Source organism: Dromaius novaehollandiae, chromosome 22 (assembly GCF_036370855.1).
Source record: "Dromaius novaehollandiae isolate bDroNov1 chromosome 22, bDroNov1.hap1, whole genome shotgun sequence".
Taxonomy (NCBI): domain Eukaryota; kingdom Metazoa; phylum Chordata; class Aves; order Casuariiformes; family Dromaiidae; genus Dromaius; species Dromaius novaehollandiae.
The window spans coordinates 4,269,607-4,341,695 of NC_088119.1; the positions used below are offsets into that span (position 1 = coordinate 4,269,607).

A 72,089-nucleotide genomic window follows, 5' to 3' on the forward strand; every position below is an offset into this window, starting at 1 on the left:
AAGTGCAGAAAAGGAAACACACTACTACTAGCAGAGAGGACAGGGATGGCTAAGGCTGGCAGAGCTAGCTTTGGGGGTGGGGTGGGGGTTGTTTGGTTTGTATTTGTTTGTTTGGCTTTATTTTTTTCCAGCTGCTAAATGGATGGACTCAGTCTTGAGGAATTTGAGATTTTGATATTTGATATTAAACCTTGAGTGTGCAGGATAAATGTTGATTCTAGAGAAGAGCATCACGGGACAGAGGCCAAAACCACGGAGATACGTAAGGGGGCCAGGAGAAAAAGGCACTGCAGAAGAAAGGGCAAAGAATCTCTGCGGGACTTGCAAGGGGGTCAAAAGAATAGAAGACGAGCGTTACCTGGCTACATCGTTATTCGTAGAATCATTAGATGATCATAAATCGTAGAATAATATGGTTTAGGAGAGACCTCTGGAGACCTCTGGGTGAACTCCCACCTAAAGCAGAACCAAACTGGAACAGGGTGCTCAAGGTCTTGTGCAGCTGAGTCCTGAAAAGCTCCAAGATATTCAACAACATTTCAGGGGCCCTGTTCCAATATTTAACTGCATTGTGGAAAATGTTTTCTGAATACCTACCTACTTAAAATTTCCTTTCTTGTAGCTCGTGTCCATTGCTTCTCATCCTACCTCCAAGAAGCAGCTAGTTCGGCCTTCCACAGACCCTCTCATAAGGTAGTTGAAAGCCACAAGAAGATGACACTTGAGCCTTTTCTTCTGAAGACTGAACAAACCCGATTGTCTCAGCCTCACCCCATGTGCTCTCTTCTGCATCACCCACCTCTGGCGCACTTGCTCTAGCATGGAAATGTCTGTCATGCTCTGGGGTGTCCCAAACTGGACCCAGTACTGCAGACGGGGATTCACAAGTGCTGAACACAGGGGAAGAATCGCTTCCCTCAACCTGCTGGCTACACTTTTAATAAGACGGCCCAGCGCATGGTTTATTCAGTGATTCTTCTTCACTTCTTATTCACAGAAGCCCCACGTCTTTTTCTGCAAAGCTGCTTTCTAGCCACTCAGCCCCCAGCCTGCTCGGTTGCATGAAGTTATTCCACCTCAGGACCAGGGCTTTGCTCTAAACCTCACTGAACTTCATGGGGTTACTGTTGATGCATTTCTTAAACTTTCAAGGCCAACCTGAAAAGCAGCCCTGCCTGCCACTATAGCCACTGCTCCTCTCAGTTTTGTACCATCCACAAAATTGCTGAGAGTGCACTCTGTCCCAGCGTCCAGGTTGTTAATAAAGACAGTAAACCGTATGGGCCACAGTATCAGTCCCTAATGGGCTCCACTAGTAACCAGCCACCAGCTGGACTTTGCGTCACTGATCATCATCACCCTTTGAGCCTAGAGGTCTAGCTAATTTTCCTTCACTTGATAATTCACATGTCCATTCTGTAGCTCCCCAGGGTTTGTGTTCAGCCTAGCTCTGGGGTAGTAGTTGTTAACTCCCCACAAGGCATCCTCCTTCAGGCCTATGGAGGGGGCACAGAATGCAGGCATTCCCGGAGCAAAAGGAATGCCTTCCAGCCTGTCTTTCTTTGCACATCAGCAAGGCAACTTGCTACAGGTCTCAGCAGTCCTGAGCTCTATGAAGATGTTGGAGTGCCCCAGGACTGCAGCCATCATCTTCACGCAAGTCATGGTGGCACAGAGCTGGCTGGGGCTGGGAGGGTGCAGAGGAAACCCCTAGAGTTCCAGCTGCTTCAAACGTGTTTTTCCACTTCGATGATGTTACTAGACTTAGTAAGATATCAGCACCAGAGGATGCTTTGTGGTGAGGAAGTTCTGAAGAAGGGCACGTTCCCTCCAGAGCCAGTGTCGTATCTGCCAGACCCATGCACACATCTTCTTTACCCTAAAATATCACCGAAGACCTGTATTTCGAGACTGCAATGGCACTCTAGGCATGCATAATGCCACGTGCATTGGGTGCTTTAGCTACCCTCCCAGTCACTGAAGATCTAGCAAACACAGTCACTACTGTTGAGAGCAGTCCAGTCCTCCCTAAATCAGACAATGTCTGGCCACATGAACAGTCCTCTGGACTCCATTGATTGCAGTGACTAGATCTCCACTGACCGTACTGGGAACTCAGACTCCATGGCTCCCATTGAGAGACTCTCATGAAGATGTGTGCAGAAAATTCCTGGGAGAACTTGCATGCTCATGTCACACTCCCCTCCAGGACTGATGAATTCTCACCAGTGAGGGTACTGGAGGCTGTAGAAGGAAGCCAGGCAATCCCCCAGACTATGTCCTAGCAAAATCATTCCATCAATCCCCTCTCCCTAGCAACAGAATCTGAGCTCAGAGATGTGGAGGGTCTCCTGGGAGACCAGGACATCCGAGTTCAGCACCCAGAGGCCCCATGGCCCAGCTATTGAGAGTTGCCCAGGCAGTAAAGGAAAGGAGACTTCAAGACAAAAACCAGGGTTTGATACAAACCACTTTCCCCGGAGCTCTTCAAGAAGTATTGGGGGCATGATCAGAGAATGGGGCACCTGTAAACACCCCAGCTCAGCCCTAACACTTACAAGCACAGCCTGCAATGGGGAAACACCCTGCATATCTTGAAACAAAAGAGGGGAATGTGTACCCACTTCCCCTGTCTACCCCACAGAGGGCTGCATTCTCCACCGCATAAAAATATGTTGTTTTTTGGAGGAATTTATAGCCACATCCCATGGACACACAAGCCCTTAGATAAGACATCCACAGGGGGCAAGTATGGGAGCAGGAAGGGAGCAGGTCTCTGAAGGGTCATGCTACAGTATTGATGCCTTGATGTTGGTTGAGTGAGACACAAATATCACTTCTGCAGAAGTGAGGGGATCAGAGACTGTCCCCACTCTACTATCATTTCAGGAACCTGTTAGGGAGTATCAGCTGTCCACATCAAGTGCATTCCTGGTTTGAGAACGACAGGAAAGCTGGAATGATTTAAACAGAAGCAAGGTACGAGATCTCTTGAAAAGTCTTTTTTTCCTTCCCCCCCCACCCCCAAACTGAAAGAAGCAGAGACATTTTGCTTTTCATCCTTGTTACAGCTCCTTTGGCCTTTCCAGGGGTACAGTAAAAATAAATAAAATAAAAATAATTTTTAATCAAAACTAAGGAAATCACTGGTTTGTCTTTCCTCAGCTCTGAGAAGGGGGCCACAAAGGCCAGGCTTCCACTATTCTCCTGTAGGAATCTGGACAGCCTTTTCACCAAACAGTTGTCAAATACATGCATGCACACACACACACATACACAGAGCCTCTCCCTTTCCACTCAGCTTGGGTCACCTGAGATCAGGGCATCTCCCAGCAAGATACTCTGTTCCCATCTATGATGCTGTTCTCTAAACAGGCCATTTTGGGACAAGTCAACCTCACACACCTTGCCTGATCCTGTCTATAGGAAGGGACATCGCAGTTTGGTTTGAAAGATCATGTGCTGGTGGGAGGCCAGGAGGAAGTTTGCTGTGGCTTTGCCACTGCCCAGACCCTGCCTCCCCCAGATAGCACACATGCACCCCCAAGTGTCATCAGGCCATCAGTCACACCCCAGAGCTGTGAGACTGGCAAAAGCCTTTCCTCCTCCCCGTCTCCAGACCCCCATACTGGGCCTTTTCAGCCTGCTATAGCTGCCTCTGTCTGCATGAGGCACCCCAAAAACCTGCCAAAAGTCATTTAAGGGACCCCGTACACGCAGGAGCAGCACTGGGATTGCAACACTCCCCTCCCAAAGTCAGCACTCTCCTGGAACACCCAGACCCAGACCGCCCCCTCCATGGGGAGAACGGGCCCAACTGCTCCCCACGTTCTACTGAATAACGTGCCCCCAAACACAGGCATCAGTGTCCCAAAAGCCTCTTGTAAAGCACTAACTTCCCCTAAGGGGCAGCAAGACACTCCTGTCCAACCTGATGATGAGGGCTGATGACTGTTGCTGTACCACTGACAACCCACGGCACACGGGATTTATGACTGGATTTTTGGTCTGCCTGCTGCTGGGAAGTCAGGCGTGCCTGCTGGTAGTCAGCACCTTCTCACAGGTGCAATTTAGGGGTGGGAGAGAATAGGCACACTTCGGTGAACGCATTACAGTCGTTCCGGTGCCTTTGTGTCGCGACACTGGTGTTCGCACTATCGCAACATGCCTGTGTTGCAGAACGCGCGCACCCGGAGAACCGAGAGTCTCTCTCTACTCATCCTAGCAACACCCGCCGCTTGGCTCTCATTGGCTCTTGGAAAGCGCAGGGGAGTGTGGCGCAATAAGGCTTCGGCGCATGCGCTTGCTGAGATGCCCCTTCAGTCTCTCCCTTCCAGCACGCACTCGCGCGCATGCGTATAATGGCAGGTCCCAGAGTTTCACCCTTTTCCTGGCATGGGACGTGCGCCTGCGCAATAGTAAAAGTAGACGCGCAGTTGCAGGTGCGCATGCGCAACAGCTCTTGTCCTCTCGTATGCATGCGCTGTGTAGCAGTGCCCCGGAAGTGCTGAAACGTCTTTTCCGGCCACCTCACCCGCTCTCACTGTCTCGGCGGAATCATGTCGGGCGCGGCGGGATCTGGCTCCGGTTCCGGCGCGGGAGCCGCGGGTTCGGTCGGCTCGGTGGTGCGGCGGTTCCTGGTGGAGTACGGTAGCGGCACGCCGAGTCGCCTCAAGGTGCTGGACGCCTACCTGCTGTATGTGCTGCTCACCGGGGCGCTCCAGTTCGGCTACTGCCTCGGTGTCGGTACCTTCCCCTTCAACTCCTTCCTCAGCGGCTTCATCTCTGCCGTCGGCAGCTTCATCCTCGGCGGTCAGTGCGTCAGGCCAGTCGCCCTCTTGCCCCCGCCCCCCGCGCGCCCTTCCTGCTAACCGCAGAATCCGTTTAGCAATTGCATACTCTGCTTAATGATGCCGTAACCTTCTGTCGCCACCGTGGAATTACCACAGCGCCCATATATTTCCTGGTGATCAGAGTATTCCCTTAGAAATAACCCACATCTGCATGGCAACTAGGGACTACCCTGGGCAATGCCCAAACTTTCCCTGGCAACCATGGAATCCCCTCACTAACTGTGAAGTGCCGTTAGTGACCCCCAAACCTTACTTGGCAACCAGCATATGCTTTTAGCTACCTGGGAATAGCCTTAGCAGCCCTCAAGCCTCCTTTGGCAACCAGGAAATCTCTTTAGCAACTGTGTAAAATCTTTTCACCAACTTTCAGAACTTTTTCTGGCAAGCAGAGAGTCCTTTTAGTAACTATGGAATTCTACCAATCCCAAACCTTTCCTGACAACAAGGGAATTGCCGTAGCTGCCATGAAATCCCTTTAGCAAAGAGAAAACCAGCTCTAGATACCTCTAGAGCTCACAACTGTGTAGCGGCCTGGGATTCTCCTTGGTAACCTTAGAACATTGAGTTCTGCCAGCTGATCGCTGCATCCTAGGAACGTCAAAGGTTGTCCCGTAGCAACTGCTCAGTCTGGCAACTGCAGAACATACCCAAGCTGTGGTCCTGTAGCAAACATGAGGCATCGCCTAGCAGCTGTAGGACGTATCATAGAAGCCTCAGCATGTTGCTTAGCAGGATGTTCCACAGATGCTATGGACTTGCTGGGTGCTGCCCAAAACTAGTCACAAAACCTGCCCCCTTATCACATTCCAGTGTTTTCTTAGCAACCCCAGAGTGTCCCTGCTTTTCTGTGGCAGTCAAGGAATCCTCCCAGTTAGCATCTTGTGTTGGTGTCGTTCCTCACCAGCCATCCCATGGTGACCCTGACCCCTGGCAATAGCTGTTTCAGGATGCTGCTCTCTCATAATACATACAAAACTACCTTGTTGCTGCACTGCCCTACTTAACACACAGTTGTTTCCATGACAGTGCCATCTCATGGTAAGCCTGTTCCCATCAGGACCTACTCGTTCACCCCTTATACTGTAGTGGTCTGGGAGAATTGATCCTATGTCAGCCCCATGCATATCTCATGCCTGTGTCCTGCTCATGCTGTAACAAAGGTAGAGTCATCTTTTTTTGTAGTACCCTGGTGGAACAGTGACCCAGGCTGTGGTGGATTGTGTCAGCAAGGTCTTGCTTCCTGCCATGGCTTTCTTTTCTAATCCCTAACATCTCATTCTCTCTCCCTGACATACAGTGTGCCTCAGGATCCAGATCAACCCCCAGAACAAAGGCGAGTTCCAGGGCATTTCACCGGAGCGGGCATTTGCTGATTTCCTCTTCGCCAACACCATCCTGCATCTTGTCGTTATCAATTTTGTTGGCTGAGCTCTAGAAGATACTATGAGGTACTGACCCGTGGGGCCATGGAACAGGCAGCCTCAGCTCTCACAACTTTAATACTTTGGAGTAGAAAGACAGAGAATCCAGGAGTCCTAGCTCCCAGTTCCCTCTTGGCCAAATGCAGTTAAGTCATTGTCTTCAGGGTTGATTTAGGACTTAGACATAGGGCTTCTTCGTTTTGTATGTGTATTTTTCAGGTTTTATCATTTACAGGATAGTTTAACCTGAAAGAAATACACACATTTCTCTCTGAGAAGTTTCCCTTTTTTCTTTGAAAGAGGAGCTTTGGGAGCTGGGACTTCAGGGTTCTGTCCATGAGGGTGGATCCTGTTTGGAGGCCATGGTGAGGCTGATGTCCAGACCTGAAATTTCTCAGTAGAGGAGCGAAGGAAATTTGGAACAGGGAGAGTTTGAAGCTGGGGAGTGGAGATCATACTCTGTTGTTACTGCTGCAAAGGACCACAAGATCATTGGAGATTGTTGGGTATTTCCTCTCCCTATGCAGAAACTTTCTTCATGCTATCTTTCTCTCTTTCCAGGTCTTGAATTCCTCTAGTGCTCTGATGCCAAAACCTCACACTGGGAAGTGCTGTTCCTGCAGCAGACTCTTACCTACTTCCTTGGTGGGAGAAGGGGAAGCAGGAGTAAAGATTTTTCCCACAGACCGTCCTATGGAGGAGGGGTTTTCTGCCCCATTCCAGTTACTGTAATCCTTTCCTTCAATAAAGCCCTTCATAATACTGCTGTCTCTTCCCTGTTGATGATAGATACAAAAGTTCTCCTGACTCTCTAGGTCCCTTCAGTTATGACTCCCTACTTTTACGCCCACCTTCTCTGTCATTCTACCCAGCAGGCTTTTTTTTCAGTGTCCCAGTTTCAGGAGGAAGCAGGAAACAAGTTGCCATGGAAACTCAAATGTCAGCCACACTTTTCATCTTCATATTTCCTGCCCTTTTATCTCGTGGAAAACATCTTGCCAAAATGCCCACAGGTTTCAAAGCTGTGGAAGACTTGTTTTAGACTGTGGTTAGCTGTCATGAATGGAAGGGAGCCAAGGGGGGTCCTCTAGCACATCCCCAGCATTTTCTGTCTTCAGCTCCCCCTGGGCTCTCCCACATCCCTCAAAGGCATATGCCCCATCTTGGTCTTACAGCCTCTCTATGACCTGGTAGTGATGCTGACACCTTAGCACAGTGATAGCTTTTCTGCAGCCTGAAGTGCTTATAAACCTAGGTGAGAAGAGCTGCCAAGCTCTGTCAGTGCCTTGGGCAGAGCTGCACTAGAGCTGTTCCAGCCCTGTGAAGAAGGCCACTCCTCAGACTAAACCTTCCTGAAAATCCTCCTTCTCTAAGGGATGATGAAATGCTTAAAACTCAGTGGCTCTGGCTCTTGGCCTTTGCCTTCTTGAGCCAAGCCTGACTTCTGCATTGAGGCCCATTGCATCTTTGTCCTGACAGGAAAATTAGAGCTCTGTAAGGATCAGATTATGGGCACAGGATGGGTATTATGTGCTGCTGGGGTAACTGCAGCTACAACCTCCCCAGCTTTGGCCACAGAGTTAGCCTGGGTTACTTTAAGGTATGAGGCTCAATTGTTGTGCTGATCATGGTTCACACTTGTCTAGTTTGTTCTATAGTTGAAATACTGGCGAGGTAAAATGTGTATTCAGGTTATGGTGTAAAGAAATCGTTATCTGCTGAGACCTGGAAAATAAAACATGGGATCCAATAGCTTCAGCTTTTCAGCACTAGATTATGGCTCTTGTTTACCACCTTTCTTCCTTTTAGCACTTCTGGGTGTGCTGCAGCCATAAAGTCCATAAAGGCTTGAAACCTGGAGCTTCTCAGTCCCTTGCCTAATATAGGCTCCGAAGAGTAAGGTTTGAGGGCACAGGGCTTTCCCTTTTCTTGAAAGATGCTGTCCCAGTCTGTGGCCGGAACAGAGAACTTGTGCCAGCTCATAGCTCCCTCAGGCCATTAAGCAGCAGTTGTTCATGAAAGTATGAACTCAGAACTGATTTCAGGGTGCTGGAGGGTAGCGGGGATGGGACTGAACAGCATGCAGGGACAGTAAATGAGCTACTGAACTTTTTTCCTAATAAGAAGAGCCCTCCATGAGCCAGGCTGGTGACAGACAGAGGTAACGTGTTCACAGGAGGAGGGGGAACACATTCAGGGTCTCCCCTTTGCCATTCCTCCTGCTGCTGTTTATAAGCTGTGAGTGCCTCCTTGTGGGTTTGTCTAGCTCAGTCTACCTTGTCCTTTTGTTTTAGAGAGAACCTTAGAGGCTAGGCCTCCCTGTGGCCAGTTATAAGAACTGCACAGAGGCATGTGAAAAAAGAATTGAGTATTTTCTGAATGTTTTTGGTTTTGTTTTTTTCTGATTTTTACTGACTTTCAGTGCCTCTGGTTGCCATAACCTCTGCCCAAGATTTCAGCCTTCTTAGAACTTCTTCCACACCTGAATGAGCTTCAACAAATCTATAGGGATCTTCAGACTCTGCTCCTTAGAGCAACCATGTTAGGGTCCCTGTTCATCATGTAGAAGAGGGCAAAGCGTTGTTTCTTGGACAAAGCCATGTTTAATAAGGGGTAACAGAGGCACGGCAGGGTGTTTTCTCCAACAGAGCTGCTACAAAAGATGCAATTTCATCTCCAACCCATAGTTAGGTATTAGGGGGCCGGAAGTGGCATAGGGGACAGGTGGACAGGATGGACCATGGCAATATTTTCCCTGCCAGTATGAGAGATGACTGTCTGGCATGCTGCTTTTTCTTCCTTTCTCTTTTGACTAGGGAGAAGTAGGAGGATTTTCCTGCATAGATTCACTGCCTATATAATGGGGTACAGAGACCTATCAGCAAATGCAGAAATCTTAAATGCCACTAAATTCTTCTTCCCTGCCACCCAATACTGTCTTCAATTTCTCTTCTACCCTCCTTTCCCCCCCCACCTATGCTAAACATGGCTCAGTCTTTCCTGTTCTGCCCACAACAACTCCCTCCACCCAAGATTAGGCTGTGGTTGAGAGGGCAGGAAGGGAGGGTGTCTTAACCCTGTTCCACTTTGGCTTGTGGTCTAACGTCTACTCTCTTCTCCCACATGCTTTTCTGCCTCCCTGCCACGTGTCATACCAGCCCTCCTCCCTCTACCCCGTATTTTTGTGCACCACTTTCCGGAGGAAGCGGTTTCTGCGATAAGGCTTAGGGTAACAAGATGACCCAGATCTCGGTTGTGTCGTCATGGAACTTGTTATGCATACTTTTCCCTTTACCGCCTGCGCCATGAGCCCCATTCTGCTTCCTGTCCTACTTTATTTTTTCCTGCCCTTATTTTCCACTGCAGTTTTTCTCTCTTTTGAAATAAACAAGAAAGCACAAAGGGGCAGTGGGGTCACAGATGAAGTTGATGAGAGATCGAAACCCCAATATCTGAAAGTATCTTCAAACTAGACCTACAAATTCTGTGTCTTGGAGATCACATGCTAACGTTCATTTCTATCAACACATTTAACTTCATGTATGTGCTCATCCCCTCACTCAGCTAATCTTATAGTTGGGGGCATTTACCCTGGAGGAAAAAAGATTGAGACATGTAAACAGAGGCAGGCAGCAAACAGTCCTCCTCGGCCCTGCAGCCAGGAGTGGGTTTGAAGTACAACACGAAAGATTTAGCATGGATAGTAATTAAAAAAATGTTGCAAAAGGTAAGGGAGTGTGGAAACTGCTCTTGCACATCCCTGAAGTTTTTAAAGCAAGGTTAATCAGTTGGGAATGTGTGAAAGTGGGACTGATATTGCCTTGTAACTCAGAAATGGTCTAGACAGCTGCATCGAGCTCTCTTTCTCTGTGATGCAGCAGCCCTAATAACAAAAAAGTTGAAGCTTCAAGAGCATCTGCTAACTTGAATCGAGGAGTTTAACTACCCATGGGCTTTCTACAGCCAGGGAAAAATGAGACTGGCTGTTCTGCCAAGGAAGGAGTAGGAGAATTAATCCCTCAGTATCTGTGCTAAACTAATCCAAGTAGTCTGTGCTAAGCTAATGAGAGCAATAGGCCTGGAAAATTTGAAGTTGTTCCTGGACAGAATGGGTCAGTAACTCTCCGTCACTCTGTGACAGACCACCTACTCAGTGGTCAGGTGGCAACAGCATGATACAAGATCAGGGAGATTTTGATGTTTTGCTGTTCAGCACTGTGGACTCATATCTTGTGATAGGGATCTTGGCATGCACTGTGCAATGGCTGTGCACAGAGAAAGCCTTCCACATGAAGCACCAGGGCTTTTGATTAAAAGCATTTGAAGCATGAGCCTTTCCAAAATCAGAGCCCCTTGCAATGGCTGTGAATCCAGTAGGGTGAGAAATAGCCTGTGAAAGAGAAACATCCCTATCAGTCTGGTGAGGTGTTCCCTGCCACTTAATTTGGGCACTGGCGTGAAGGTACAAGTGAGGTTTGAGTCTTGCTGAGAGAGTATGTTTCCCTCAGAACACCGTTCTCATCTCTCCCTCCAGGGAAATCTCTGATGTTTCAGAAGAAGATAGAAACAGTTATCGCAAAAGGAGAAAATACCTTTCTCATTTTCCCAATGACAGGCTGAAGCTTGAGACACAGGCCAGTCAATTTGATATTATTAATACAAACCAGGCACCTTGTACCCCAGTGAAGCTTGTGAGTAGGGGACAGTTAGAGGCAGGACACTACAGGCTACTACATCCCCTACAGCACTAGACATCTGCCTTTAAGAACCTGGATCTCTTCCTCTCAGTGTGATCAAGCCATGTTTCGTCCTTTCTTTCACTTAGCACTGGTTCCACTCCTGGGGGAGACATGCTTTCCTCCGTTCTCCCTCCCTCCAAGCCAGCCAAGCTATCCTTCCCGCCACCGCATCCAGTCAGAAAGCGTGTCTGACTTATTGAGAAAGAAAGTTTGTAGCCATTCCCCGACAGTGGAACAAGCCAGTCATCACAAACGATGCCCTGTGGACAAGTCAGACTGAAGAAGAACTTATATTCTGTCCCTCCTGATACCCCTTCCCTTCTTTATCCCAAAGGCCAAGATCACTTCTAAAGCTCATCTGAAGGGTAAAACAAGTTCCTTAAATGAAATATACAAAAGACAAGCAAGTTTATTAAAATTGATAAGAATTGTTGAACAGCTGCCAAAGGCTTGAAGAAATGTCAGTACATCAGAGTGATTGGCAGTACAATTCAAGACTTACCAGCATGCAAACTTCACATGAATGCATTATTTCTGCAGAGCACACACACACACAAAGTTAAGTATTTCAGTATTGTTTTATATAATGGTTAAAAAAAAAACTTACTAGGAAATCTAAGGTTATTAGACCTAAACAAGAATAAAAGTAGTCTGTATTTGTAGTAAACACAAAGCAAAATGTTAAGCTGGTGGAAATTCAGGAAATGTTAAGGAAGAACAGATTAAAAAAAATATTAAAGAGTGCTTTTTTTTCCATGATAGTGAAGTGAGAATTTCACTAAGTTCAGGACTTCTGGGAGAGTAGCAGCATATCTCTTAGCAAAAAAAAAGATACCCTGCTCTGATCTAGCAAAAGACAGCAAAGCACAATGCACAGCATGCTGAATGAAACTTCCTTTGTTTTTCAGTTTTTCAGTTGCAGCTGAGATGGGGGTGGCAGGACAGGGCAGGAAGTGTCCACCCTAAGGTATTCATACATGAAAGCTGTCAAAATATGAAATATTCACACTCAGGAAATATTTAGCTTGCAGCTTTCAACAACATTCCCCCAAGCAGAAATTGTATAATTAATATATAATTGTATAATAATTGTATAATGTATAATTGTATAATTAATAGCAATCTGTGCTTCATGACAAATTGCCATGCTAAATGATTCAGGTATGTGAGAGAGTAGAATTCTGAGAGTTTAAGCTTATTTTTGAGCAGCTTTGTAATAATACAAATAAAGCAACTTAGCATATAATGGCTGGCATGATATACAGAAACAGCAAGTGGTATCTGTTGCAACAGAAATTCATTTGTTCCTTCTTGCACATGATGCTCCTGCAAAGCTACCTCAGCAGACTTTTTTGGTATTTCAAGTCTGTGCTGTCTGGTTACTTTCATTCCTGAAACAAAAAATAACAGTTTATTAAACCATGGTCTGGGTTACAGTCATAGCTAAATAATCATAGACTGGATGTGTCTAGGCAATAGAAAGAGGAGAAAGGGACACTGGGCCATAACTAGCATATTAGGTGTGAGGTCTTAAAGCCAATAGGCATCGAACTTTTCTGGCTGGAGATTGATCGGGGAATGAATCTGATGGATGAGGGCAGACAAGGGAGGAAGTAGAAATAGGAGAGATATATACCTAGAAAGAAGAAAAAGTTAAATTTGCATGCAGATAAAGAGGGATAAATAGAAATACAGTTGGAGGTGGGGAAAAGAATTAAATAGCCAAGTAAAGATCTGCAAAGGAGTGGAGGGATTGAACTAATGGTAGATAAATGGTCCATGGACAGACTGCATAAACAGCTGTCACACAGAGGAGGATCACTCATAGCTAATGCATCGATCCAAACATTTTCTGTCAGAGGCTTCACTGTCCTCCATGAACACTCACTTTTTTTTCCACATGAGCATTGTCATCAGTACATTAAAAATTATTCCTTTCAGTAAAATTATTTTCAGGCCCAGTTGTGAGAATGACAGCAGGTTCAGCTTCTCATCTGTAAAAGAAATAGAGAATGAAAGTCATCAGAGAACTGAGACATTCCAACTTCCAGGCAGACTTAATAGTGCTTTTTAATGAAGCTGTTCCACTTTGTGTGATAGAATTAGCTATTAGAATAGCTAAAGAGACAGTGAGCAGGACTGTCTCAGTGGGACACTTTCGTTCCTTCCCGTTCATGTCTCAGTGGCCATGTTTTCATCCAATAATTATTTGATTTTCCAATAGGAAAGTATGCCAATCATCTAGCTATTGCTAAAAGCAGTGTGCTGTGAAACCAGGTTGCTGGAACAGTCCCTCCTCCATTTCCCCATATATTTCTTTAAGAGGGGAGGGGGAAAGCAATGCAAATTTTATTCAAAAAACATAAAGTCTGTTTGGAAGTATGTTTGTCTTCATTACAAAACCATTTTCACCCCAAAATATATTGATCTGTGTTTGGGAAGTGGAGAGTCGTTATCAAAAAAACCCCACTTTACATATAGCTTTGAAAATCTCCCTCTGAAATGATTGGTTGAGTCAATGAAGTTTAGTGATGAGTGTTTTTCTGAAGTGGTATTTTGGAAATATTTGGCTGTGCGGTTTCTTTTCAGCAAGGCCTCAGGTTTGCAAAAGTACAGCTAGTCTGCAAACAGGGCTAATACGCAGGCAGGCCCAGCTGCTTTGAACTAGCAGGAACAGCAATTGCTTGGGCTTCAGCACCTGCTAATATATGCCAACAGCCACAATAAGCTGAATTAGAGCTTGCTCAGATACACCTTGTCTTTATTGCAACATTGCTTCTGAGCACATGCAGTAGAAACCACCTGCTTATCTTTTGGTTCATTAGGTGTTTGTGCATCCGAAAATAAAAACAGCTCCTTTGAAGTCTGAAATACAGACATTCACTAAAGCTGCCTTAAATCTGTAGCTGAAATCATTTTACAGAAGCTTATAGGGTAGGGAATGGTTATTTGGTAAGACCTAGCTAGAATATATGTCCATTGACTACAGTGGTCACATAAAATGGCCAGCTCAGATCTGGAAGTCCACATTAAACCAAATGACTTCCAGGCTTGATGTTTAAATCCTGTGTAACCCATTTGGAAATTCACAGTCTGTGCTTTTTGCTGCAACAGGAATTCTGCAAACAGGGAGGGCAAGAGAACATTAGCCAAAATAGGAAGGCTAAGGTCTAAGCAGGCTAAGCTTTACGCTTAAAATGCTTTGTTCATACCTGTCCTGAAGTGTTGAGACACTTCTGTTACACAGACAGTGCTGGCACCTGCAGATAGTAACAACAAAGTTAATTAGTAACGGACTTCGTCAGAAGTTCATAAAGATGTCTCTACTTAGACAGGTTGGGTTAGAGTGTCCGGTCATTACCGCTTCTCATAAACACTCATTTCTGCTATTTTTTGGGCAAGCCTATGATAATATCTAATCAAGCACTTGCGTTGCATCAAACAAAGCAAATTCAAGTTTTATGTCCCCCACAGTGTGATTTTGAGATCTCTCTCCTGTGACTGCACCAGTCTACTGACCCTTAGTCTTGTTTCCACTGAGGAATAGGGTAAAAGAAAACCTTTTAGAAGCAACAGAACACCATTCCTCCTCCACGAGGGAACATAGTTCAGCATTGCCTGCAGAGTTTGTGGGACTTTCTCAGGTCTTGCTCATACTAATTGCACAGAGACCAGATCATCCCTAGCCCCATGCACACATATCACAATGACATTACCACTTTCAGGTTCCTGGCCTTCCAGCTCTCCAAACCCTTCGTGCTTTGTGCTGCACTGCATTTCATTTTTCTTGGCCCAGTAGGTTGACAAGTAGCTTGCTTCCTGTTTGTTCTCAGATGTTACCACCTCCACAATAGCATCTGTCTTCCCTGCATTCATGTTAGGTGCAAGCTTTTCAGGGGAGTAATCTGTGATAAGGCACATTTCCAAACTTTCGTCATCTTTAGAGGTCAGCCTGTAGACTGAAGGAGATGGAGTAACATCTGGAAGGGGAAAAGAGAAGAGAGAGATGACAGTTCACAGTCGTAGTTCCTTCAATCTTAATTTGCAGACACTCGAAGTATGGAGGTTACTCCATGAGCTCAGTGGGAAGTTGCCTGATCATAGGCATGTTGTGCTAAGACACTTTCAGAGAACAAAGGCTTTCACAGTGGATCAGCAAAGATTTGAGCCACAGATGATGGTGAGGCAGAATCCCTAGAGCATCTCAAATGACACTTAGCTGAGCATCCAAATACTTCATGCCGCTCTGTAACAGCTCATTCACCTCTACCATGCAACCTGGGATTCTTATTGGATCTTGACCTGAAAGAATTTAGAGTCCTAGATGACACAGGCAGAGAGAGCGCTCTTGCTTCACTGACTTGAGAAATCATGTATCTAGAAAGGACTGAGCAGCGTGTGGCTACTGAAGAACATTGACATCACTCTTGCCTTCCTCTGTTCCACAAATGTGTTGTTAAATCCATCACTGACATTCAAATTCCCACTTCCCCCAATATTGAAGGACACTAGATTGACTAAGGAGTCTTAAAGATGTCCACATTTACTACCAGTCTAGCTAACTGTGTTCTTATAGGAAAAAGCAAGGAAAGCCATTACAAAGTAGCAGCACATGCTTCCGTTTAGAGAAAGAAAGATTAAACAAATAAAGCTTTCACTATATTCTGACACCTTAGAGTGTAGTATGTGTGGCAGGGCTGGGGAGGGGGAAGGGAGACTGCTAAATTTTGCCCTGCAAAAGAGGGGTTTTGTTACTAAAGGCTGCAAATCCAACACACCTGGTTTTGATTTCTGTTTTCTGGGTTCAAATTCTACTTGCAAATCAGTTAGACTAGGATTTTCCACACATATCAAAACACTACCTGTGGTTAAACTTTTCTGCACATTCAATTTGGTAAACATGTACCCCACGCATGCATTTCTTCTTGTCCAACTCTCAAAATCTTCTGATTCTTCAAGAAGGTGTTTTCTCAAAGTTTTGTTCATGCACAATGATAAAATGTTATCTGTATTGCAATACTCTAATGGTAAATAGATAAAACATGATTAAAGACATAGTGCAGCCAACATGTATGTTTGAGGCTCTGAGCAACCCCTGGCTGCATTTTTCAGTTGCACTTCTCAATCACAGGTTTGAACCTGAGCTTTGGTTCACATCTATAAACTTACAAAGGATTATTGTGTAGGTTTCAGAGCTTAGATTAATGTTTTCTTAGGCCCTGCTCACACACAAAGCTGATAAGTATTATTATAGAAACAGCAAAGGTGGTTCAGCTCCCAGACTAAGATGTTTTCAGTTCTTCTCACTGGGAAAGTTTGTATAAAAATCTTGGCTTTTAGAAACTGTCAAAATCTTATTGAAGCATAGGTCCCTAGTTCCATCACTGAGGGAAATGTTTCTTGTCTATTCAATTACCAACTGTCAACACCTTACAGAAATATCCATAATTTACTGGTGTCAATTCAAAATGACATTATCTGCAAAGCCAAGTGATCCTTTTTCTGGCCTTCCTCCTGAATTACAGTTCTTCTATCCCAGCTTTGCCCTGGCTTTGAAAAACCTAATGAGGCTGTCACTTTCCTGACTATGCAGAATTTGGTCTAATGTTGTATACTCTGACTTCCTCCCACTCCACTCCACCCCCACTCCAGTTATTGTTTTGGAATTCTGTGGTAATTTGTTAGGAAGAGGAAGACGAGAACAGATAAAAAGCTGGATAGTGGATCCCTGTATAAAATACAGATGAACCAGAAGATGTCATTGTTAGTTAATTATGGGTACTAAAGAGAAGAGGATGAATTGATAGAGCTACTTTACTTCCCTCTTACAGTGAAAGCTCAGCTACATGTCCACCTTTCTCCAAATTAAGGTGTTTTGTTCCCTTTCAAACTGTTCAATGCTTTTATCTTGAGCAGATACAAATTAAGGCCTGTTTTTGCAGGCAGCTTCAGCAGCAGCTGCTTTTCAACATACTCATTTCTCATTCTTGCTCAGGGTGACTGCTGGCTTTGTTTCAACACCAAAGGCTGTTTTCTGATAAACTCCTTTGCAGATTTGCACATTTCTGTGAAAATTTGCAGAGCACAGTCTTAATAAATATCAACTGTTACAACAACAGTGCTGTGACTCATGTTCCCTGTTAGTCTGTCTTAATGAATTGGCAGGCGTGTTGGAGATGCTGCATTGATATCTGTGATCTTCTTAATTTACAGGAAAGTTTGAGGAGTAGACACTCAGTGATGCTCTGAACCATCCACCTGCCTAATTTCATCCTTACTGAAGGATATCTTCCAGGTAGAAGAGGAGATATTTGAATGCTATTCCTGACTAGTCTACAGAAAAAGCCAACTTCAGAGAGTGATTTCAGGGAGAGAGCAACAGAAGCCTGTTTCAACATCAGATCAAGACCTGGACCTTTTTTTTTTTTTTTTTTCCTCCAAACCAGGTGCAGTAGAAATCTTAAACTGGCTTAACACACAACTTGGACTATGTATTGATCCATCTCAGTCTCCATTGCCTCCAAAGCAAAATTTCTCAATCTCTGGTCAACCTGGAATCAAGGGGATATAGCTTTATCCTCTATACCTCTCTTCAGCCATAGCCATCTGATATTCCACAAGCTATAGTCCACCTGGAGTTACCCCCAGCTCAGAGAAAAGATGTGCCCCAACACACACTTATAGGTTAGTCTTGACCCTGAAGGAGTAATTCCAATGACTGAACATTCACATCTAATGATGTTTACTGGCTGACTTGCAATGGAGGTTCCAAAAAGTCCCCTGCAGGTCCTGTGTAATATCTGTCAGCCCTGCATGGAGGCTTAGATGTCTACAGCAGCACTAGAAGTCCATATTTAGGTACTTTATTCCCACCTTAGAATCCCAATGCACCAGATCTGGAGACATTCAGATAAAAGATGCTATGTCCTAGTCCAGCCCCAGCAAAGTCATCCAAAGAATAAAGTTTCTGGGACAAGATTCAGTACTTGCACAAGCAAATATGTGGCTTAACTTGCTGGGTTCAGTCATAATTCTGGTCTTCCTCCCCAAAATGAGTTTGCCCTTGCCTCTGAAATTACACTCAGGGATGTCATATTACCAAAACCATTAAAGATGTTACTCACAAACCTTTGAAAGGGAAGATTTCTCCCAAAGCAAAACCTAAGTTGGGTTAATAGAGGAAGATACCCATCATCCTAAGAGAAATCAAGTGTTCAATGGACTAAATTGTTCTCGAATACCAAGGAGTATGAATCTTGGCCATACACATGACTTCCCACTAAGAAAAAGTTGGGATGAAGTTTCCCAAATTTCTTAGTGGGAAGCAATGTCCTATTGTGTTCATGTGTAGATTTATGCATGCATTATCTAAACTGTGAGAGAGATTTACTATCATCTCCTGTACTGCTCCTTTTGAAGATGCCAAGGGAAGTTTTTGGGGGATCAGAAGGAGCAATTCTACCTATCTAATCCAGTCTTTAAAGCTCACATGTGAATGGGATGAAATTCTATGGCTTATCCCAATTGCCTTTGGAAACAACAACAACAACAACATAACTTGAAGTGGCTTCTCATTACCTTTCTCTGCTAACCTCTATCATTTTCACAAAATATTTTTTGTATGCCTTTTTTTTCTTTTTTTTTTCTTTTTTCCAAGACCAGCGTGGGCTTCAGTTGCCAGAACCAGTTTTCAATTTTATATGACAGAGATTTACTTTCCAGGAAAAAAAAAAAAAATAGATAATTTCAATTCAGAAAAAAAAGAAACTTTCTGAATTAAAGATTAATTATTCATTAAGTATCAGCAAAGAAGTTCTCATTTGTTTAATGAGAAAGAACAAAAAGCACCCAAAAGAATCAGTCCAAAATAACTGTCTAAAAGCAGGTGATAAAAGATCATTCTCATGTTATATAGAAGAACTTTCAATCTTACATTTGTAGAATTGGCTCAGATGTAGATGCCTGTTTTGCACCAGAATCATATCCTTTCCTGTTCTGAGTCTACTTAACGGTTACTTTTAATTCAACAACTTACTTGGGATTACAGGTAGCCTTGTGCCATTTCCAAAAATTAGTCTCCTAGTTGTAGTATCCCACACACCCCAGTTTAAATAATTGAAAATACCATCGTCTAAGTCATATGGGAAATTTCTTCTTGATGTGGTATGAAACTATGACTTAAACATGAACCCCGAGGTGCCTCCGAAACTTATCCCCTCAGCCTAAGGCAAAATTGCAGACACTGGTGTCTGTGTAATGAAGTTAGTCCTGCCGAGGCTAATATTTTGCTTTTCATATCTATTGCACACACATTTTTACTGTCTGACAAGCCTCAACAATGGCTAACGTCAATGATATGCCATGGTCATTAACCTATGAAATTGTTGATGTTGTCTCATTTCCTAGTATCCCCAGGATTCCTGCTTCATCCTCACTAGAATCCTGTAGAGAAATAATCCTGAGTTCATTTTCTTTCAGCCTCCTTTTCTCCCTCCTCATCCAGAGTTTATGTTCATTCTTCATGAAGATAGACCTATTTGGAAACACAGTCAGAGGACACTGCTCCTCTCTTCACAGCCTGCCCTCCAGATCTTACTCACCTAGGTTGACTTTAAATCTAGTCTGTCTTCCAAATATGAGTTTATTGTACTTTCCAATTTCTCGCCTCAGAAGAAGGCCTTTGCAATAACTTCCTACCTACCCATATTGCATATGCCTATGCATTGTTGTATATTCCAGTAGCTCCTCATTCCAAGTATGTTGGAAAGCTGTCTACCAAAGGATAAAATACAAAGTTATTTGAAAATTCATTTCCTCTTTTCAGTTTCTGATCCTTGCTGAAGTAGGTTTAATGCTACTCGTTTTCAAAAAAAGACAATGTTCTACTAGTTTCCTTCTAGGGTCACATTTTCCTTTTATTTTCAATCGAAAAGCAAAGCTTGGAGAGGCCTTTCTGCTTCCTTTCAACGAGAAATTAACTTTAGACCAGTATTGAGATTCTTCCCAGAAAGGTTTCTAAAGTGTTTCAAAATACAACTGAGGGAAGGAAAGAGACTTACCAGGGATCACTAGAAGTTTGAATCCCCTTCCAAATTCAGCTTTTCTAGTCCCTGACTGTTCACACTGTAATATCAAGTGACACAAATATGGAAGGGGACTTCACCTTTGGATTTTAAAACCAAAAAAAAATCATATTTTCTCTTAGGCTGAGAGATGGAAAATCCATTCTTTGAACCACTAGCCAAAATAACCCACACACATTTCATAATTATCATTTAAAGATGCAAACGTGAAGTCTGGAAACTTTAATAGCCCAAAGCTCTAGAAAAGTCTTAGATTTGTTTTGTAGCATTCAGCAATGTGTGAAATGCTTGTAGCATGCTATACATGACTGCAACATGTTGCGACTATTAAACTTATGTAAACTCTTTATCAAGAGAAACCCGTCAGAAACCTGACCATCTTGCCTAGCTGTCTTTTCTGCTGTGGATCACTGTCACACCATATCCAAGCAGTCCTTGTATGCTAAGACTATTACGAATGATTTTTGTGAAGAAAAGCCTAAAAGAAGCTGGGAATCTGCTTCCATGAAAGTCTTTAGTCCACCCACTCAGCGTTCAAATGATTGCCGATTCTGGTGTTGATATAGTACAGAAAGATCAAACTCACTTGGGGTAACAATAAACTGGGTCCCAGCTCCAAGTGTGAGTTACACAAACCCGTGGCAGCACACTGATGTCAATCTCAAAAAAAAATGTCATCCTGACAATCAGATCGACAGGTGTTCCAGAAAGGAACATTGAGGAAACACCCTGACTTAAGTGACTCTCAAAGTACTAAAGAAATATACCAGAAAATAAGCAGGATCAGGAATAGGGAGTTCAAATGGAGTAATGTTCATTCACTGGTTACAATTGCATATTGCACCTTTAGGGGCACCACTAGAGAAATCTTTGCAGTTTTTTCCTCTGTAACATCACCTAAAATTCCTATTAAATGCACTATTAGGATCACTGCCCTCCAGTCTGTGTTTTCCCTTAAACATTTCCTCATTTATTACCCACCTAGCTTGACCACCAGGAAATTTTATTTTCCTAATGTGAGCTTGTATTCTCCAACCTCATAATTCACACAACCTATGAAAACTTTACAAGAACCCCTTTGAGTTGGTTACAGTTATGTTCTTCAAGGCTTCCATTGCACAATGCAACCTTACCTAGCTCTCAGAACTTCGTGGGTAATTATGGAGGCATTTGAGCCTTCAAACAACTGGTTGTGTAGCTGTGGCAGCATGGCAAATCAGGATTCAAGTCCTAGTCATGTACAGAACCCACTTGCAGCATTTGTGCATAATATAGTATGTATAGATCAGACTATCCTTGCTAAAAAGCATGTCAATTCCTATTCTAACACTAATATTAGGAAAAGTCATGGGTAGACTCTTCCTTTGTGGGATTCTGCTGCAAGTAAAGACGAGATAAAGTGGCGATAGTCACCATACATACATGTTTTCTAAACATTACAGCCATTCTTGTACTTCAATGCATCTTCAGCTGACTTATATCATCCATGACTTTGCCTGAGGTCAAGGGTATTAACATGTATTTACCCTTAGAATAGAACAAATACACATGACTTGAGAGAGAAGCAAGAGTGGGTTTTGTCTTAGCTTATTACAGGAATACAACTGACTGAAGAACCTCAAAAGCAAAAGTCTACTTTCACTTGCCTCAAGGAACACTGCTTGGACAGCTGCCTTGAAATTAATTCCCCTGGTTAGAACAAAACCACATTCTACTAAAATTTTGATAGCTGCAGATCTTAGTGTGTGTTTACAACAAACTTGCAAATTAGGCAAAATTCAGGAAAAAGCTACCTGGTGAAACCACAAGTCTTGTCCCAGATCCAAATGTGAGTTTGTAACTACTTCCATAGTCACACTATGGTACAGGCCTCTACAATATTCAGAGGTCTTTGGATGAGGCTTTCAACTATGACATATTCAATGAAAGGTAATTCTGTTTAGATCCATAATTAGATAGATCTGTCTATCTAGGGCTTTTCTTCTATCTAACCTTTTTTTTTTTACACATTCCTTTTATCAAACAGTACGCTGTATTATGTCTTTTAAACATTCCATTTATCATCAACTCTCACACAGCTCTTCCTTAATATTTCCCTCCATCAAAACACAACTGGACATGGTTCTGGGCAACCTGCTCTAGCTGACCCTGCTTGAGCAGAGGATTTGGATCAGATGATCTCCAGAGGTCCCTTCTGTGATTCTGTGATATTTATCTCATTGCTTCCAGAAAGTCACCTGCATAATAAATTCTGTTCTTCACCATCATTCCTCACTTACTTGGTCTTACTGTTAGCCAAATTCCCCTCCCCAAAATTAGTTTATCTGCTGTTACTTCATAGCTCACCTCGTGGTGAGTGGTTTAGTACAAACTCCGTTATTCTATTCACTTGAATCTGCCAGCTGAATTAGTCAAGGGTGACCCCAGAGCAAGTCTGCCATTTAGCCTTTAAGTAGAAAGCACACTTTTTGGTATGCATTTCTCTGTATTGTTGTCTCAGGATCTAACTTTCTTTCCTTTCCCAAAGGGTTTCACACAAGAGAGTTCTTATTTTTTTCAGATATTTCCAAAAACAGTGGAAAGGGGGTGAGGAGAGAGGGGGATGGAGGGATGAAAGAAACATACATCATATGTTTGAGAAATTGAAGTTACTCACAGGAACCAAGAGCTTGGTCCCTCATCCAAACGCAATTTTATCCTAAGCAGTATTACACAGTATGCAGCCCTCAAAATATGGTGCATAGTTTGAAGACACTATTTAAAGTACACAAAAATATCTGATTAACAAAGCTGGGAGAGAAAATTGTTGGAAGCCTAGTTTTCTTGGACTACTGGATTTGCTTATCCATTTTTCCAACTGCAGGAGTTGTGCATCATTTTTTTTCTGCTATGAATTACGCAGTTTGATGTGCAGGTGCCTCCAAGCTGGGAGGAGACACCTGGCAACTAGGGAAGCATTACCCAATCTTGTTACAAGTTATCTGAGAAAGAATATAAGAAACAGGTCACACATGGGAGAGCAGGCTCTGCTGTTCCCTACAGTCTCTCTCAATGGGTGGTTTGTAGATTTTGAGCTGAAGGGTTTCATGAACCATGAACCTATCCTTCATGAGTTTATTGCAAACATTTGTTTAAACTGACATTGTGTGACCACCTTCTGGCAGCAACACCCACAGCATTACTTTTTCAATCTTTTTTGTCTAGGCAAAATTATTTTTGGTCAGGATCAGCCCTCCATCTTTTCACAAAAGCCATTCAAAAATTAACCTGATGTTTTTCCTCTCTGCCTGAGCATCTGTTCCATCCCTAGCTTTTCAAACTTGTCACACTGCTCTCCAACGGTTTAAGTCTTCCCTTCTAATGTGCTCCAGACTTCATGTGAGTGTTGAAGACCCAGATAATTCTCCAGTACTGAGCACTTACTGGCTATGATTACAAGCTTGGTGTCATTCCGAAAGATGAACTTGTATCCTGAGCTTCCAGTATGCTTCACAATATGACAGAAACTCGTCTCCCATTTATAACAATCTACACAAGATCTCCAAAGCAAGCCAAATATGTATTCATAATTTACATCAACACAGAATGAGGAGTCTCATTATCTTAAATTGAGCCTCATTATCTTAAGGTATTAACAGCCACATGCTAGGAAAGGCCCTGTAAGTCCAACCTTATGAGGCAGTTCTCATCACTGTGCATTTTGCTGGCCCATATTGGTTTTCAACATTTCCCTTTGCCTCTTCTCCAAAGATTTTTGCTAGTCTAGGAAGGATTTAGAAGCCCACCTGCTGTTGACTTTCCAAGAAAATTCTTGCATATGCAAAACTTCTGCTTTGACCAGTTCATCAGCAGGAGTAAGGAAGGGAAAAATATATATATGCAGTCATGGAAGTCACTTGCTCTTACACCAGGTGAAAATTTATAAACCTGTTCTTAATATATTGTGGAGAGATTAGACAGGCAAAACACCTTGTAAATCAACAAAAATACTTTCAAGGAGAGCCACCTCTGAGAATTCAGACGTACCTGGAGAAACCATAAGTTTGGTTCCAGCTCCAAATGCAAGTTTGCCATAATTCCCAGTATTACACTGTGACACACTGCTTTGCAAAAAGGTATGCACATAGCAGTCTATGCTGAATTAAGATTTATAAACGTGGCAATGCAAGATGCTTATTGGAATAATCTAACCAAGGCAAGTTTTTGGACACCTCCTCACTATATATAGTGAAATAAACACTCCCTTCAACCACATTCAGCCTGCTTAGTCATTCCTGACACTCACTAATGTAGCTATTGTCTACCACCTAATTAGTCATGTTTATTCTTTCATCTGTCTCCGCACCCTAGCAGCACCTGCTTGTCAATCTGTGCATGCATATACAGCTTCCCAGATAGCATCTAGAAGCCTTCCAGCTGTTGACATTGAGTCTAACCGGTCTGTGTTATCTTTTTGTTCCACTTTCCTTGTTTAATAAAATGCCCACTCTCCTTTGTGGGCCTCCTTTAAAAACTGCCTCCTTTATTTTTTGATTAGTTTTAGCATTATTTTATTTTATATCCCCAAATCTCAGCAGCTACCAGGAAATCTCTACTTGATTACAGTTAGGGAACAAATTTCTTACACATAATTTTATTCGGAATGAAAGGGAGAAACAGACTAAAGTGTTTTTAGTGAGTATTTTTCAAAGCCTATATTTTCCTAACTTGGAAAGTTCACATATCTGGATAAAGAAAAGCTTGGCTCCCACTCCAAATGAGAGTTTACTAAGATTTCCATAAGAAACACCATGAAACAAAGCTTACTTCAAAATGTTGCAAGTGTGAAACTATTCACAGTGGGAAAATAAGTTGCATGTATCTATAACAGCTGCCAGATTTAAGTTTTCTCTCATAGGAAAGCTCCACAGTTTATGAAATTTAAATAATTGCACTGAAGACCATCTTCTACGATATCCATCAGAGAGATACTATAGTAACAAGGAGATTACTTTCAGGCAGTAACCTATATCTGAACTACATTTTGCTATTGTCTTAGCAAATATTTACTTTATTATGATTTTAACTGGATTGGATTTTTCCACTGTGTAAGTCAAAGCCCCAAATCTCAGAAATCTTACTCACTTTTTTCACAAGCCAGGTTCTATGGACAAAGGTAATCTGGTAAGTCTTCATAGACATGCTGTGTTGTTTGCCATAACAAAAGACTTCCTAACATTCGCGCTGTCACATTACTGTTATGGATACTTTTGCATTGCCCTACGAGGGTAAAAAATGGCTTTTACAGTACTCACAAGGGTTTACTGTCAGCTTTGTTCCAGCTCCAAAGGTGTACCTGTAGCCGCTGCTACTCACAGCAACAAAAGCCATTACACAAAGTGTCTCATCCCGCTGTAACAAGGAAGCCTTCTAGTGCAGCTGACAGAGGAGCTTCCCAACAAGGCAGAGGCAGAGGGGCCCATTTCAAACAAACAAACTGACCTCAGAGGTTTAGGTTTGCTCTCTAAAATCTAAACATCATTAAATACAACACCAAGGGTGTTTTAGGGACCTGGAACATGTGAGAAGAGCTTTCCAGTCTCTAAAGGACGGTTGACTAGTTTGCAGGACTGGCAAAAGAGACGCCCACCGCAAGAATTCCTGGCAGAGTTCTAAATAGTCTCAGCAAGTGGCTGCATTCAAAGGCATGCTTGGACACAGCGTACACAGTCTTCCACCACTCTTCAGCGAAACTCAGCAGAATACCTAATGCCATAATGAGGAGGGCAGCAGAATCTCAGCCTTGCCTTTGTCATGGGAAATGCATACTTGTGTTAAGAGGTCCCTGGCTTTGGAAAGAATTGGGTTTGGGACTCCCAACCTTTTGAAATCACCATTTGCATCTCTAAGCACCATTGGCGGTGCCTTGGAAGATCTCCTCTAGACTTACAGCCTTTAGAGTAAGAGTAAGCGGCGACACACCTGAATCCCCCCCCCTCCCCTCACCCCAGAAGCCTCTTTCGGAGGGGGAGAGAAAACAACTTGCTGTGCATGGCATGGTATATAAAACTGCCTGCAACCCTACCTTTGAATTCAGCAGTGCATTCTGTCCTTCAGGCTCCTTTAAGTCCCTTTTCCCCAGCAGAACGAAGCAGGGGTTGCCCTGAGAATCTTGTTCCAGTCCCAAAGACAACCTTTCTGCCTGCGTCCTGCACACGGTGCAACACTCCCTGTCAAAACCTCACTCAGCACAGATGCAGCTGTCCTCTGGGCTGCTACTGGGATGCACCCAGAGACTGGGAGGAACAGTGCCCAACTGTCCCAGGTCAGCTGGGCCCCAGTAAAATTGTTTCACCCCTGAGGAGCTCCCGCTTGCCCCTTCACGTCTAAGCACGCTGCGTCATCTGCCTTCAGCTCTTTCCTACACCAGTGCCAAGGCTGTTGCTCGGAAAAAGCATTTGGAGAAAGCTGTCCACCAGCTGAATCATCGGAGACTGAGGATGCCTACCAACCAAAGGACTTGGTGCCTGCTCCACAGTGGGTGCTTTATATCTCTGGCTGATCACCAGTCACACTTTTTCCCAGCTGGGCCACACTACTCACCCGGTCTCACAGTTAAAATGGTCCCCTGGCCAAACGTCAGCTTGCCCATACCAACATTCACACAGTGATCTAGGAGCTAGCAAAAACTAGCAGCACTTCCCCCCAGTTCCAGTGACTTGCTGGGCTCTTGCAAAGGGGCCAGTGTGCTGGCCCTCCCTGGAACACAAAGGGTCAGCACTTCTCACATATTTATCTGGAGGGAAGGACAGAACCAGTGCCTGTAGCAAGCCCTGCCGGAGTAGCACCAAGAATACCCAGGGGAACTACACTGTTTCCAGAGAACCCAAGTGCTTTTGGACCTTTGCAAAACGAGTTTTCAAACAATAAAAAACATCAGCGGTGTTTGGAGAGGGGGGGAAAAAACAAACATTGCGGATGCACAGCTGTTTCATCTAAATGCAGGGAACTTATAAGGTGCTTTACAGAAAATAGGTATTGAAGCATCTCTTTGAAACGTTAGAGCTATAGGCACCTAACTCTCACAGGCACGCTTTGAGACTGCTGTTCCACAGCGTCGCTGCAGCCTCCTGAGCAGCTCTGGCTAGGACTGAACCAGGCTTCCAAAGGTATCTGAAGTGTCCTCATCTACAACACACGTGCCCATCTAGAGCAAAGGGAGTGAGAATGGTGTGAAGTGAGTGAAGGCAGTGAGTGATGGGGGAGAGAACTGGTCATTTCACGTAGCTTAGGTGCTGTACCATACCTCACAGGGAGGGCAAGGCAGTGGGACATGCTGCTAAATCAAGTCCCAGGGGCCTCTGGAGAACTTCGCAGTTCAGTTCCCAAGCTTCTTCCCCACAAGGCAATAAGGAAGAAGAGAAAAAGGAAGCAATTCCACTTTCCGGGGCAGTCGCTCACTTACCGGCTCTGACTGAAAGCACGGTGCCCTTTCCAAAAGTCACTCTGTCTGCACCATACGCACTCTGACACGTCTCATTACAAAAATGCCTCTGTCCGCCCTGCGCATGATCTCGCAGAAGACGTGCCTGGATTCAAGGCACTGCACAGCTGTCTGACAGCAGGCTCAAATACAGTGCTGCCACTGGGAACAAAGGAAAATCTCTTCCCCAGTTCACCTGCAATTTCCGGAGGAGCTTTCCCCTTTGCCCTTCATAATTTTCAAGGCAAGTGAGGAACAAGTCTCACCCGTGGTAACAGTGGCACGGAACTGAGGAGCCCGTGCGAGTGAAAGGCCTGCTTGAGTGCACCAGGTCCACGGGAAATGTAACAAGTTTGGGTGTCTAAGGGGTTCAGAGGCCGCTTTCCAATGACCCGTCCCTAGCAGATGCAGGCATGTCCGGATGGTAGCTTTTAACCTGGTCGGTAAAAGCTGTGAAAAAGGCATTTGGTCATAAAACATGCAAGATTTTAAAAGGCGGGGGAGGGAGGGGCGAACCCCCAAGGTAAAGCAGACTCCTGGTAGGCTCTTTTGCTTTGAAATGCTAGTGGTGGCTTAATGCTAGTACCCACTGGGTTTTACAGTTAATGATGTTCCTTCCCCGACTGTCATCTTCCCACCTGCCGCATTGGACCTGCAGTGTTTTATCCTCCCTCAAAAACCCCGGACTCAGTTCAGGCCTTCCACTCATCTAAAGCTGTCCACATCCACCAAAATGTCCACTGCAACATTTTTACGGCCAAAGCTCCTAAGGAAGCCAGTAAAACGGGGACAGGTGCACGCGGACGGCACATAGGAATCAACCTTGCTGCAACCGGGGCAAAAGGGAAAGTTCTGCAACATACCCTGCAGAACTGACAGCTTTGTCGCCATCCCAAAGTGCAGTTTTCGGGCAGTACCACTCTTGGCACTGTGCTGCGGAGCTCAACAGTAAACTGCTGCTTCTGCTGCCCAGAATGACCCTTGAAATTCTCTGAGGCCTGGAAGACTGAGCCACGGATGGCAAGGTCTCCCCTCCCTCACCTGCTACAGCCTGCAGCACAGTCCGAGCTGGCCATGGGATTTAGCCCGGGGCTAAAGCATGCATGTTTAGCGAGGAAGCAAATGGCAGGAGTCAGACACTGAAAAGGCTGCCACAGGGACGGAAGAGACACTGCCCCCATACTCACTGGGTCTGATAATGAGCACAGTTCCTCTCCCAAAGGTGAGCTGTCTGTTGCCATACACACAGTGTTTCAAACAGTGTCAGAAACCTCCCATCCTCCCAGCCGCTCCTCAGCTTTCTCTGTTTGGTCTTAAACTGGCTAAAGTGGAAAGACAGCAGAAGGATTGAGGCTAAGATGGAGAAGCAGGAGAGGCAAACATACTTGGATGAACGCGTAACTGCGTCCCTGGCCCAAACTGGAGTTTTGCCGCGTTGCTGTTCACACAGTGGTACATGCCCTAACAAGAAACCACCCAGGATCAGCCTGCTCTTGAATCCCCTCCTTACTCATTTTGCAAGGAGCGAGATGCACTCCTCAGGTAGGAGATGGGAATTGCATCAGAGACTACTACCCAGAGAGGACGCAAGGTAAAAATCAGAGCTGAACTTCTCAAGCGCCTTTGAGAAAACCCGTTGCTCACTGGCACAGGGATTTTTCAGACACGCTGGCAGAACGGCTGGGTCTTGTGTTGCTCCGAGAAACCCAAAAGAGCTTTCTTGCTGTCACTTTCCTAGCTTCACAGCAAAACAAGGCTTTCACTGAGAGCACCAGGGTTTGGTTTGTTTTCCTTTCCTTTCTTGTGCTTGTCTCCTTTCCTGCTCCTGCAGCGCAGGTGTTGGGAAGCAATACTCAGATGATATTGCAGCATGCAAACATTGACCCACTTACGTGGCAAGACGGTCGCTTTAGTCCCTGAGCCAAGGATGAATCTGCGGATGTTCTCACAACAGCAGGGCACCTTACAGAAAGCTAGGTCCCAGCCGGCGACACTGTCACTGGTCTGGCTTTACTGGACGTCTCCTCATTTACACCCTGGGCAGGTGGGGTCCACAGGTTCAAAGGGAAACCTGCTGCCTTTCTGCCAATTGCATTTGCGGTGGGTAACTTCACTTGCTTGGCTTTATGGAGAGGCCTTCCACTTCTGACTATCGGTTCACCCACAATTCCATCCTCCATACGCACAACCAGGCCTAAGACTTCCTCCTACTCCTTTCAACGTCCACCCCTTATCCAGGCTGGAAACAATTAGCATTATGTCCCTCAGTTTTTCTGTCCCTGGCTTTATTCAGGGGGAAAAACAATCATCATCACAGTAATGTGTTCAACTGTTGAGCTAGCCCTTCAAGAAACATTTAAGGCAAAGCATACTCTGAGCCTTGCCCAAACTGCACAAAAGTCACAGCGTAAGAACCAGAACAGAACCCAGGTTGCGAATCGCCCCCCGCCCTTTCACAGCCCCGCTCAGGCATCGGACAGTTGGCGATCGATCTGTCCGTGCGCCCTAAACCACAGCTCTATTACTGCTGACGACTAATCTGTCCGCCTGTCTTAAAGCACCTCTGCGTGGTGTTCTTAGCACCTTTCTCTGACAGGAAAAGTGCTGCACCTGGCCACGTTTCTACCCACGCCAGCGTGTTTCAGCTCCGATCGCTCATTTATGGGGGGGTTTGGGCACACGTTCATTGTCTCAGAACTTCTCTGCTGGCCTGCCTCGTCTGCGCTAAGTGACTTGGCTTGTAAGGTGATCCTGCTATGACAATTAAGTCTACATAGCATTCCAGTGGACACTTAAGGTCTTTTGAAAAAGGAGACACACGAAAGCTGAACACTCACTTGGTTTGACAGACACTGTGGTCCCTGAGCCAAAGGTAAGCTTCTTGTAGCTGGAGCCATAATCACACAGCATTTCCTTCCATAACAAAAAGCCTAGCAAGCCACTTCAGCAGCACCCTCTTTCCCCAAGGCTTTGCCCACCTTGGCCAAGGACATGAGGGGCACTGGAAACGTGACATGGGGTGGGAGAATCCGAGAATCCCAGGGCCGGGAGTGGAGGTTAACAGCCTAGCTATGTGAGATGAGGCTGGTGCTGGAGGCCAGAACTGATGGGCACCCACCAAACTTCCCCTGCAGTTCCTCCAGTCCATTCCACCCCACTGGTTGCAGTTAGAATGGCAGATCTCTCCCAAGACGGGAGAAAACCAGTCTGACAGCGGCGCACATTCCCTGGAGGTCAAGAACAGCTTTAAGAGCACTGGGCATGCCTGCCACATCTGGAGGGCACTTACTGGGCATCACAAGGAGCCTTGTCCCCCTCCCAAAGGTGAGTTTGTAGGCACCATCGTTCACACCGTGCTTCCTACTGCAACAAAAACCCCAGTGGGAAGCACTGGCCTCAGAGATCCTCCCCACGCACCTGGAACAGGACTAGTGGCACGGGAGGTGCTCAGGGGCAGGAATGCCCTTGGGCTAATCCAGGAAAGCACGACTTGCCTCTGCTTGGACTTTGCGGACACCCCAGTCCCTGAAATTTAGGAGCAGACGTGCAGTCAGTTTTTGCTACCCAGGCACACTGACCACGAGGAAGGGCTGCTTTGGACCCACATGGCATTTAGCCTGAAAACAAAGTCAGTCGCTAGGTATGCTCGCACAGAAATTACCAAAAGCCCAGTCACCCTGCGGCTCTCAAACACCCAAAGAAGAACCGCAGAGAAAACAGAAGTCCTTGGCACGGTGGAGGACTTACTTGGTGCAACATAGAGCCTCGCTCCAGAGCCAAAGACAGGTCTATTACGCACTGCTTGCAGCTTTGCACAACATTTCCTTTCTCAACCAAAACCTTGCCACCACTTGGGGCGGCTGGGCATCCAGAGCCTGGCTAGACAGCGTTGAATTCAAGTCAGAGTCCCCTGTGTCCTGAAGCGAAGAAAGCCCACCGGGCGGTCTGTGGATCAAGAGCACTACGTGGGACTGAGAGGCTGTAAGGCCCATTCATAAGGACTTCTGCTTCTGGCCAGAACCAAAGCCTGTCCAGAAGGAAAGGGGACTGCATTTAAGCCAGCGTCTGCAGAATCACAAGCCAAAGAGGAGAAAAGCCAGGAAGCCAGCTGCCAGCTGGAAAGTGTGTAGCTTTACCCCAAGTAGGAAGAGACTGCAAGAATCTGGCTGCACTTACTAGGCACAACGTGAAGTCGTGTCCCTTTTCCAAATGTGAGCTTGTTGTAATTCACACAGTGGTTTTCATCTCAACAAGAACATAAGCTCTACTACCTCCTGTGTGAGAAAGGCAACGCTTGCCCTTGGGTAACCCAAGTGTAACCCAGCTTTGCCCTCCAGGTGTGGAATACTTTGGGCAGACACCCAGAACATCTGTCTGCTGGACTAAGTCACTGCTCAATGGTTCCGACTTCTGCCGGCAGGATGGACTGACCCCATTGCTCATGAGGAGAAGGGGGAGCTGGGGGAAAAGGACACAGCAGAGCCCAGCTCGGCAGAGGGAGTGGGCATCCTGGGGCCCTTCAGAGCCGGGAATGAGCCTGCTCTGGTCAGATAATGGTAACTGCTCAAGGAATTTGAAAGGGCTAGTTCTGATACCTGAGCAAAAGAAATAATGGTAGCTAGGCAGTAGGCGTACTTACTGGGCTTTACAACCAGATGTGTCCCTGTCCCCAGTGTCGGTTTGTAGTTTCCTGTGTTCACACAGCCATTCGCACCACAGCAAAAACCATCAGCCGTTATTCCAGTCCCTCCACAGATAAACTCTAGGAGAAGAGCTCCTTCCCGTCAGAAGCAGCCCTTTAAAGCCAGGAATAGCACTGGCCTTGGTAAGACGGCATCCAGAACAAGGCAAGGAACCCCTTGGCTTGCGCTGTGTGACGGTCACACTGGTGTCTTACGGAGAAGTGGGTCGTTTCTGGACGTCTACCCTCTGCTCACCCAGACAACCAAACAACGTGAGCTGTTTCCAAGCCCAGCTAGCTGCCGTTAGGTCACTTGGGCTAGCAACTTCTCCAGCAGAGGTGAATCTGCAATCCTGTTCCTGAATTACAGCTCTGGAAACTTCAGCTCGTGCCAACGCCCTTGCGGCGGAGTCAATGGTGCTGCCTCGGTTTAGAGCAGCAGAAAGTCTGGAATTGCCCCATGCGTGGCAGGAAAACAGTCACCTCTTACAACTGTCGCAGTTACCACTATTACCGTTTCAGCTCTTACTATTAGAGCTGTTACAGCAACCCACTGCAAGCTAAGGAGCTGCCAGTAGAGAAGCTCATCTAGAGGAGGGATGACCGATAGGACTCCGGTGCAGCCAAGACCGTTCAGCCTTTCTTCAGCACTTCAAAGGGCAACCACCCCAAGCTGTAGCAGAGAGAGCAAACTGACCTGCCCCACATCACACAGGGACGGTCAGGGCACGCAAGGGCCGTTCCCAAGCAGCAAGGCTGAAGACCTGTGTCTTTTAATGGGAAAGCAAGGAAGCAGGTAACTGAAAGAAGCGAGTGAATGAGAGCACACCTTAGCAGACCTTGCTTGAAATTCATCCACTATACCGCTACTGCTAAGAAAAAAAACCAGAAAAGAAAAAAAAAAAAAAAAAAAACCCTCCGGATCAACGTGTGTATCTCCCTTTTCTACAGGGTGGCGTGGAAAAGGGCTTGAAAACTTACTTGGTCTGATCCTTAGGCGAGTTCCACCTCCAAAGATGACTTGGCTTCCATAACTATTCACACAGTATGTGCCTTCACAGCAAAAACCCTGTCAGTCATTTCTCCCCTCCACTGCCTTATTACCTCCAAAGCTGCGGGCTTGCTCACTTGGCGTTTCTCCTAAGACAGTCTTCCCAAGTTAATTCTTTGGGGACTCGAGCTTGGACTTCCCCTAGAGGTTTTCCTCCTTAGGGATGTCTTCCAGCTGTGATGGAGATGACCGCTGGTTGCAAGCTTTCTCCTTTCTCCAAGCAGAGGAAAGATGCAGGGATTACTAGCAAAATTCCACTTTCAGCCTTTGAGCAACCCTAAAAGCACAGTTCTTTTGCCAGACCCTCCGGCACACTCCAAAATACCTGTCTTGGTTCTGACTGCCAAATCTCCCCCCCCCCCCCCAACACAAACACACAAACTCCCTCCCTGTGCAGACCAGTTTCTAACAGTGCCCAGAGGGCTTTCTCAAAGGCTGAAAACGTGGACAGAAGCCTGTCTGCAGCCACAAACAGGAGCAAGAGAGCGGAAGGCAAGACAATGTTTGCATCAGAGGAACAACCGGGAGCTTTGGACGATTAAGCAGGACAAGGTTCTGGGCAACGGAAACAGAAAGACAGTGAGAGTCCCTGAAGGCCTGGGAGATTTCTGGGAACATACAGAGGTGAACAAAAGCCGTACTTGGGGTGGGATTCCCCTCTCCAGGCCTGGAAAGCCATAAGGGGCTGAGCTGTTCATTTCCCATGGAGAGAAAGCCACTGCCAGCATGTGCTGGCAGGATCTGTTTTTTATGTTATTTAGTATCTGTTTTTTACTGCCAGCACGTATCTGACTTTTTGCAAAGCGATCATGGGGGAAAAGAGTCTGCACCCTTGCCACATGCCTCCGGCTCCAAATTACAGCATCTTGCTCTTCACTTTTCTCTGACCTAGCCACAGAAATCCCAGTCTCAACAGGTCTCAAAGGTATGAAGTGGGAAACCAGACCCACCTATTCCTGAGTGTTAGCCCATGTGCACTCTCAAAGGTGAGTTTTGCGTGCTTCCTCCATAGTTCACCCAGGAGCTTACTGCTTTACAACAACCGCCTATGGCAGAGAGGTGCTGTTTGCAAACAGCATGACCTCAGAAAAGCTGGTATTGGTGGCTTCCCAGTTACTCCATGGGAACACATGAAAACCCAGGTCCTCAAAAAAAAGAAAAAGGGTGGGGGGGGGGGGCGGGGAGGCAGGCTATCGAAGCTTAACAAATGCTATTTTGGCAGGCTGATAACTCATTCCAAACAACACTGATCAGTCCCAAAGCCCCAGCTACCTAGCAACCTTGATAGGGCAAGGCAATCACCTCTCCACAGAGCAGCTTGAGAGACAGCTGAGCAGCTCTCGCCTCACACAGTGACCGCTTACTCTTCCCAAATGGGGCTGCCACCAGGTCCTTGTTCCTCCCTGGGATTTCAGTCAACAGCCCTGTTATCACAAAGGTGCTTACCAGGTTTCACAGAAAGTCTGGTTCCGCGTCCAAAGGTGAGCTTGCCAAGACCTGCCGCTGTAAATTGCCACAGCCACACACAGCCTTACAACAACCCTACAGCTAGCAGAAAGGAAGCATCCTCACCTTCTGAAGAGGCTGACATGTGCCTTTCCCTGCTGAGTAGAGGAAAAATGGCAAAAGGCAGAATCAAATCACTAAATCCTGACTGATGACTACATCCTTCTCCAGATACCGGGCTAACACACAGCTTCTCTTCACCAGACAGTGGCCGTGTCCAGAAAGATTGAAGTGCTGCATTAGAAGCCCTGCAGGAGCCCCCCCACTCTGCTCAGTATACGTATGTTGAGATGTTTGCATTTCTCTCAACCCCACCACCTTTTTGTAAATACGTCTTTGTAAAAAGCTTTGCCTGCTTTCCAAAGACAAGCTTACTGCCCTCCCTGCACTGTGTTCCCCCAGCTGCTCACAGCTTTGCAATACCCTGAGAAAAGGCACAGGGCTGTGCATGCTCGGAGGAAGACTTCCTAACATTCGCGCTGTCACATTACTGTTATGGATACTTTTGCATTGCCCTACGAGGGTAAAAACAGAAATATTCAATGAAAGGTAATTCTGTTTAGATCCATAATTAGATAGATCTGTCTATCTAGGGCTTTTCTTCTATCTAACCTTTTTTTTTTTACACATTCCTTTTATCAAACAGTACGCTGTATTATGTCTTTTAAACATTCCATTTATCATCAACTCTCACACAGCTCTTCCTTAATATTTCCCTCCATCAAAACACAACTGGACATGGTTCTGGGCAACCTGCTCTAGCTGACCCTGCTTGAGCAGAGGATTTGGATCAGATGATCTCCAGAGGTCCCTTCTGTGATTCTGTGATATTTATCTCATTGCTTCCAGAAAGTCACCTGCATAATAAATTCTGTTCTTCACCATCATTCCTCACTTACTTGGTCTTACTGTTAGCCAAATTCCCCTCCCCAAAATTAGTTTATCTGCTGTTACTTCATAGCTCACCTCGTGGTGAGTGGTTTAGTACAAACTCCGTTATTCTATTCACTTGAATCTGCCAGCTGAATTAGTCAAGGGTGACCCCAGAGCAAGTCTGCCATTTAGCCTTTAAGTAGAAAGCACACTTTTTGGTATGCATTTCTCTGTATTGTTGTCTCAGGATCTAACTTTCTTTCCTTTCCCAAAGGGTTTCACACAAGAGAGTTCTTATTTTTTTCAGATATTTCCAAAAACAGTGGAAAGGGGGTGAGGAGAGAGGGGGATGGAGGGATGAAAGAAACATACATCATATGTTTGAGAAATTGAAGTTACTCACAGGAACCAAGAGCTTGGTCCCTCATCCAAACGCAATTTTATCCTAAGCAGTATTACACAGTATGCAGCCCTCAAAATATGGTGCATAGTTTGAAGACACTATTTAAGGTACACAAAAATATCTGATTAACAAAGCTGGGAGAGAAAATTGTTGGAAGCCTAGTTTTCTTGGACTACTGGATTTGCTTATCCATTTTTCCAACTGCAGGAGTTGTGCATCATTTTTTTTCTGCTATGAATTACGCAGTTTGATGTGCAGGTGCCTCCAAGCTGGGAGGAGACACCTGGCAACTAGGGAAGCATTACCCAATCTTGTTACAAGTTATCTGAGAAAGAATATAAGAAACAGGTCACACATGGGAGAGCAGGCTCTGCTGTTCCCTACAGTCTCTCTCAATGGGTGGTTTGTAGATTTTGAGCTGAAGGGTTTCATGAACCATGAACCTATCCTTCATGAGTTTATTGCAAACATTTGTTTAAACTGACATTGTGTGACCACCTTCTGGCAGCAACACCCACAGCATTACTTTTTCAATCTTTTTTGTCTAGGCAAAATTATTTTTGGTCAGGATCAGCCCTCCATCTTTTCACAAAAGCCATTCAAAAATTAACCTGATGTTTTTCCTCTCTGCCTGAGCATCTGTTCCATCCCTAGCTTTTCAAACTTGTCACACTGCTCTCCAACGGTTTAAGTCTTCCCTTCTAATGTGCTCCAGACTTCATGTGAGTGTTGAAGACCCAGATAATTCTCCAGTACTGAGCACTTACTGGCTATGATTACAAGCTTGGTGTCATTCCGAAAGATGAACTTGTATCCTGAGCTTCCAGTATGCTTCACAATATGACAGAAACTCGTCTCCCATTTATAACAATCTACACAAGATCTCCAAAGCAAGCCAAATATGTATTCATAATTTACATCAACACAGAATGAGGAGTCTCATTATCTTAAATTGAGCCTCATTATCTTAAGGTATTAACAGCCACATGCTAGGAAAGGCCCTGTAAGTCCAACCTTATGAGGCAGTTCTCATCACTGTGCATTTTGCTGGCCCATATTGGTTTTCAACATTTCCCTTTGCCTCTTCTCCAAAGATTTTTGCTAGTCTAGGAAGGATTTAGAAGCCCACCTGCTGTTGACTTTCCAAGAAAATTCTTGCATATGCAAAACTTCTGCTTTGACCAGTTCATCAGCAGGAGTAAGGAAGGGAAAAATATATATATGCAGTCATGGAAGTCACTTGCTCTTACACCAGGTGAAAATTTATAAACCTGTTCTTAATATATTGTGGAGAGATTAGACAGGCAAAACACCTTGTAAATCAACAAAAATACTTTCAAGGAGAGCCACCTCTGAGAATTCAGACGTACCTGGAGAAACCATAAGTTTGGTTCCAGCTCCAAATGCAAGTTTGCCATAATTCCCAGTATTACACTGTGACACACTGCTTTGCAAAAAGGTATGCACATAGCAGTCTATGCTGAATTAAGATTTATAAACGTGGCAATGCAAGATGCTTATTGGAATAATCTAACCAAGGCAAGTTTTTGGACACCTCCTCACTATATATAGTGAAATAAACACTCCCTTCAACCACATTCAGCCTGCTTAGTCATTCCTGACACTCACTAATGTAGCTATTGTCTACCACCTAATTAAGTCATGTTTATTCTTTCATCTGTCTCCACACCCTAGCAGCACCTGCTTGTCAATCTGTGCATGCATATACAGCTTCCCAGATAGCATCTAGAAGCCTTCCAGCTGTTGACATTGAGTCTAACCGGTCTGTGTTATCTTTTTGTTCCACTTTCCTTGTTTAATAAAATGCCCACTCTCCTTTGTGGGCCTCCTTTAAAAACTGCCTCCTTTATTTTTTGATTAGTTTTAGCATTATTTTATTTTATATCCCCAAATCTCAGCAGCTACCAGGAAATCTCTACTTGATTACAGTTAGGGAACAAATTTCTTACACATAATTTTATTCGGAATGAAAGGGAGAAACAGACTAAAGTGTTTTTAGTGAGTATTTTTCAAAGCCTATATTTTCCTAACTTGGAAAGTTCACATATCTGGATAAAGAAAAGCTTGGCTCCCACTCCAAATGAGAGTTTACTAAGATTTCCATAAGAAACACCATGAAACAAAGCTTACTTCAAAATGTTGCAAGTGTGAAACTATTCACAGTGGGAAAATAAGTTGCATGTATCTATAACAGCTGCCAGATTTAAGTTTTCTCTCATAGGAAAGCTCCACAGTTTATGAAATTTAAATAATTGCACTGAAGACCATCTTCTACGATATCCATCAGAGAGATACTATAGTAACAAGGAGATTACTTTCAGGCAGTAACCTATATCTGAACTACATTTTGCTATTGTCTTAGCAAATATTTACTTTATTATGATTTTAACTGGATTGGATTTTTCCACTGTGTAAGTCAAAGCCCCAAATCTCAGAAATCTTACTCACTTTTTTCACAAGCCAGGTTCTATGGACAAAGGTAATCTGGTAAGTCTTCATAGACATGCTGTGTTGTTTGCCATAACAAAAGACTTCCTAACATTCGCGCTGTCACATTACTGTTATGGATACTTTTGCATTGCCCTACGAGGGTAAAAAATGGCTTTTACAGTACTCACAAGGGTTTACTGTCAGCTTTGTTCCAGCTCCAAAGGTGTACCTGTAGCCGCTGCTACTCACAGCAACAAAAGCCATTACACAAAGTGTCTCATCCCGCTGTAACAAGGAAGCCTTCTAGTGCAGCTGACAGAGGAGCTTCCCAACAAGGCAGAGGCAGAGGGGCCCATTTCAAACAAACAAACTGACCTCAGAGGTTTAGGTTTGCTCTCTAAAATCTAAACATCATTAAATACAACACCAAGGGTGTTTTAGGGACCTGGAACATGTGAGAAGAGCTTTCCAGTCTCTAAAGGACGGTTGACTAGTTTGCAGGACTGGCAAAAGAGACGCCCACCGCAAGAATTCCTGGCAGAGTTCTAAATAGTCTCAGCAAGTGGCTGCATTCAAAGGCATGCTTGGACACAGCGTACACAGTCTTCCACCACTCTTCAGCGAAACTCAGCAGAATACCTAATGCCATAATGAGGAGGGCAGCAGAATCTCAGCCTTGCCTTTGTCATGGGAAATGCATACTTGTGTTAAGAGGTCCCTGGCTTTGGAAAGAATTGGGTTTGGGACTCCCAACCTTTTGAAATCACCATTTGCATCTCTAAGCACCATTGGCGGTGCCTTGGAAGATCTCCTCTAGACTTACAGCCTTTAGAGTAAGAGTAAGCGGCGACACACCTGAATCCCCCCCCCTCCCCTCACCCCAGAAGCCTCTTTCGGAGGGGGAGAGAAAACAACTTGCTGTGCATGGCATGGTATATAAAACTGCCTGCAACCCTACCTTTGAATTCAGCAGTGCATTCTGTCCTTCAGGCTCCTTTAAGTCCCTTTTCCCCAGCAGAACGAAGCAGGGGTTGCCCTGAGAATCTTGTTCCAGTCCCAAAGACAACCTTTCTGCCTGCGTCCTGCACACGGTGCAACACTCCCTGTCAAAACCTCACTCAGCACAGATGCAGCTGTCCTCTGGGCTGCTACTGGGATGCACCCAGAGACTGGGAGGAACAGTGCCCAACTGTCCCAGGTCAGCTGGGCCCCAGTAAAATTGTTTCACCCCTGAGGAGCTCCCGCTTGCCCCTTCACGTCTAAGCACGCTGCGTCATCTGCCTTCAGCTCTTTCCTACACCAGTGCCAAGGCTGTTGCTCGGAAAAAGCATTTGGAGAAAGCTGTCCACCAGCTGAATCATCGGAGACTGAGGATGCCTACCAACCAAAGGACTTGGTGCCTGCTCCACAGTGGGTGCTTTATATCTCTGGCTGATCACCAGTCACACTTTTTCCCAGCTGGGCCACACTACTCACCCGGTCTCACAGTTAAAATGGTCCCCTGGCCAAACGTCAGCTTGCCCATACCAACATTCACACAGTGATCTAGGAGCTAGCAAAAACTAGCAGCACTTCCCCCCAGTTCCAGTGACTTGCTGGGCTCTTGCAAAGGGGCCAGTGTGCTGGCCCTCCCTGGAACACAAAGGGTCAGCACTTCTCACATATTTATCTGGAGGGAAGGACAGAACCAGTGCCTGTAGCAAGCCCTGCCGGAGTAGCACCAAGAATACCCAGGGGAACTACACTGTTTCCAGAGAACCCAAGTGCTTTTGGACCTTTGCAAAACGAGTTTTCAAACAATAAAAAACATCAGCGGTGTTTGGAGAGGGGGGGAAAAAACAAACATTGCGGATGCACAGCTGTTTCATCTAAATGCAGGGAACTTATAAGGTGCTTTACAGAAAATAGGTATTGAAGCATCTCTTTGAAACGTTAGAGCTATAGGCACCTAACTCTCACAGGCACGCTTTGAGACTGCTGTTCCACAGCGTCGCTGCAGCCTCCTGAGCAGCTCTGGCTAGGACTGAACCAGGCTTCCAAAGGTATCTGAAGTGTCCTCATCTACAACACACATGCCCATCTAGAGCAAAGGGAGTGAGAATGGTGTGAAGTGAGTGAAGGCAGTGAGTGATGGGGGAGAGAACTGGTCATTTCACGTAGCTTAGGTGCTGTACCATACCTCACAGGGAGGGCAAGGCAGTGGGACATGCTGCTAAATCAAGTCCCAGGGGCCTCTGGAGAACTTCGCAGTTCAGTTCCCAAGCTTCTTCCCCACAAGGCAATAAGGAAGAAGAGAAAAAGGAAGCAATTCCACTTTCCGGGGCAGTCGCTCACTTACCGGCTCTGACTGAAAGCACGGTGCCCTTTCCAAAAGTCACTCTGTCTGCACCATACGCACTCTGACACGTCTCATTACAAAAATGCCTCTGTCCGCCCTGCGCATGATCTCGCAGAAGACGTGCCTGGATTCAAGGCACTGCACAGCTGTCTGACAGCAGGCTCAAATACAGTGCTGCCACTGGGAACAAAGGAAAATCTCTTCCCCAGTTCACCTGCAATTTCCGGAGGAGCTTTCCCCTTTGCCCTTCATAATTTTCAAGGCAAGTGAGGAACAAGTCTCACCCGTGGTAACAGTGGCACGGAACTGAGGAGCCCGTGCGAGTGAAAGGCCTGCTTGAGTGCACCAGGTCCACGGGAAATGTAACAAGTTTGGGTGTCTAAGGGGTTCAGAGGCCGCTTTCCAATGACCCGTCCCTAGCAGATGCAGGCATGTCCGGATGGTAGCTTTTAACCTGGTCGGTAAAAGCTGTGAAAAAGGCATTTGGTCATAAAACATGCAAGATTTTAAAAGGCGGGGGAGGGAGGGGCGAACCCCCAAGGTAAAGCAGACTCCTGGTAGGCTCTTTTGCTTTGAAATGCTAGTGGTGGCTTAATGCTAGTACCCACTGGGTTTTACAGTTAATGATGTTCCTTCCCCGACTGTCATCTTCCCACCTGCCGCATTGGACCTGCAGTGTTTTATCCTCCCTCAAAAACCCCGGACTCAGTTCAGGCCTTCCACTCATCTAAAGCTGTCCACATCCACCAAAATGTCCACTGCAACATTTTTACGGCCAAAGCTCCTAAGGAAGCCAGTAAAACGGGGACAGGTGCACGCGGACGGCACATAGGAATCAACCTTGCTGCAACCGGGGCAAAAGGGAAAGTTCTGCAACATACCCTGCAGAACTGACAGCTTTGTCGCCATCCCAAAGTGCAGTTTTCGGGCAGTACCACTCTTGGCACTGTGCTGCGGAGCTCAACAGTAAACTGCTGCTTCTGCTGCCCAGAATGACCCTTGAAATTCTCTGAGGCCTGGAAGACTGAGCCACGGATGGCAAGGTCTCCCCTCCCTCACCTGCTACAGCCTGCAGCACAGTCCGAGCTGGCCATGGGATTTAGCCCGGGGCTAAAGCATGCATGTTTAGCGAGGAAGCAAATGGCAGGAGTCAGACACTGAAAAGGCTGCCACAGGGACGGAAGAGACACTGCCCCCATACTCACTGGGTCTGATAATGAGCACAGTTCCTCTCCCAAAGGTGAGCTGTCTGTTGCCATACACACAGTGTTTCAAACAGTGTCAGAAACCTCCCATCCTCCCAGCTGCTCCTCAGCTTTCTCTGTTTGGTCTTAAACTGGCTAAAGTGGAAAGACAGCAGAAGGATTGAGGCTAAGATGGAGAAGCAGGAGAGGCAAACATACTTGGATGAACGCGTAACTGCGTCCCTGGCCCAAACTGGAGTTTTGCCGCGTTGCTGTTCACACAGTGGTACATGCCCTAACAAGAAACCACCCAGGATCAGCCTGCTCTTGAATCCCCTCCTTACTCATTTTGCAAGGAGCGAGATGCACTCCTCAGGTAGGAGATGGGAATTGCATCAGAGACTACTACCCAGAGAGGACGCAAGGTAAAAATCAGAGCTGAACTTCTCAAGCGCCTTTGAGAAAACCCGTTGCTCACTGGCACAGGGATTTTTCAGACACGCTGGCAGAACGGCTGGGTCTTGTGTTGCTCCGAGAAACCCAAAAGAGCTTTCTTGCTGTCACTTTCCTAGCTTCACAGCAAAACAAGGCTTTCACTGAGAGCACCAGGGTTTGGTTTGTTTTCCTTTCCTTTCTTGTGCTTGTCTCCTTTCCTGCTCCTGCAGCGCAGGTGTTGGGAAGCAATACTCAGATGATATTGCAGCATGCAAACATTGACCCACTTACGTGGCAAGACGGTCGCTTTAGTCCCTGAGCCAAGGATGAATCTGCGGATGTTCTCACAACAGCAGGGCACCTTACAGAAAGCTAGGTCCCAGCCGGCGACACTGTCACTGGTCTGGCTTTACTGGACGTCTCCTCATTTACACCCTGGGCAGGTGGGGTCCACAGGTTCAAAGGGAAACCTGCTGCCTTTCTGCCAATTGCATTTGCGGTGGGTAACTTCACTTGCTTGGCTTTATGGAGAGGCCTTCCACTTCTGACTATCGGTTCACCCACAATTCCATCCTCCATACGCACAACCAGGCCTAAGACTTCCTCCTACTCCTTTCAACGTCCACCCCTTATCCAGGCTGGAAACAATTAGCATTATGTCCCTCAGTTTTTCTGTCCCTGGCTTTATTCAGGGGGAAAAACAATCATCATCACAGTAATGTGTTCAACTGTTGAGCTAGCCCTTCAAGAAACATTTAAGGCAAAGCATACTCTGAGCCTTGCCCAAACTGCACAAAAGTCACAGCGTAAGAACCAGAACAGAACCCAGGTTGCGAATCGCCCCCCGCCCTTTCACAGCCCCGCTCAGGCATCGGACAGTTGGCGATCGATCTGTCCGTGCGCCCTAAACCACAGCTCTATTACTGCTGACGACTAATCTGTCCGCCTGTCTTAAAGCACCTCTGCGTGGTGTTCTTAGCACCTTTCTCTGACAGGAAAAGTGCTGCACCTGGCCACGTTTCTACCCACGCCAGCGTGTTTCAGCTCCGATCGCTCATTTATGGGGGGGTTTGGGCACACGTTCATTGTCTCAGAACTTCTCTGCTGGCCTGCCTCGTCTGCGCTAAGTGACTTGGCTTGTAAGGTGATCCTGCTATGACAATTAAGTCTACATAGCATTCCAGTGGACACTTAAGGTCTTTTGAAAAAGGAGACACACGAAAGCTGAACACTCACTTGGTTTGACAGACACTGTGGTCCCTGAGCCAAAGGTAAGCTTCTTGTAGCTGGAGCCATAATCACACAGCATTTCCTTCCATAACAAAAAGCCTAGCAAGCCACTTCAGCAGCACCCTCTTTCCCCAAGGCTTTGCCCACCTTGGCCAAGGACATGAGGGGCACTGGAAACGTGACATGGGGTGGGAGAATCCGAGAATCCCAGGGCCGGGAGTGGAGGTTAACAGCCTAGCTATGTGAGATGAGGCTGGTGCTGGAGGCCAGAACTGATGGGCACCCACCAAACTTCCCCTGCAGTTCCTCCAGTCCATTCCACCCCACTGGTTGCAGTTAGAATGGCAGATCTCTCCCAAGACGGGAGAAAACCAGTCTGACCGCGGCGCACATTCCCTGGAGGTCAAGAACAGCTTTAAGAGCACTGGGCATGCCTGCCACATCTGGAGAGCACTTACTGGGCATCACAAGGAGCCTTGTCCCCCTCCCAAAGGTGAGTTTGTAGGCACCATCGTTCACACCGTGCTTCCTACTGCAACAAAAACCCCAGTGGGAAGCACTGGCCTCAGAGATCCTCCCCACGCACCTGGAACAGGACTAGTGGCACGGGAGGTGCTCAGGGGCAGGAATGCCCTTGGGCTAATCCAGGAAAGCACGACTTGCCTCTGCTTGGACTTTGCGGAGACCCCAGTCCCTGAAATTTAGGAGCAGACGTGCAGTCAGTTTTTGCTACCCAGGCACACTGACCACGAGGAAGGGCTGCTTTGGACCCACATGGCATTTAGCCTGAAAACAAAGTCAGTCGCTAGGTATGCTCGCACAGAAATTACCAAAAGCCCAGTCACCCTGCGGCTCTCAAACACCCAAAGAAGAACCGCAGAGAAAACAGAAGTCCTTGGCACGGTGGAGGACTTACTTGGTGCAACATAGAGCCTCGCTCCAGAGCCAAAGACAGGTCTATTACGCACTGCTTGCAGCTTTGCACAACATTTCCTTTCTCAACCAAAACCTTGCCACCACTTGGGGCGGCTGGGCATCCAGAGCCTGGCTAGACAGCGTTGAATTCAAGTCAGAGTCCCCTGTGTCCTGAAGCGAAGAAAGCCCACCGGGCGGTCTGTGGATCAAGAGCACTACGTGGGACTGAGAGGCTGTAAGGCCCATTCATAAGGACTTCTGCTTCTGGCCAGAACCAAAGCCTGTCCAGAAGGAAAGGGGACTGCATTTAAGCCAGCGTCTGCAGAATCACAAGCCAAAGAGGAGAAAAGCCAGGAAGCCAGCTGCCAGCTGGAAAGTGTGTAGCTTTACCCCAAGTAGGAAGAGACTGCAAGAATCTGGCTGCACTTACTAGGCACAACGTGAAGTTGTGTCCCTTTTCCAAATGTGAGCTTGTTGTAATTCACACAGTGGTTTTCATCTCAACAAGAACATAAGCTCTACTACCTCCTGTGTGAGAAAGGCAACGCTTGCCCTTGGGTAACCCAAGTGTAACCCAGCTTTGCCCTCCAGGTGTGGAATACTTTGGGCAGACACCCAGAACATCTGTCTGCTGGACTAAGTCACTGCTCAATGGTTCCGACTTCTGCCGGCAGGATGGACTGACCCCATTGCTCATGAGGAGAAGGGGGAGCTGGGGGAAAAGGACACAGCAGAGCCCAGCTCGGCAGAGGGAGTGGGCATCCTGGGGCCCTTCAGAGCCGGGAATGAGCCTGCTCTGGTCAGATAATGGTAACTGCTCAAGGAATTTGAAAGGGCTAGTTCTGATACCTGAGCAAAAGAAATAATGGTAGCTAGGCAGTAGGCGTACTTACTGGGCTTCACAACCAGACGTGTCCCTGTCCCCAGTGTCGGTTTGTAGTTTCCTGTGTTCACACAGCCATTCGCACCACAGCAAAAACCATCAGCCGTTATTCCAGTCCCTCCACAGATAAACTCTAGGAGAAGAGCTCCTTCCCGTCAGAAGCAGCCCTTTAAAGCCAGGAATAGCACTGGCCTTGGTAAGACGGCATCCAGAACAAGGCAAGGAACCCCTTGGCTTGCGCTGTGTGACGGTCACACTGGTGTCTTACGGAGAAGTGGGTCGTTTCTGGACGTCTACCCTCTGCTCACCCAGACAGCCAAACAACGTGAGCTGTTTCCAAGCCCAGCTAGCTGCCGTTAGGTCACTTGGGCTAGCAACTTCTCCAGCAGAGGTGAATCTGCAATCCTGTTCCTGAATTACAGCTCTGGAAACTTCAGCTCGTGCCAACGCCCTTGCGGCGGAGTCAATGGTGCTGCCTCGGTTTAGAGCAGCAGAAAGTCTGGAATTGCCCCATGCGTGGCAGGAAAACAGTCACCTCTTACAACTGTCGCAGTTACCACTATTACCGTTTCAGCTCTTACTATTAGAGCTGTTACAGCAACCCACTGCAAGCTAAGGAGCTGCCAGTAGAGAAGCTCATCTAGAGGAGGGATGACCGATAGGACTCCGGTGCAGCCAAGACCGTTCAGCCTTTCTTCAGCACTTCAAAGGGCAACCACCCCAAGCTGTAGCAGAGAGAGCAAACTGACCTGCCCCACATCACACAGGGACGGTCAGGGCACGCAAGGGCCGTTCCCAAGCAGCAAGGCTGAAGACCTGTGTCTTTTAATGGGAAAGCAAGGAAGCAGGTAACTGAAAGAAGCGAGTGAATGAGAGCACACCTTAGCAGACCTTGCTTGAAATTCATCCACTATACTGCTACTGCTAAGAAAAAAAACCAGAAAAGACAAAAAAAAAAAAAAAAAAAACCCTCCGGATCAACGTGTGTATCTCCCTTTTCTACAGGGTGGCGTGGAAAAGGGCTTGAAAACTTACTTGGTCTGATCCTTAGGCGAGTTCCACCTCCAAAGATGACTGGGCTTCCATAACTATTCACACAGTATGTGCCTTCACAGCAAAAACCCTGTCAGTCATTTCTCCCCTCCACTGCCTTATTACCTCCAAAGCTGCGGGCTTGCTCACTTGGCGTTTCTCCTAAGACAGTCTTCCCAAGTTAATTCTTTGGGGACTCGAGCTTGGACTTCCCCTAGAGGTTTTCCTCCTTAGGGATGTCTTCCAGCTGTGATGGAGATGACCGCTGGTTGCAAGCTTTCTCCTTTCTCCAAGCAGAGGAAAGATGCAGGGATTACTAGCAAAATTCCACTTTCAGCCTTTGAGCAACCCTAAAAGCACAGTTCTTTTGCCAGACCCTCCGGCACACTCCAAAATACCTGTCTTGGTTCTGACTGCCAAATCTCCCCCCCCCCCCCCAACACAAACACACAAACTCCCTCCCTGTGCAGACCAGTTTCTAACAGTGCCCAGAGGGCTTTCTCAAAGGCTGAAAACGTGGACAGAAGCCTGTCTGCAGCCACAAACAGGAGCAAGAGAGCGGAAGGCAAGACAATGTTTGCATCAGAGGAACAACCGGGAGCTTTGGACGATTAAGCAGGACAAGGTTCTGGGCAACGGAAACAGAAAGACAGTGAGAGTCCCTGAAGGCCTGGGAGATTTCTGGGAACATACAGAGGTGAACAAAAGCCGTACTTGGGGTGGGATTCCCCTCTCCAGGCCTGGAAAGCCATAAGGGGCTGAGCTGTTCATTTCCCATGGAGAGAAAGCCACTGCCAGCATGTGCTGGCAGGATCTGTTTTTTATGTTATTTAGTATCTGTTTTTTACTGCCAGCACGTATCTGACTTTTTGCAAAGCGATCATGGGGGAAAAGAGTCTGCACCCTTGCCACATGCCTCCGGCTCCAAATTACAGCATCTTGCTCTTCACTTTTCTCTGACCTAGCCACAGAAATCCCAGTCTCAACAGGTCTCAAAGGTATGAAGTGGGAAACCAGACCCACCTATTCCTGAGTGTTAGCCCATGTGCACTCTCAAAGGTGAGTTTTGCGTGCTTCCTCCATAGTTCACCCAGGAGCTTACTGCTTTACAACAACCGCCTATGGCAGAGAGGTGCTGTTTGCAAACAGCATGACCTCAGAAAAGCTGGTATTGGTGGCTTCCCAGTTACTCCATGGGAACACATGAAAACCCAGGTCCTCAAAAAAAAGAAAAAGGGTGGGGGGGGGGGGGCGGGGAGGCAGGCTATCGAAGCTTAACAAATGCTATTTTGGCAGGCTGATAACTCATTCCAAACAACACTGATCAGTCCCAAAGCCCCAGCTACCTAGCAACCTTGATAGGGCAAGGCAATCACCTCTCCACAGAGCAGCTTGAGAGACAGCTGAGCAGCTCTCGCCTCACACAGTGACCGCTTACTCTTCCCAAATGGGGCTGCCACCAGGTCCTTGTTCCTCCCTGGGATTTCAGTCAACAGCCCTGTTATCACAAAGGTGCTTACCAGGTTTCACAGAAAGTCTGGTTCCGCGTCCAAAGGTGAGCTTGCCAAGACCTGCCGCTGTAAATTGCCACAGCCACACACAGCCTTACAACAACCCTACAGCTAGCAGAAAGGAAGCATCCTCACCTTCTGAAGAGGCTGACATGTGCCTTTCCCTGCTGAGTAGAGGAAAAATGGCAAAAGGCAGAATCAAATCACTAAATCCTGACTGATGACTACATCCTTCTCCAGATACCGGGCTAACACACAGCTTCTCTTCACCAGACAGTGGCCGTGTCCAGAAAGATTGAAGTGCTGCATTAGAAGCCCTGCAGGAGCCCCCCCACTCTGCTCAGTATACGTATGTTGAGATGTTTGCATTTCTCTCAACCCCACCACCTTTTTGTAAATACGTCTTTGTAAAAAGCTTTGCCTGCTTTCCAAAGACAAGCTTACTGCCCTCCCTGCACTGTGTTCCCCCAGCTGCTCACAGCTTTGCAATACCCTGAGAAAAGGCACAGGGCTGTGCATGCTCGGAGGAAGACTTCCTAACATTCGCGCTGTCACATTACTGTTATGGATACTTTTGCATTGCCCTACGAGGGTAAAAACAGAAATATTCAATGAAAGGTAATTCTGTTTAGATCCATAATTAGATAGATCTGTCTATCTAGGGCTTTTCTTCTATCTAACCTTTTTTTTTTTACACATTCCTTTTATCAAACAGTACGCTGTATTATGTCTTTTAAACATTCCATTTATCATCAACTCTCACACAGCTCTTCCTTAATATTTCCCTCCATCAAAACACAACTGGACATGGTTCTGGGCAACCTGCTCTAGCTGACCCTGCTTGAGCAGAGGATTTGGATCAGATGATCTCCAGAGGTCCCTTCTGTGATTCTGTGATATTTATCTCATTGCTTCCAGAAAGTCACCTGCATAATAAATTCTGTTCTTCACCATCATTCCTCACTTACTTGGTCTTACTGTTAGCCAAATTCCCCTCCCCAAAATTAGTTTATCTGCTGTTACTTCATAGCTCACCTCGTGGTGAGTGGTTTAGTACAAACTCCGTTATTCTATTCACTTGAATCTGCCAGCTGAATTAGTCAAGGGTGACCCCAGAGCAAGTCTGCCATTTAGCCTTTAAGTAGAAAGCACACTTTTTGGTATGCATTTCTCTGTATTGTTGTCTCAGGATCTAACTTTCTTTCCTTTCCCAAAGGGTTTCACACAAGAGAGTTCTTATTTTTTTCAGATATTTCCAAAAACAGTGGAAAGGGGGTGAGGAGAGAGGGGGATGGAGGGATGAAAGAAACATACATCATATGTTTGAGAAATTGAAGTTACTCACAGGAACCAAGAGCTTGGTCCCTCATCCAAACGCAATTTTATCCTAAGCAGTATTACACAGTATGCAGCCCTCAAAATATGGTGCATAGTTTGAAGACACTATTTAAGGTACACAAAAATATCTGATTAACAAAGCTGGGAGAGAAAATTGTTGGAAGCCTAGTTTTCTTGGACTACTGGATTTGCTTATCCATTTTTCCAACTGCAGGAGTTGTGCATCATTTTTTTTCTGCTATGAATTACGCAGTTTGATGTGCAGGTGCCTCCAAGCTGGGAGGAGACACCTGGCAACTAGGGAAGCATTACCCAATCTTGTTACAAGTTATCTGAGAAAGAATATAAGAAACAGGTCACACATGGGAGAGCAGGCTCTGCTGTTCCCTACAGTCTCTCTCAATGGGTGGTTTGTAGATTTTGAGCTGAAGGGTTTCATGAACCATGAACCTATCCTTCATGAGTTTATTGCAAACATTTGTTTAAACTGACATTGTGTGACCACCTTCTGGCAGCAACACCCACAGCATTACTTTTTCAATCTTTTTTGTCTAGGCAAAATTATTTTTGGTCAGGATCAGCCCTCCATCTTTTCACAAAAGCCATTCAAAAATTAACCTGATGTTTTTCCTCTCTGCCTGAGCATCTGTTCCATCCCTAGCTTTTCAAACTTGTCACACTGCTCTCCAACGGTTTAAGTCTTCCCTTCTAATGTGCTCCAGACTTCATGTGAGTGTTGAAGACCCAGATAATTCTCCAGTACTGAGCACTTACTGGCTATGATTACAAGCTTGGTGTCATTCCGAAAGATGAACTTGTATCCTGAGCTTCCAGTATGCTTCACAATATGACAGAAACTCGTCTCCCATTTATAACAATCTACACAAGATCTCCAAAGCAAGCCAAATATGTATTCATAATTTACATCAACACAGAATGAGGAGTCTCATTATCTTAAATTGAGCCTCATTATCTTAAGGTATTAACAGCCACATGCTAGGAAAGGCCCTGTAAGTCCAACCTTATGAGGCAGTTCTCATCACTGTGCATTTTGCTGGCCCATATTGGTTTTCAACATTTCCCTTTGCCTCTTCTCCAAAGATTTTTGCTAGTCTAGGAAGGATTTAGAAGCCCACCTGCTGTTGACTTTCCAAGAAAATTCTTGCATATGCAAAACTTCTGCTTTGACCAGTTCATCAGCAGGAGTAAGGAAGGGAAAAATATATATATGCAGTCATGGAAGTCACTTGCTCTTACACCAGGTGAAAATTTATAAACCTGTTCTTAATATATTGTGGAGAGATTAGACAGGCAAAACACCTTGTAAATCAACAAAAATACTTTCAAGGAGAGCCACCTCTGAGAATTCAGACGTACCTGGAGAAACCATAAGTTTGGTTCCAGCTCCAAATGCAAGTTTGCCATAATTCCCAGTATTACACTGTGACACACTGCTTTGCAAAAAGGTATGCACATAGCAGTCTATGCTGAATTAAGATTTATAAACGTGGCAATGCAAGATGCTTATTGGAATAATCTAACCAAGGCAAGTTTTTGGACACCTCCTCACTATATATAGTGAAATAAACACTCCCTTCAACCACATTCAGCCTGCTTAGTCATTCCTGACACTCACTAATGTAGCTATTGTCTACCACCTAATTAGTCATGTTTATTCTTTCATCTGTCTCCGCACCCTAGCAGCACCTGCTTGTCAATCTGTGCATGCATATACAGCTTCCCAGATAGCATCTAGAAGCCTTCCAGCTGTTGACATTGAGTCTAACCGGTCTGTGTTATCTTTTTGTTCCACTTTCCTTGTTTAATAAAATGCCCACTCTCCTTTGTGGGCCTCCTTTAAAAACTGCCTCCTTTATTTTTTGATTAGTTTTAGCATTATTTTATTTTATATCCCCAAATCTCAGCAGCTACCAGGAAATCTCTACTTGATTACAGTTAGGGAACAAATTTCTTACACATAATTTTATTCGGAATGAAAGGGAGAAACAGACTAAAGTGTTTTTAGTGAGTATTTTTCAAAGCCTATATTTTCCTAACTTGGAAAGTTCACATATCTGGATAAAGAAAAGCTTGGCTCCCACTCCAAATGAGAGTTTACTAAGATTTCCATAAGAAACACCATGAAACAAAGCTTACTTCAAAATGTTGCAAGTGTGAAACTATTCACAGTGGGAAAATAAGTTGCATGTATCTATAACAGCTGCCAGATTTAAGTTTTCTCTCATAGGAAAGCTCCACAGTTTATGAAATTTAAATAATTGCACTGAAGACCATCTTCTACGATATCCATCAGAGAGATACTATAGTAACAAGGAGATTACTTTCAGGCAGTAACCTATATCTGAACTACATTTTGCTATTGTCTTAGCAAATATTTACTTTATTATGATTTTAACTGGATTGGATTTTTCCACTGTGTAAGTCAAAGCCCCAAATCTCAGAAATCTTACTCACTTTTTTCACAAGCCAGGTTCTATGGACAAAGGTAATCTGGTAAGTCTTCATAGACATGCTGTGTTGTTTGCCATAACAAAAGACTTCCTAACATTCGCGCTGTCACATTACTGTTATGGATACTTTTGCATTGCCCTACGAGGGTAAAAAATGGCTTTTACAGTACTCACAAGGGTTTACTGTCAGCTTTGTTCCAGCTCCAAAGGTGTACCTGTAGCCGCTGCTACTCACAGCAACAAAAGCCATTACACAAAGTGTCTCATCCCGCTGTAACAAGGAAGCCTTCTAGTGCAGCTGACAGAGGAGCTTCCCAACAAGGCAGAGGCAGAGGGGCCCATTTCAAACAAACAAACTGACCTCAGAGGTTTAGGTTTGCTCTCTAAAATCTAAACATCATTAAATACAACACCAAGGGTGTTTTAGGGACCTGGAACATGTGAGAAGAGCTTTCCAGTCTCTAAAGGACGGTTGACTAGTTTGCAGGACTGGCAAAAGAGACGCCCACCGCAAGAATTCCTGGCAGAGTTCTAAATAGTCTCAGCAAGTGGCTGCATTCAAAGGCATGCTTGGACACAGCGTACACAGTCTTCCACCACTCTTCAGCGAAACTCAGCAGAATACCTAATGCCATAATGAGGAGGGCAGCAGAATCTCAGCCTTGCCTTTGTCATGGGAAATGCATACTTGTGTTAAGAGGTCCCTGGCTTTGGAAAGAATTGGGTTTGGGACTCCCAACCTTTTGAAATCACCATTTGCATCTCTAAGCACCATTGGCGGTGCCTTGGAAGATCTCCTCTAGACTTACAGCCTTTAGAGTAAGAGTAAGCGGCGACACACCTGAATCTCCCCCCCTCCCCTCACCCCAGAAGCCTCTTTCGGAGGGGGAGAGAAAACAACTTGCTGTGCATGGCATGGTATATAAAACTGCCTGCAGCCCTACCTTTGAATTCAGCAGTGCATTCTGTCCTTCAGGCTCCTTTAAGTCCCTTTTCCCCAGCAGAACGAAGCAGGGGTTGCCCTGAGAATCTTGTTCCAGTCCCAAAGACAACCTTTCTGCCTGCGTCCTGCACACGGTGCAACACTCCCTGTCAAAACCTCACTCAGCACAGATGCAGCTGTCCTCTGGGCTGCTACTGGGATGCACCCAGAGACTGGGAGGAACAGTGCCCAACTGTCCCAGGTCAGCTGGGCCCCAGTAAAATTGTTTCACCCCTGAGGAGCTCCCGCTTGCCCCTTCACGTCTAAGCACGCTGCGTCATCTGCCTTCAGCTCTTTCCTACACCAGTGCCAAGGCTGTTGCTCGGAAAAAGCATTTGGAGAAAGCTGTCCACCAGCTGAATCATCGGAGACTGAGGATGCCTACCAACCAAAGGACTTGGTGCCTGCTCCACAGTGGGTGCTTTATATCTCTGGCTGATCACCAGTCACACTTTTTCCCAGCTGGGCCACACTACTCACCCGGTCTCACAGTTAAAACGGTCCCCTGGCCAAACGTCAGCTTGCCCATACCAACATTCACACAGTGATCTAGGAGCTAGCAAAAACTAGCAGCACTTCCCCCCAGTTCCAGTGACTTGCTGGGCTCTTGCAAAGGGGCCAGTGTGCTGGCCCTCCCTGGAACACAAAGGGTCAGCACTTCTCACATATTTATCTGGAGGGAAGGACAGAACCAGTGCCTGTAGCAAGCCCTGCCGGAGTAGCACCAAGAATACCCAGGGGAGCTACACTGTTTCTAGAGAACCCAAGTGCTTTTGGACCTTTGCAAAATGAGTTTTCAAACAATAGAAAACATCAGCGGTGTTTGGAGAGGGGGGAAAAAACAAACATTGCGGATGCACAGCTGTTTCATCCAAATGCAGGGAGCTTATTAGGTGATTTACAGAAAGTAAGTATTGAAGCATCTTTGAAACATAAGAGCTATAGGCACTCATCCCATAGCAGTGGAAAGTCTGATGAACCACCCTTTTGGTATAACTCATTTGATGCCCTTTGAAATTCCTTTAAGGAGAGTATTTTTTACCATAATCAGGAGTATAAGAGAATTGCATTTGTAGTGAGAAACATCTATTTGTATTAAAATTACCTGGCTGCACAATTATTTCTGTGCCTTTTCCAAAAGTGAGTGCCCAAAATGACCCAGCATTCCCACAGTTGCAAGCCTTTATGCAAAATTTCTTTGCCAGTAGGCTGTGGGAGAGAATCCACAGCCTTTAAAAAACACATACTGCTAGACAAGTCTGGAGTTGGTTGTAATTTCCACCACTTTTTTTTAAGCAATTAACATAGCTGTTTCTAAATAGCTGTTTCTAAATCAGCTACCAGATAAAACTCCTCCTCTTATGGTCTAATGAGATATTTCAAAGAGACCAGGCAGCTAAGCTGGTCCAATCCAACAGACCAGAAGTATATAAGAAAGAAACCAAAGAAAAAAAAACAAATGCAAGGGAAGTCCTGGAAAAACAGTTTAAGGTCCTCTCCACCTCCAAAACTCTCTAGGAATTATTGTAAGGATTCCCCTCTCAAACAAGAGCTTTTCTCCAGACGCTAACACTGTCAGTCCTTGCGAAAAAACCAGACATTTTCTTGCTGCTGTCTTTACATTAAGTGTTCCAGCCACACATTCATTTCATCCCTAAGAGCAATAGATACTGAACATGATGCCTCCACCAGGCTCATTCTGTAGTGCCAATTTCAAGTCTCAGATTCTTCAGTCATTCTCAAGATTTTTGTTTCAGATCATGCACTTACTTGTTTTAACAATGAGCCTCATTCCTTTGAGAAACTGCAGCTTGTTATAGCTAATTCCTGATTTCACACATCATTTATTTCTTTTGCAAAAACCTTTCTTACTCTGTGGTTCTGCATGAAACACGGAAACATCTGATTTGTGATGCTTTCTGGATAGGAATGAACCCAGATACCCCCGTCCTAGACTTACCCACCCCAGTGAGGAAAATCTAGACAGAAATGCTTCCATTCTACAAGCTACCTGGACAGGAAATTTTTTTTACCTCCTTACTGCAAGTTTGCTTTCTTTGTCCCCCACAAAAAGCTCTGATCCTATACACAAATCTAAGTAAAAAAGAGTTTGCAAAATAGGTGAGAGTATTTGCCCTTGCAGTCAAACAATTAACCATGTCCCATATGCATTTCTGTGATGGATATGCATGTTTTAATTATTCATGTGCATAAATTATGTGTGTCAAAACATATTTAAAAGAATAACTTGCTTTTGTAAGATTTTTAGAGATGCATGATTGCAACTCCACATGAGACTCTTTCTCTCACCACATCAGGACATAAAGCACTCACTGTATTTTACATGGAATCTGGATCAAGTTAAGCCTATACACAGTTTGTGCAGTCTGTACACACTGTGACGCTCACTAAGAAAACCTGGATTTTTCTCTCATCACTTTTTACATGTTACTTTTCATTCCTAGCTCTCCCCTTCTCCCCCGTGCCCCCAATATTTAATACCTTTCTGGAAAAGGGACAGGCTTGCCACAGAGTTCAGCAGAACTCTGACTTCACCCTTTTGAATCTAAGGCCAAATCCATCAGAATTACCATTCTGATCACAAATCAGAACCTATTATAATTATTTAGTCTGACCCCAACATAATAAAGGCAGGAAAATTGAGCGCAAGATTCCTGCAGTATTTGAGGTCCTCACTGTAGAACAAAAATGACACCTTATCCCTACAATAGACCCTACGAATTATGCACCAGTAACTTCATCTGGGTACACTCTGCAAAGAGTTTTGGAAAACCCCACGCATTTTTTGTTTTAGTTCAGAACAAGTGAAATTGACCCTTCAAACTGTATTTCAATATCCTTCAGTATATTTGATCACATTATCCTATTGAATCTAGGCCTTCTGGCATTTGTCCAGCTTCCAGAAGAAATCTTTAGGACTTTTGATTTCACACTTATTAGAATAAACCTAGTAATACCTTTGAGTTTTCAACTTACAATTTACTTTCAGCTATCAATTTCTCTCCCCCAGCACTTTTTCTTTATCCTGAAAGCCAGAGAGTTCTTCACATCATGAAGAGTATGAAGAGAAATAGGTAAAAATGTGAAAAGGTGTAATTAACTAGAAAACACTTACTTGGCTTAACAAGTAATATTGTCCCCTGCCCAACTATTTGCTTTCTTCCTGCTGCAGTTACACTGTCAGATATTCCTCTACAAAAATCAACTCTGAAGTTTGAATCTAAGAATTTCTAGTCTAAAAGCACCCAGGCAGTCTCAGAACTGTACTGTAATGAAAAAGTTGTGCCTTTCATAACACACATACACACAAAGGCATATTTAGATACATATTTTATGGGCTATGTCATTTGGACAGCCAAGAGTTGTATTAGATGGACTTTAACCACATCTGGGATGTGCTGAAATACTAAGGTCTGTTTTGAGACCACTACTTTTACCTGAAAACTTACTTGGAAGCACAGACAGGTGAGTTCCTCCACCAAAAGTGGACTTTCCATAGCCACTACCAGTTACACTATGGTAAGTCTCTTTACATAAACCTTTATTGGAGGAATTTAACAGATTCCCAGTCACCACAGAAAAATAGAATTTAATATTGCCTTTGCAAAATGTTAGGAGACTATATGAAGCAAAATGTTCTTGCTGTGTTGGTGATTGTATCTTCAGAAGTTTCCTTTTGTTGGTTAAATTTATGCTAAACCACATCTTAAGCCAGAAATATTATCACAAACATCATAACAAAATACTCTGCTAGCCACATTAGTATATATTTTGGGGCTGTAAAAGCAAACAAGTTGCAAGTTTTACAATTTTTTTCCCATTTGAGATATTTCCAATGAAACATGGATATAAAAAGAGGACTGCATTTAATATGCAAAATTTCCAGAGTACTATTGTGGCAATATATGAATTTCAAAAGAATTAAAGAAAAAAAGATTTGTCTGAGTTATTTCACACCCATGACTCTTGTAAGAAAGTAGATTTGGGAAGGCCACAGCACTGGGGATAAGAAAAATCAATGCTGAAAGGTGTTTCATTCTTATGGGTACTCCCCAGAACAGAGACACGTTTTTGCGAGCCTCCAAACAAATTAAATGCTTTAAAAATAACACATGGAAGTGAATTAGTAAAATTGGGTTGATATTAAAAGCTGAACCTTAGAAATAAAAGTTAGCTTGTTAAGTTTCATCTATGAAATACTTTACTTCTCACTTACTTGGCATTACAGCAATTCTTGTTCCCTGGCCAAATGTTAATTTCCCTGTTTCTTGTATTCACACAGCCGGGAAGTGCTTTACAAAAAACCCTCCAGAGAAATAAAATTCCCCTCTTAACTCTTCCTCTTCTACAGGAGAACTTAGCCAAACCCAATTAGAAGTATTAAATGGTGATATCCATAGATTATTACTGGATGTGACCCATAACTTGACTAAAGAGAACTCCCTCAATCTATTAGATACAAATCCTCTAGCTATAAAAACCAATAATAGCATGTTTCTTCTTAAAACATCTGTAGAAGTATGTGTCCCTTTCTTTTCTTTCCAATTTAAATTGGAAACTAATTTCTTTCATCAAAAAGTATTTTTCTATCCACTTCATCTTATCTATGTTTCTACCACCAAACATAAAAATATTTGCAAGACATTTCTTCACTAGGAAATAAAAAAAGTGGTATTGCAGTCAGTTTATTTCCTTTCCCAAATGTGAACTACGATTTGCAGGGAGAACTAAGCACAATGATATTTGCAACAAAAGCTTTAATGAACTCAATTTCTACTGGTATGTAATTCAACTGGCAACTATAGGGTCAGGTCTGGCTTAAAATCCAGAGGTAGCTGCTCCATGGGGACACTGACAACATCCAAAACATGCTGTAGCAAATTGCTGCTTTTTCTGTGTTAGGATTGTGTCATATCCAATCACACAGGTAGACAAAGTCTCACTCACCTTAACTATTGAGGGGAGATAAATTCCACCTTATTCCTGATTTTGGAAGCCATTTGGAAATAAATGGAGGGCAGGTACTTCTGGAAAACACTAAGCTTTTACCTGTTCCTGTACAAGATCTGATTGTTTCCCTTTGAGCAATAATCTAGGCATACAGGTACTTTCTGAACATCAAAAAAAGCAGATTGCCAAAACACTAAGAAAAATAACTGTTGGAAGATACAGATACTCAGAAATATTTTTCATTAATGAATTTCAGAGATCAGGGGCCTCAGGGAAGGACATTAATACAGTCCTAACAACATTTGACATTTCAGTGCTGCTTAAATCTAAGTGATATGTAAATTAAAAGATAAGTTTCTTAGAATATTAGAAGATAAGTGCTCACATGTCAGTCCACAAAATACCCAAATGTAGAGGTTGCATCCCAAAACTCAAATTAAAACAATGGCCCAAATCATCACTTAAACTTTACAGGGAAATAGTACTGGACTCAGCTTCATCTGCAGCCCACATCTGATGTGTGCAACCCTCAGACACACACGCATTTGGTTCTTAAAGTCTTGAACTTTTCTTTTATACTTACATGATTTTACTTTAAGGTTCATTCCCCTTCCAAATTTAAGCTTTTGATTGCCACCTCCAAAGTTATATATGGCACAGTACTTCACAAAATCCTGGCCATGGAAAGATTTTATCCAAGACTTTTCTCCCTGCTTACTAAATGGTCGCTTCACTTCTCACAATGAAACTAGTAAGAACCTTCTTTTGAATGGTCTTACTTTCTACCCTCCACATATTGCAGAGAAATTGAAACTATGTGTTCAAGGAAATTAACTGTTCTGAGACAAAACGGGAGCATATTTTACATATTTGGGTTATCCAAGTTCAGCACAGATGTCCTAGAGTCCCTCTGTAATAAGTGGAAAGACATAGACATTTCTCAAGAACAGTTCTCATCTTAAAGAGATGAGCTCTAAAAAATCTGCTCCAAACTCCAGTGATTAAGACAGAAGTAAAATCAACTTGGGCTAGCAGATTTGACTGAGTACTTGATATTAGAGGAAATAAACCTGCACTCTCAGGCCTGATAATTTCAAGATGAACATTCATTTATTCTTTATCTGAAACATGGCATTTCCACTAACTGTTTACCTCTGTCACTTACTTGGATGCACAGACAGTCTTGTTCCCTTTCCAAAAGTGGGTTTTTCGTAGGCACCCACAGAGTTGCACTATGACAAAGAGCTTTACAAAAAATGCTGGCAGCAGCTTTTGACTCAAAGGAGTTTAACTTTGATTTGTACACACAGATCTTTTAGACTTTCTTTTCAAGATTCCTAGTTAAACATTCTCATAGAATTTCACTACTTCATGATATTTTTCTCCTACACCACATTATGTGGGTCCTAGCTATCACAGGATACCTTGTAGCTGTACCCTTCTATGATTACAGCAATTGTAGAAGTTATAACAGTTAACTGTAACCATGAAGGTGGATAAGAAAAAACAAAACAAGAATGGAAGTTTTTTTCCTTTTCCATGACACTTCCTCCATCCACTTAAGTTAGTTCATATTTTATCCCAACTTGCACCAACCTACAGCACTGAGTCATCTCACATTAAGCTATCTAAGCTTTTCCCTCCCTACCCAGTACAGTCTGTAGCTATCTTCAAAGATATTTGCTGAACACAACAATGATAGCTCTTCACTTTTGTCTATTTTTTCTTTTGAGATGCCCCCCCCCCCACACACACACACACTCCTCAGACAGCACTGAAATGATTGCCAAGCCTTAGATTTATTTCTCTATCAGATATCAGTTTGCCTCTGATCCTTTATTCCCAATATTGGAAAAAAACAAAACACTTTCATAATCTTCTTCCTCCATAGCTGAAACTATAGGCAAACACTCTACACAGCAACTCAGTCCCACTCTGAATCCGATTTGATTTCAATAGGCTCACATAGAGTCCAAAAATTGGCAATACATATCCAAAATTCAGTATTATCTTCTCTTTCTTGCCTGTACATGACTAGCTACACATCAGTAAGTCTGAAAACTTACATGCAAGTATTACAGTGGAACATATTCAGACAACTGTTTGTTCCCAAAGGGTTTCTTTCATATTTTCACACTATACTTGTTCTTGCAGCTTGAACAGGAAGAATTATTTGTTCCAGCCTTGGTGTAACACATACCCTATTCTTTAAGGCAAATTCAAAGTGCTGCTTCCAAAATCCCAATTTTAAAAAGTTGAGATGGCCAAATGCTTCTGCTTCCTACCATTTTTTTTTCTAACAATTCTCTAGTAGACTTTCAGTGTAAAACTGCAAAAGCACACAATTTTCTACTTTTGATAGGCATCCTACAGAGGTTTATGCTCTGCAGTAGTGGCAGTTTATTCATTTTGGGGAATTTTTAATGGAAGCATGTCACTTGGAAATGCCATCCTCATATTTCCCTAGCCAGAAATGAGCAGCTTACCTGAATGCACTATTAAACATGTTCCATACTCAAATATGAGCTTCTCAATTGGCAGGCCCACCGCAGCTCAGCCCTTTACAAAAACACTTCTTCCATGCTCTCCTGAAATGTAAGATGTTTTCATTGCACATGAATTTTAACCCTTCCATATCTCATAAAAAATATCAACAATGTTAATTTTAAAGAAATTTGCTAATTAAACCTAGGAATTTAGTATTAAAAAATGAATTCTTTTTCATTTCTTTACCTTTGATTTCTCTTCAATTCTTTACCATGAAAGACATAGTAAAGTGAACAGAAGCAGAAAAAGCAGCCATATCTTTTTTCTGCTGATGACACATGACTGATATAGTTGTGATGAAATAAATTCATTCCGCAGTAGCTCTGCTAAGGTAACAGAATATGTGTAGATTTTCTTTAGTGCAAAAGAAACTTCATTCATAAACTTTTACTTTGCTCATGAATGCAAGCTTTTTAAACAATTCATTTTCTTCCTGTACTGGAGAATATAGTCCATGGAGAATAAAAACATTCTGAACAGATATTCAGGATCAGCTAAAAAATACCTGAGAATCTCTTGCAGAATAGCTTTGTCAATCAATTCCACTCTCGTTAAGCTCTCTCAAGTGCATTCATATGTAGTAAATAAAAGAGTTAAAAATATTAGATTCAGTTGCTCAGAGTTTTTCTTGGGTAGTACAACAGAAATCCTGTTTTCTTTATCTCAATGTTATAATTGATGGCTTGAAGAGTAAGTGTGGATCCTGTTCCAGAACTAAGCTGCTTCCCAGCTCTTATCAAACAGTGTGATACCACTTCACAAAAAAAAAAAAAAAAAAAAAAAAATCCCTTCTTACCTCATGCAGCTCTTCTTCTTCTTCTTTTCTTTTTTTTTTTTTTCCCCAGTGAACTATATCACGGCTTACATTTGGAAGTTTTCTTTGAATGTTATTCCCAGATTCCAGATGTGCTTAACAACATGAGGTGAGAGATTAGATAGATAAATAGAAAGATGCGTAGAAAGAGAGACTGAGAGAGTGAGCAAGAAGGAAGGAAGGAAGAGAAAGAAAGAGAAAGAAAAAGAATATATGTAATTATTATTGCTCAAGTTGTAAATTTAGTGGTGGGAAATCTGTGTGTCTGCCCATGCAAAAATGATTTATATATAAAGCAGTTAGTTTTGCAAGATGATATGGATGCGCAACTTCTATTAAAGTCAAAGATTTTCAACTAAAAGCAGACTGAGGAGTGGGGAGGAAAGACCGTTCTGTTCTTTATAGGATGAAAAGTAGCAGATCAAGTCATTCAGCAGTTCCCATAGAGTTCCAGATACACAAACTTGTTAAACACATGGAAACTCTCCCATGAATGTGAATATAAAGTATATAAATGAGTCAAACAAGCACAGACCTACTCTGTCCTTCTGTTCAAGTTCTTTCCTCCTCCTCCAAGTCCCTGCAGCACAATAACAAGTTTTCATGAATGTAATTTCTTTTTCCTATTTCAAACATAATGGAAACCAAAGAATAAGTCATTTTACCTGAGTCCTATAGCAAGTGGCCACCTGTAAGGCCAGTCCTTTGACATCCTTCTTCCCTTTAATTGACTATACCCAAATACATTTGCTCAGGAAAACAGCTTGTGGACAGAGTCACAGCCCTCAGGACAGTCGTTGCAATCATAGTTTATCTAGTGAAGACAACCTTTCATGTTCCAGTCCAATGCAGTTATAGAAGCACGAGATCTTTGACACAGGTTTGTGGTATGTAAAATTCCTGCACGATAGCAAACAGACTTTACCTGTCTCAGGAAACAGCCAGCTCCATAGGCAGAACTTTAATCAAACTGAAGCAGGTTTGTACTCCCACAGTGAGAAACCTCTGCGTAGAAACCCTCATGGTTCAAAGGAGCAAAGAGCCTCCCAGGAACACGGTAGTTCTTGAGTCCATTTCATCTGAGGCTTTCCTAGATGCAACAGCTTGCCCTACAATTCCTTCAACCAGGATCACCAGACGCCTTGGCATTTTGTATCCTACCATGCAGGATATGATCTCCTTAGCCTCTTCATTGCCCGATGCCAGAAAGTTTCTACTCATTGCTTGCTGTTTCAGACATTCTCCTTGTTTAGCAAGAGATGTATACCTTTGAAAGACCCTAACCTGCTTTCAGGCATAACGGTTTTCCATGGCGATAGCTTCTCAGTTCTGTTAATTCTAAAACACATCTTTCCTTCAGCTAGGACAGCGTGACTACCATTAAGTTTCTTGAGTAGCTTGTATTTCATAGTCCTTTAGAAGCACTGACTAATTTCAACAGCAGTTCTGAATGCCTTTGCCATATTCTTCTCTCTTTCTTTTGTTACAAATCACTTGTTTTTTTCTGTACAACTATTTTATCTCGTACCTCAGAAGAAAGTTTCTTTGACTGTCACTTCAATTATTCATCCTCCCTCACAGATGCCTGTTGGACTTTCTGAAGTCTGTACCTGACATTTCAAGGATTGTATATGTACACCTGCTGGCAAGGGAAGAATACAAAGTAAGAGCAAATAAGTTCAGCTTGCGATATGTGTAAAGACAGCACTCACTGTGTTTTTCTTTTTCAATTTGACCTATTTACTGGAATTCATCAGCTTGAAAACATTATGAGAAAAATAAACACTTTGGCCAGCAGGTAGCCAGAGACATTGCGGGGGGGGGGGGGGGGAAGGGGGGGTTACACCAATATCCCCAATTTTGTCAAAAACTTTGAGAACCCCTTAAATCCTATAGAAAAGTTGTATACTCCCAATTCCAAATGCAACCCTTACATAAGAGGACACAAGCACACGCAATAAGATCAGGTACATAGCTCTTACACCATTCTGGGTGTTTGAACAGTAGGAAGAAAATAATTGTTAACAGCATCACATCACGACTCATTTTGAGAGCAAACCTATAGTAAACAGCCCTACTTTCCAGAAATATTGTGCACATAAGCATCCCCACCTGCTAGTGGGGAAGGGCTCTAGCTCTAAGAGACAGAGAGATATCACAAGAACAAGGTTTTCTGCGAGGGTGACACTGGGGCTTTGATATGTGCATGTTCATGGAGTTAAGCTGAGTGTTGGAAAGACATTCAGAAAGGTATTCCCTTTCTTTAGATATGGTTGGAGTAAGTATTTGCTTGTGTTTTAGGATTTTGCCAAGGGATACAGAATCCTGTGCGTCATTCAAGGCTGGGCTAAGCACTTTCGTCTGGTAACCTAAGTTACAAAGGTGTTGAGAGTGTCTCTGCTCTCCTTCCTTTCTGTGATATTCTTCTTGGCTCTGAGAAACCCAAGGAACTGAAAGAAATAAGACTAGGATTCCTGGCTTGCTGTAGGAATGGCTTATACAACTGCTAGAGCCTTTCTGTCTATGAAACTTAATGATGTTTTGTGTGTGCAGCAGGCTGAACACAGAAACCTTAGAGCCGTTCAGTGCATCTTGCTTGAGGTTTGCCACAGATTTCGGCAGCACCAAGAAATATTTGTGTTGAAGGCACAAACTCCCCTCTCCCAGTACATAAATAAAAGTACAAGAGAAAATGCCAATTATTATACCCGCTATTCAAGTTTTCTTGCTCCAAGTGATTCTCTTCCATTCACCCTTTGGAAAGATGTTTATTTAGGGTGTTTTAATGCTTTCTGCCACAGGAGAGAGCTATCAGCTTGTAACTTGAACTTGCTCAGCAAGAATAGATGCCCAGCTGTTAGCTAGTAAACTCTCTCTGTAAGACCCACCAAGGGGAAATAAGATTAAACTCCATTTACTAGATGGGAGTGTTTGCCTGAAAGCACTTTAATGCTCCAAGTACAAACTGTGGGTGGGATCTTATAATGAGAAGCCACAACACACAGTGTGCTGTGATTCATTGGGAGCAACAGGGCTGAGAACCTGTTTGGAGATGGAACATTTGACAACTGGTTCTCAAAGTTCTTGGTTGTTATAGCACTTTCACTCTCTCTCAAATGAGAAGGGTCTGCAAAAAAATGTATGGCATGCAACATCTTCCTGGTATCAGGCAGAGATGGAGAGATTACTCTGCTTCATAGCAGAGAAATGAATGGAGCTATTTCATCTGGATGATTGTAGGAAGAGAAAAGCAAAAGACAAGCTGGGTTAATTGGTGCAACTGTTTAGTGTTCTATTGGTAGAAATGCAGATGTTGCACCTTGTGACTCATATTGGGCTCTTTGAACCTCTCAGTGTTGTCATCCTGCCTACAGGATGCAGCTAAAGATAACTGACTTCTTGGAAGCAGTTGCAGCTTGGAGGAGAAGCTATGAAAATGACAAGCAAGAGATCCCCAAAAGAGAGGTGAAGGTGTAGTTTTGGCATACAAAGAGCTGTAAATGTTTGCCAGAGAACACCCATGAAGCCAGGTAGCAGTCAAAAAGGACTATGTACTTAAACTGGCAGAAGACTTTGTTAATGATAGGGATTAAACAATTAATAGTGTTCAGAAAGATCTGAAGCCTCTCTGCACCAGAAAGTGAGCTTAGCACTAACAATAGGTAAAAAAGAAAGCCAGGAATACTGCGTGTATCTAAGTTAAAATAAGAAAACAATGCAAAAATAACTAAAATAAATTAGAACAGAACAGCCATAAAATTGCACCAAGCAACAATACATTTCTGAAATGTTCTTCAATGTTGGAAAAAACTGTATAATACTTAAAGTACTACTGAGAACAGAATACCAAAATGAGCTCATCTATCTAAAACATGCTATGGTCTTTAAGCAACTTCTGAGTGATAGAATTTTCAGAAGTTAGCAAAGTAGTTTGGATTTTCGCTGGGAATCTAGGCAACTGGTTTCCTCCTTTTGATGAACTCTTTCACAGAAAAACAAAATAGCTGTCTGAAGAGCTAGGTCATAGAAGTTATTTTACAGTTAAATCTAACAAACAAATCACCACGATGATGCCTAGACAAAAATGAAATTGCTTCATATCTAATAAAAAGCACAATACATGCCTACACATACATTTGAAACTTTCAGCACAATGATTTAAATTAAGAGAAACCTGCTGAATGACATAATTTGATTCAGCACTGTAAATACTGCCATCTTATGTAAAAAAAAGTGCTGCTGATGAAATTGATTCTTTAGGCTTTTTCTTAAAATATGGAATTGTGCTACAGAAACTGTAATAACACCTAAAAATAATCAGAGAAAACTAACGTGAAAAGGCTTTGTGTTAATTAGAAAAAGGGCAATTTTTCTTCCACTTATTTAATAGGGAGGGGTGGATTGCATGCTTTTCTCTCTGAATCACCACTGACTCATTTGCTGAAATCCTGTAAAGAAGAAAACTGAATTATTCAATGCATTGGGACAGGCTTTTCTCAAAAGTTTTTGCACTGACTCTGATTCTGGACTCCCTAAGGATGTAAAGGGTCTCTTTTAATGGGCCCTGAGATGGACTTACTTTTATTGTGACCCAAGCTTACCATGTGAAAATGAACTCGACAATCTAGGTCTTGAACTTGAAAAGCTACCAAGGAATTTAGTTACCCCATTGTTCCAGACCTCTAGTGCATTTTGGGCTCTTCATTCCTTTTACCATGCTCTGGATGACCATCTAGCATCAACCAGGTACACAGAGGGAAGAAAACTCTTCTTCAAGCAAGTCCTCTTTTGAGATGCTGAGATAGATACAAACACTATGTGTTTTCCATCCACTCTAGACATCTGAGGCCATCCTGCAGCTCCAATTGCAATGCTAAAAGGGCACAGTCCCCCAGAGAAGCTGTGTCTCATCTGCTATCTTCTCTATGCTTCTGGCTTGGATTCCTGGGGACATCTCAAATGCCATGAGACTTTGTTAAAGCTCTCCCTAGCTGTTGTGTGAAATTCAAGAAGCAGAAGAACACAGACTGTGCACTGGGAATAAACATGAAGAAAAGGACACACTTTCAATCTCTCCATAGCGCTCACTGGATTGCAATGCAATTCCTTGACAAATATGTGTCATTGATCCTTCCTCCTTACCTCAGAAAATAAAATGTCTGATGACCATCAGCAAAGTTTTTGTTCAGGAGGTCTCTCAGTCCCAGCATAATGATAGACACAATATTTGCTTTCTTTGAGCAGTCATCTGCAAAAAACCAATGGATTGTTGCAAGCACATAATAGAAAAAGACAAAATTTCTATTTCTTCCACCTTAGTGGAACCTCTCACTTCTGATGCTGTTCGTTTATTTCATTGGAATGATGTACTCAGATTTACCAGATCGTTATTTCAGAAGAGGCTGATAGTCCTTCTACATCTCATGCTACTTGTATTCTATCTACATCTCTAGTGTGCTTTGGATTTATCCATTTGTATATGGAGAGATATGCTCACAACAGCTCTTTCCAGGTTCTAACACTGGGTGGAGAGAGAACATGTTTGGAAGGGCTGAACAGCAATCTTTTACTTTGGGTAAATGGACCTCTGGAGGCTGTTACTGAGCAATTTCTTAATTCCATGCCAGACTAAAGTTTGAGGAATACTCCCTAAGATAAAAACTGTGTACTCATAAAGAGTGGAGGGGAAAGGTAAAACCCAAATCATTGCTAGTGATTTTTGCATCCTTTTCTGTGCTGCCAGAATGCTCATTTATACTTCTGAATAGCTACTAGCCTTAAACTGGACAGATCTTGTTTTCCCATATGCTCATAAGAAAATGAAGTTGATGGATCACCTTGAGGTGTGGTGTAATAGAGTGTCATAGGTCTAGTAGTAGCAGTACTGCTTTTTAATCATAGTAAGAGACATGGAAGCCTGAATATTTTCAGCCCCATCTAGCTGTGGGTCCAATAAGACACTGCACTTTAGAATTTGTCTTCAAAAAATTTCAGATTGTATTCTCTGTAAGTCTGAACTGTCACATTAGTTGAGTTTCTGACTGTTCTGTCTGCCACATCTCCCCTCAGCTTGCTCAGAACTGACTTCACTCATGTGTTATGGGCTTCAGCTCCCAATAGCCTTCTTGAACAAACAATATTGACTGTCTGGCATTCAGTTTTCCTGTGTTTCTTCTTGTGAAGGATAGAAAGAGGTTGTGCATCTAAGCATGTATCTGCTTCTACAGCTATAACAGCTGGTCTAATAAGGTATTGCTTTTCCCCATTAACCTTGGGTAAAAAAGGGCTTCTTAGGTGCCAGAATTCCTTGCAGGAAACAGACCCTTCACTTCCTCTCAAGGTGCATTTATGCAGTTTGTGCCCTCTCGCTCTGTTGTCTCCAATTAGTCAAGTCAGTGTGGGCTACTTCCTGCTACAGTAAGCTAACACCTTCCTTCCAGAGAAAGGTCAGGCACAGCCACCACAATAGCTTTCGCCAGCTAAAGGGAGAAAAACAGGCTGCACTAGCCTTGGCTACAGCATAAGGATAGCTGGGTTGCCTCTGAATACCTTTAATATCCATCCTTTGCATGATGCTTAACAAACATTTTGTTGGCCAATATGACACAGTGTTCTCATTTCACATACTGTGGCCTGAAATAAGGTCTCAGGGGAGCCACAGGTCTGGCCACCAGGTTGGCCCAGTCCAATGGGGGCTAATTTTGCTCGGTATGGATGAGTGATAAACTGTGGTAAGAGGCTGAGGGATGGATATTCCCTCCCTTGCATTCTCCCTGGAGAGTTTGAACCATCTTCTCAAAGACATCTTTTTCTTTGTTTGGCTAATCAAGACATAGATAATGAAGACTTGGTTGATTGACATTTTAGGTGGTTATCAAAGGCATAGGTTTTCCCACACTTGTCTGATTCCCAGTGGTGCACAGGAAAGTCCAAAATGCTTAATTATGGAGGTATTGCACAGGCCCTGAATTTCTTCATGATGCAAATGAGGCCTCTGCTGTCCTACGCCTGTATGAATGGTCCTTGGAAAAATAAAGACTGATGTCTTAATCTGGTTGATATATTTCTGTGCCAGTCACTGCTCTGTCCCTCAGTAGTCACACATCTGTAGATTTTTCACTTTGCTTGGGCTGTGTGGCAGGATTTTCAGTCTGCCAATTCTTGCAGACCCAACGAAGGGCCACTCAGGAAAACCCAACTCCTTGATTTGCACAAATGCCCACAGATGGTATTCCTGGTCTGTGTCTTGCCTGTGAGACTGGAAAACGGTCGATGTAGAGTGCGATGCAAAAAGGTTAGGGTGTCATCAGCAAATCAGGACAAAAATACTAATGAGCAAAATGCCTGATTTAAAGTATAGTGGTGGAATGAAGAGTTTTACTGGTTTTGGGTCTGCTGTTCAAATTTCATTTGTCTTCTGGATACGGTGAGGGTCTTCTATGTGTCTGTAGGGTTTGAGGGACTAGCCTCAGTTAAATAGACCTTACTACACACACTTCATAGGGACTGTCTTGGAGCCAGAAGTACATCAGTCAGTATCTGAAAAATCTCATAAGCTTCCCCCCCAGGATGTGGTTAACATGTTTTTTGAAACAAGGGGAGTTCTCCTTGCACAGTACAACCTAGTCATAAGCATTAACCACAGCATCCTGCCTGTTGCTTGTGAGAGAAAGATGTTGGGATCTTTTAGACAAATAACCAAGTTGCTATGGAAACCGTACCACTGCATCAAACCACTGTATTTTACTTCCTGTTGGCCCCTTTCTAGTATCAATGAGTGGAAAAACCCAGCATGTTCTTTCCTTTTCTGAGATCTGTATTTTCCTTCCTACTCCTCATATCAACTCAGCTCTTAACTGATTTCTCTTTAAACACATCTCCCTTTTTGCTATGATCCATAATATCTTGCCTGGTATTTGAAAAGGTATTTGAAAGACCAAGTCTCACGTGAATCCCGTGAGTTTAGAATTTATGCCCCTCCAGAAGCCTTTCAATATGCCAGAGACCCTTCCTTTCCCTGTTCAAAGCCTAGAAAAGACAAAATCAGCCAAAGGGAAATCTAGGCTATCAAAGCTGTATTTCTAGATCTCAGTGATCATCGGACAGGACAGTTGGATTTCAGCAATCTCCATCCTAAATTTAGAAGAAAACGCACAGCACAAACCACAGGACATTTTGGCGTAGTAAAACTTTATTTCGGGTAAACCTAAAATGCAGGAGTTGAACACTTAGCAAAAGAGATACATGGTAAAGAAATGCAAATTAAAATGTTGTTATGGTTGAATGTTATCTGGTTGAAGTGAATCACTCCAAGGATCTTCACAAAATGCATCTTTTCATCTACATTAGAAAATTATGGTTATTGAAGCTATCTAAAAAATATTAAAACTAAGTTATATCTACTGTGTCTGAATTCTGTAAGCTGTAAAACATCTCAAGAGAGAGTGATATAATTTGCCTATAGAAGAGATTTTTAAAGGGACATGGATCTATAGTGAAATTCTGATTTTTCAAAACTACCAAAGCAATTTGGATGCTTCTCTGCAATGTTTAGAGGAGAGGGGATATCAATTTCCACTTAGAGGGATAAGGAAAAAGTTCACTGGGAATAAGAAATATCCAAAGCAGTTACAATTATTTGTACAATGAAAGAAACTAGCTAGACAGGATTCAACAGTATAATATGCCTAAGAAAACTTCCAGACAGTGTTAGCTGAAAAGCCACATGACTAAGTGAAGAGACTGATAAATCTACAGGGACTAAGGTGAAGGTGCGGTGTTGTGCTCTCAATACTTATTGTGAGTAGATTTGACCTGTGCTGTTGAAATTGCTGTGGGTACACACTCTCTCCTTCTGTCCCTTAGACTGCTGATGGTAATCTTCACCACCACCTGGAAGAACAAACTGTGTTTCAAAGTCTTATCCACATTTAAGGCAGATGGACTTATGTGACACCATTTGATTGCTGTTAGATCAGAATGGTAGACTCACAAAGCTTAGACTGGAGCATTTTTTGTGCTACTTTGGGTAGCACAGAAATTGGCTTAAAAAAAAAATCTCCCTCCTACTCCCTTTTTCTCACTCCTTCACATGTTTGGTTTTGATGACCCTCACTTCTGACTCCTTATTCACCTTGATTTTTCTCCAGGCTTGTGTTCTGCCACTTGAAACAGTCGATGAGAGATTTTCTGTGTGCTTCTGATAAAAACTGAGGTGCTCTGGGCTAAATAGGTGCAAAGCATGTTTGGGGACCAACCACACACACTCTCACACACATACACACACACACACACACACACACACACAAAGCTTTGGACAGAGAGGTGCTGTTTTCTCTTTTTCTTTTTTCTTTTTTTTTTCCTTTTTTTTTTTCTCCAGAAACCTACAAAAGTTAGTCAATGGAAACAGGAGGATAGTAACAAGTATCACTCCTGGTATAGAAAGTCAAGTGGTCATTTTGATACCTGCTTCCGCAGATCAAGTTAGGTGTTTCCCTACCTCAGAAAAGAAACAACTTGATACTCATGAGCGTATTGAAGGCGATGCTTTTTGCCAGCAGGACTCTGAAACCTAGCACAGCCATGGACAGCATGTTCACTTTCTCTGTTTCGATATCTGCTTAGTGAGAAAGAAAAGAGGAGGGAGATCATGATCTAGATTGGGATATCTTGATATTGGCAGAAAGTGTGTGTGTGGGGAAACACAAGTCATAGTTTCAGAGGAAGAAACAGTAACAGAGGAAAAGACAATAGAGAAATATGGCACCAGTAGAGAAGAGAGGAGCATGTCTGTCTAGATCAGATTTTGCTTCCTGTTGATTATTTACTGAAATCAAAGCTTATCTGTTATGCTGTTGTTATGTTCTGCTACTCTGAAGAAGATGATTGTTTTTGATAAATAAGTATTCTGATTCTTTTCTACCTGAGAAAATTTATTTTCATGCTTTTGTATCAGTTCCTATCATGCTAACATAACTTCACAGTCCCTTTATGTAACTAACCTTTTGTAGAGGTGTCTGTTATGTTGCAAACATTCACTGTTACTGGTTCTTCAATCTCCTTTTCTGTAGTGTGATAAAGAAATGGCATTATAAAAATATACAAATTTTAAAAAGGCTTGAACAAAGTTCAACAGGTGAGCAGTACTGTCTGAAACTCAGCTGTCAGGTTTTTCTAACATTAATCTGAGGAGAAAATTTTGCTTTATGTTCAATTGCAGCAAACAAAAGAATTATTCAGTTGTATTGTTAATGAGCAATTAACAAATCCATGGGGGGAATGACGTTTACAAAAAAAGTGGTTTTAAGCAAAAAATAAAACTACTTTCACTTTTTATTGTTTTTAAGGAAAAAAAATCAGGCTATCTTCTAGCAGGCAGACTGTTACATCTTGAAGCATTGAGTCTTTAGTAAACATAAATTCAGGTGATCAAGAGTAGTCAGCATGGATTCACAAAGGGGAAATCACGCTTAACCAACCTGACAGCCTTCTATGATGCTGGCTGGGAAGATGAGGGGAGAGCTGTGGATGTTCTCTACCTTGACTTCAGCGAGGCCTTTGACACTGTTTCACATAACATCCTCACAGCAAGCTGATGATGAGGTACAGACTAGGTGAGCAGATAGTGAGGTGGATGGAAAACTGGCTGAATGGCAGGGCTCAGAGCGTTATGATCAGTGGCACAGTCTAGTCGGAGGCCTGTAGCTAGTTGTGTACCTCAGGGGGTCAATTCTGGGTCCAATATTGTTCAACTTATTCAATGACCTGGATGAAGGGACAGCAAGTTTGCTGATTATCCAAAACTGGTGTCAGTGGCTGATACACCAGAGGGCTGTGCTGCCATTCAGAAGGACATCAACAGGCTGGAGAGATGGGCAGAGGGGAACCTCAAGAAGTTCAATAAGGGGAAGTGCAG

General features: G+C 44.0%; 1 protein-coding gene, 1 pseudogene and 1 gene segment (V, D, J or C); 1 reads left to right on the forward strand and 2 right to left on the reverse strand.

Moving 5' to 3' along the window:
- Window positions 1-4,482: 4,482 nt before the first annotated feature.
- Window positions 4,483-7,036, forward strand: LOC112995091 (dolichyl-diphosphooligosaccharide--protein glycosyltransferase subunit DAD1). Its single transcript, XM_026119849.2, has 3 exons — window positions 4,483-4,812; window positions 6,151-6,301; window positions 6,836-7,036. The coding sequence occupies exons 1-2, from the start codon at window positions 4,560-4,562 to the stop codon at window positions 6,279-6,281; spliced, it is 384 nt and encodes a 127-aa protein (XP_025975634.2). The 5' UTR covers window positions 4,483-4,559; the 3' UTR covers window positions 6,282-6,301; window positions 6,836-7,036.
- Window positions 7,037-11,404: 4,368 nt separating this feature from the next.
- On the reverse strand, window positions 11,405-56,583 carry LOC135330652 (T-cell receptor alpha chain constant-like). The segment is given in 5 exon segments: window positions 11,405-12,404; window positions 12,902-13,007; window positions 14,226-14,273; window positions 14,730-14,993; window positions 56,313-56,583. Coding segments are annotated over 5 exon segments (705 nt in total).
- A 12,747-nt stretch (window positions 56,584-69,330) lies between these two features.
- The window catches only part of LOC112995090 (T cell receptor delta constant-like), a 9,611-nt pseudogene continuing 6,852 nt past the window's right edge, over window positions 69,331-72,089 (reverse strand).

Coding starts and splice junctions, on each gene's coding strand:
- LOC112995091 (XM_026119849.2), top strand. CDS start 4,560: ATGTCGGGCGCGGCGGGATCTGGCTCCGGTTCCGGCGCGGGAGCCGCG. Junction 4,813..6,150: donor CGGCAGCTTCATCCTCGGCG/GTCAGTGCGTCA, acceptor CCTGACATACAG/TGTGCCTCAGGATCCAGATC.